Genomic DNA, 71,702 nt, shown 5'->3' with positions numbered 1-71,702 from the left:
GAGCTGGTTGTCTGATGCTGCCTAGGTGACAAAGGGACAGTTAGCTTAGCAGTCAATGCCATCATTGGTCTGAGAAGGATACATTTTAGCAGGAAGTATACCAGGACAACATCGGTCTTCAATCACCTGGCCCAGAAGATGAGAGACATTTCCTGTAGAGGAAGAACCCGAGAGGCTGACCTTACTTTGTCTCAGCAAAATGAGACAATCAATTCTCCAGTGTCCTGTTTGTCCACAGTTCCGGCCAGGCCCCAGCAGGTCCTTGGGGCAGTCTTGTCCGGTGGTTAGCATTGCCACAATTCACGTGGAGTCATTGTTGCTGTGCTCGTAGTCTTCTTGGAGACCTCGGGGTCACTTCTAGGACCTGGGAGTCTCTGTCTGTCTTCGTAAGTTTAAACATCTTAAATGTCATATCCAGCAGATCTGTGACAAGTTTGAGGACCATTATCAAGTATATCAGAGCTAACAATTCTTGCTTGTTTTTAGTTACTCGCTTTAGGCTATACCTTGAAAACTTAAGCAGGAGGCTAAATAAAGCTTTTTCCTGCAACTTGATTACATTAGTACTTAGCATGACAAGAAGTATAGTTCTGAACATCTTAAAGCTTAATCATCTTTGTTTATAGCAAAAATAACAAATTCTGAAATGAAGCTCTTTTAGTATCACTCATAAACATAGTCCATAAAAAGACTAAAAACCTTCTTTGACCCTCTTGTAGTACACCATCACAGAATGTAAGTTTCTTATATCACTCAGTCTACGAAATAGTCAACAATTAACAATGTTAATGAAATCAAGGAAGTTAGACATACCTCTTTTGTTTGTTTGTTTAAGACAGGGTTTTTCTGTGTAGCCCTAGCTGTTCTGGAACTCACTCTGTAGACCAGGCTGGCCTCAAACTCACAGAGATCCACCTGCCTCCTGAGTGTGCTAGGATTAAAGGTGTACACCACCATGCCCAGCTTATACACACATTTTAGGCCTGGATAGACCTTAGGTGAGAAGAGACCTTTTGCCAGACCATTTAGGTAATCATCTTACTGCGTCATAGATAGGAATACCTCAGTCTCCAGTGTTTAATGTTTGGTATATATAACTGTGACCCTAGTTTTTATCCTTTTATTTACCTATTTATTAAGATCATATATTAACAAAGACATTATAATAAAATGCTTATAAATTTTAAATGTCCCCATAGCCTTGTAAACGTAAATATTTTTAAAAGCTGTTTCTTGAAGATATATTTTTTTATTTAAACTTTCTGTAAAATTATAAAATTTCCCTTTAAAGAAATTTAAAATCTCTCAACTGTGTGGTTCTGCAATATCAACATGAAGTACCATTTTAATTCAGGAGTGAAGATTCAGGGCACAGCCATAATCTGTACAAGGCAAAACCAAACTCCAACAGTGCAAACAATCCAGTGTATCAAAAATCAGTACCACCTCGGTGATTCTTAAGTTACAAAGCTTGACTGCCAGCAAGGCACATTCTTGTGTATGAATGCATGGGGGTGCAGCTTTAATACCTCACTAAACAAGCATTGCTTATAAATCCTATCTTTTATAAATCATTTTTAAGGTTTTTAAGATAGGACAGGAATCATATAAAAATCCTTTTCCAGTGCAAAAGTATCTTTGGAGATCTGTGGTCTCTTTGGTTGGCCTCTACCACATGGTTGCCCTTAGTCAAGATGGTGAATTCATGATATCCATCTTCTCCAACCCTAGGAAAGATGGTGTCTTAGTTTTTTTTTTTTTTTTTTTTTTTTTTTTTTTTTTTTTTTTTNTTTTTTTTACTGTGAAGAGACACCATGACCTTGGCAACTCTTATAAAGAAACACTTATTTGGGAGGGAGGTTTGCTTACAGTTTCAGAGGTTCAGTCCATTGTCATCATGGTGGGGAGCATGGTGGCATGCAGGCAATGTGGTGCTGGAGCTGAGAGTCCTACATCTTCACTCAGAGGTAACGGGAAGTCACAGCCTGCTCCCACAGTGACACAATCCCTCCATCAAGGACATACCTCCTAATAGTGTCACTCCCTTTGGGGACCATTTTCTTTCAAACCACCAGAAATGGCAACCAGTCACATGGCTGCCTAAATATGGTGACAAGCATGTGTTGCTTATATATACCAGAACAAAATCATGCCACATGCTTCCTTTACAATTACCTATGTACAGACATTTAGTTACCAACCCCAGGTTACAAGTTAACTTTTTGTTATAGATATTACATATTGTTAATTATACCCAATAAATTTATAAGCCAAAAATCCTCTTATCTGTTCTTTTTTTTCCTGTCTTAGTCAAGGCATAGGGACTTTAAAAGCACACCTGGATCTACAAAACGATGAGCCACAACCCAATTCTAGAGTCAGTCTTTTAATAAAGTAGAATATCATAAAACAACTTTAATATTACCAATAACTCTATTGACATTTGAATCCCTATGACATTAGATCCAGTGGCCAGAAATACCAGAGGTAAATTCTAAACCCAGGAAACTGGTGGCTGAAGAAACATCAAGTTTACACCTTCAAGGAAGACCAGTCATACAAAAGAGACAGAAAGATTACACAGTAAGTTCACACACTCAAGGAAGACTAGCCAGAACACACCATATATTTATAAGCACAAACAGATAGATAAAACTAACTTTTTGATTCAGTAGGGGGACTGTGAAGTCAGCAGTTGAGCGACCTCATGAACTGCTGTAGTAAGTGCCTACAGTATGTGGCACTAGAGATGAAGTTCCAGCAGAATACGCACATTTAGTGTTGCAACCGATGCATATCGAAGCTGTAGCTGCACCAGCTGAAGCAGGGCCCATCCTTGGAATTCTGCATGGGGCTGGGGATTTGTCTTCAAAGCTGCCCATCAAGTCCCAAGCCTGGCCCCAATTATGGTACTTTGAGACATACTAGCATGAAATTCCATGTCCCAAAAGCTCTGCTGTTTCCAGAGTGACCTGCTATGGAATAATCCTTTTGTGTGCTGTAGAGATTGTAACTCGGATTGGTTTAATAAAAAGCGGATTAGCCAGTAGCTAGGCAGGTGGGACAACCAAACTAGGAGAATGATGGGAATAAGAAAGGCAGAGTCAGAGGTGATGGCAGACAGCTGCCAAGGAAGCAGCATGTGTAGAATATAAGGTAACAAGTCATGAACCACATGGCAAAGCATAGGTAAGAATAATGGGTTAATTTAAATGTAAGAGTTAGGCCGGGCGGTGGTGGCACATGCCTTTAATCCCAGCACTTGGGAGGCAGAGGCAGGTGGATCTCTGTGAGTTCGAGACCAGTCTGGTCTACAGAGCTAGTTCCAGGACAGGCTCCAAAAACCACAGAGAAACCCTGTCTGGAAAAAAACAACAAAAAAAAAAAAAAACAAAAAAAAAAAAAAAAAACAAAAAAAAAAAAAAGAAAGAAAATGTAAGAGTTAGGTAGTAATAAGCCTGAGCTATCAACTGAACATTTATAATTTATATTAAGTCTCCAAGTCAGTTATTTGGGAAGTGGCTGCCAGTTATTTGAGAGCAGGCATTCGGGACAGGAAGATTCCACCTAAAAAATGGTGCCCAACATGGGACATAGATTCACATAATATCAAAAAAAAAAAAAAAGCTCTGAAAAGGTTCTAAATACACAAAAATGAAGCCAAATGTAGCTTCCTAGTCTCACCGTCTCATGCCAACTGCAGCACAGACATGCGTCTCCTGACAGCTGCCTGCGAGATGGAGCCAGCCACAACAGTATGAGCTAAGCAGCATGGTGGGTTCCTGCAGTCTCTCACACTCACCTCAGTACACAGAGGCTTCTCCCAGCCACTGCCTGTGGACTTGAGAGTTCCACCAGTGGGCTACATGGTGGTTTAGGGTTGTTGCTCATGCAGACAAAAAAAAAGTTACATATATGCAGTAAAGACAGATTCAGATGGAAAAAAATATTCTCGACAGGTTATGGTGTGTTTGAAAATATATGTAGGCTTGGGAAGGAAAAGAAAAATGGTAGAAAAAGTCCTTAAAAATAGAGTAATAAGGACTAGAGAAATGGTTCAGTGGCTAAGAGCACTGGCTGCTCTTGCAGAGGACCAGGATTCAACTCCTAGAACCTACATGGTGGCTCACAACTGTCTGTAACTCCAGTTCCAGGGGATCTGACACCCTCACACAGACAAATGTGCACATAAAATAAATAAATAATATATAAAAGACCTCCAAAAAATAGAGTAATAAAAATAATAAGCCATGTAAAGATGGAAAATACACAGAGCCTGGATCCTATATGCTATTGTGCTGTCTTTAAATGTTTTGGCTGCTAAGAGACACTGGATTATAAAAGCTGCTAGATTCAAGGAACCTATATATTTTAAAGATATCTTCAAAATTTAAGACAAAAGATGTGTTACTTTGGGGAACAGGTTGCGCTTTTATTTCCGCCACAAATGAGAGGCTGTGGATTCATTCCAGGTTTGGTTTGATCATGGACAACCTCTGAAATCCTGACTACAGACATAGAGAAATAAGCCTAAAAAAACTACAGGACACATGATGTATATTTTACCGCTCAAACATATAACAAATAATCATCTTTAGTTGACTTGTGTACAATGCACAGTTTATACTTGTATTAATGCAGATATGCATGCTATCTTTAAAAGTTCATGTGTTTTCAGAATAAGGAAACCATATATCATAAAAACAGATGATCCAGCTGATCCACCATCCAAAACAGCTTCAAGGCTGCTGACTGAGATGATCCAGCCTCACAGAATACTCCAGCAAAGATCTAACAATGATCATGATTTTCTCAAGGTTCCCTCAAAGATTACTAGTGCTCCCAGATAGCAGGAAGCAGTTTAGAAAAAAAAATAGCATTCATGTTCCCAAAATATTGGCTATAGATGTTTGCTATCATTTAAGGGAGGTTGGTTACAAATCATTATTGGCAATAGTCAGACAAAAGCTGAACAAAGGAGATTAGATTCAAGGATCTCTTTCTGAAAAGAAAAAGGGGATATAGAAGTGAAAGGATAAAAGGGTAGATTATTAAATATACTAAAGCAAGAATGCAACCACTAATCTTAAATATTTTACATTAGTATGAATTTTTGTATATTAATACAAATTTAAGGTTTTTTAAAAATATTATATGTATGTTTCTACTCTGGTTTATTGTTCTTATGCAACTCTTTTAAAATGTAATGTACAATTAAAAAATACAGATTAATAGTCACCTATAATAGTTAAACTTATAGTCATGTTAGATATGTTTTCAAGGTCATAAACATATATTTAGATAGATGATCTTAAAATACTTCAATACAGAATGTGACATTTAATATGTTTAGTAACCTAAGGTTTTTCATAACAATGAGACACATCTGTTCCTGGCAGCACCAATATACTTCAGAGAAGGTGATGGGCACCAAAGAAACCCCATATGAAGTTAACTTTCTTTATGGCAAAAGCTAGCCATGTGGACAAAGAAGCTGCCCCTACTTCAGTTGCTGAGTTACTGTCCAAACTGGACCAACAGGATACAAGAAAGGTAACTGCTGAACTTTGCTAACACAAAGTAGAACAAAATTCCCTGCTTCACAGGGAAGTCTGTCAGATATTCTAGGCCTGTAGGCCAGAGTTGGATGTTCCAACATTGCAGAAGAACTTTGGGTAACTGTCCAAGCAGTCTGATGTTCCTGTCATTAGGCAACATTTATCCTTCTGGGGTCTTTGATAGAGTTAAAGACTAGATGGTTATAGTTTTCTTTATTTATGATAAAAGGAAAGTTAGGTATAAAACTCTAGGCTCACAAAGATAAAATAAATTATGAAATATTTATTCCTCTAGGGGCTGGAGCAATGGCTCACAGGTTAAGAGCACTGGCTGCTCTTCCAGAGTCCTGAGTTCAATTCCCAGCAACCACATAGTGGCTCAAACCATCTGTAATGAGGTCTGGTGTTCTATTCTGGCCTACAGGGATAAACACAGGCAGAACACTGCATACATAATAAATATATCTTTAAAAAATATTTCCTCTAATTTTGCCAAATACAAATGGGCTGGATATTGTAATTATAATTCTTACTTAATAATGGTTTTTGTTATCTATACTCTTATTATATTAAAGTTAAAATTCTCCTATTTAATTAAGCAAAAAGAGGGAAATGCTGTGGAATAATCCTTTTGTATACTGTGAAGAATTGTTACTTTGCTTGGTTTAGTAAAAAGCTGATTGACCAGTAGCCAGGCAGAAATTATAGGCAGGACAGCTAAACTAGGAGAATGATGGGAAGAAGATGATGTGGGAGTCCCCTCTGTGTGCAGTGATTTCCATTAATGAATAAAGAAACTGCCTTGGCCTATTGATAGGGCAGAACTTAGGTAGGTGGGGAAGATGGAACTGAATGCTGGGAGGAAGAAGGGCAGAGTCAGGAGATGCCATGGATCTTCTGCCTGAGACAGACACTGGTTAGAATTTTTGCCGGTAAGCCACTGCCACGTGATGATACACAAATTAATAGAAATGGGTTAAATTAATATGAGTTAGCCAATAAGAAGCTAGAGCTGATGGGCAAGCAGTGTTTTAATTAATATAGTTTCTGTGTGGTTATTTCAATTCTGAGCAGCTGGAACAAACAAGCAGACTCCCTCCTACAAGAAGAAAGGTGGAGTCAAAGGAAATACCAGTCAGCTACTGAGGAAGCAGGATGTGTAGAAAATGAGGTAACAAACCATGAGCCATGCAGCAAAGCATAGATAAGAAATGTGGGTTAATTTAAATGTAAGAGTTAAGAAGTAACAATCCTGAGCTATTGGCCAAGCATTTATAGTTTATATTAAGTCTCCAAATCAGTTATTTGGGAAGAGATGGTTGGGACGGGAAAACTGCACCTAGTGTATTGGTCCAGTCATTCATCTATCTAGTCATCCTGAATCAGAATACATAGCAACAGGTGCAGCCTCAAGATAAGAAACAGAGTCAAAACAACAATGGAAAACACACAACAATGACATTTAACAACTGGAGTCCTATGCTTCAGAAGTTTACCAGTCTGACTGAGAGTTATTTGGCTCCGAATATCACCAGGTGGCCCCCAGGGACAAGTCAGAAGAGAAAAGTGGGTGGCTGAGTCTGTCTAAACTCCAATTAACCAACCAAATTCCAAATTTGGATTTTCAACCAAGTCCAAATTCCCAACAACCAAAAGAATATTAGACTCGGTGCCTGGATGGTCTCAGAGAATGTCTCCACCAACAATTTACTAAGGGAAATATTGCTTCATCCAGCTTCCCACCTAGAACCTTGCTGCCAGTTCAGAACAGATGACGCAGACAAGACATAGACAGACACAGAATCATCTTTTACCTTGAAAACCAGTGGAGACTGAGGACTGTAGTGGGGAGGAAGAGCTGGGGCTGAGTAAGGAACATCTCTTAGTGTTCATCCCCTGGCAGTTCCTACCCCAGATGGTTCACCCACATCTTGGTGGGTCCTTCAAACGTTTTGGTGTCAAAAACCAGAAGCTAACACGGGGGTGTTGCAAGGCAAAAATTTATTTATGGCCAGGCCAAACTTTGAGTCTCCCATAGTAGAAGAGCAAAGTGGCCCATACTAAAGGCAGAGTAGCCTCTTTATACCAGGCCGAAAAAAAAATGATTATAAAAGTGGAATTTTGCAGTTATTTTTATGATCATGGAAAAAGTATATGTTATAGGTTTATGGTCAGATAATTACTGGAACATACCATGAAACATTTTATGGTCAGTCAATTCTTGGAGCATATCATGAAATAATGGGAACAACTTATGAAGTTTAAATTACAAGATTATAGAGGAAGAACAAATTGATCTTCAGCGTGGGGCATAGAGACTTAATGTGATTCCCTTTTTTCATTTTATTAAAAAACAAAACTCAGGAGTAAACATTAGTGGATAAACCTGAGAAATCCAAGGAGCAACAGAGTTCTGAACACCTTCCTCTCCCCACTTCCCAGGTTGAAGAGTACACGCGCAACCTCTCAGCTCCTCCTTTTTCTCCTCCATGTGTCCTTCTCTCTCCCTCTGAGTTCACCAGTGAACTCTACAGTCCACTCTGGCCAGCTGAATGTGGACTCTGTCCTCTGAACCAAGGTCAGACTCCATTGGTGGTCTCAGAGCAATCAACACAAACAAATTTCCCCAACAGAGACTAACATTGTGTTTAGCTAGGAAAAGGAAGAAAAGTAGTCAGTTGTGCCTTAACCCCTTCTTCTGACCTCCATGGGCTCTCATACATGGGGGCATATACTCACATAGACATAAATAAAAATAAAATAAAGCTATAAAAGAAAAAGGGGGAAAAGGTAAGACAGGGTCTCATTGTGCAGCTTTTGCTGTCGAGGAGCTCACCTTGAACTCACAAAGATACACCTGCCTCTCTGCCTCCAGAGGACTGGGATTGAACATGTGTGCCACTATGCCAGGCTTAAAGGAAAAAAAAGGTATGATTCGGCTAAAGGATGCATAGATTTATCCAGTTTTGAAAATAGTGAGCAAGTGACACTCATTTTTCTGGTAAAAAAAAAAAAAAGTAGTATTCAACTGTTCTGACAGGTGGATGAAGCCCATCCATCCCCAGGTCCACCCAGTGAGTGGGCAAAGACAGTGGCCGAGGAAGACGATGTACCTGTCTGCTGTCTAGGAAGCTTAGGTGGGTAATCTCTAGTCCCTTGTTCTCTGGGACTCTAAGACAGTCTGTTGAGATGGTCAAAAAACAAACTTTAACCATTTCAGTGGAAACCGTGAGGGATGTCTGAGCTGAAGTCAAGGGACATGGAGTGTGGGGATAGGGAGAGGGCAGGGAGGTTAACGGGAGTTCGTGGGAGGACATATTGGTAGGAGGGTGGACGTTAGTCCACAGGGGAAAATTAGTGAGCTATTTCCAGCTGTGTTATATAAAGGTGGCTTCAGGGGGAGCAGGTGTCTAGCTTAAGGCAGATCATGGTCCATGAGTTAATCAGGGAACTGTAGCAGCATCTAAGATGTACAGGGATCACACACACACACACACACACACACACACACACACACACACACTTTTAAGGTTCTTGAGCAGGAGCTGGCCCTCACATCTTCTCCTTTTAGTTCAACTTTCCACTTAGGTTTGGAAATATAAAGAGGGATATGTTTGTAGCCTGGCTTTGGAATTGAACTGGCACTCTTAATCATTCCCCTTTGTATGTTAATGTTAATGTTAATGTTAAAGACCCTCACAAGCGACTTGTGTTTAGGGGTCATCTAGCAAGAGTGTCGTGTTTGGTATTCTTTCAACCCCTGTTAACCAGATCCTGGAAGCCACTACTCTCCAGGCTTTCTTTACTGAGGTCATTCTCCCAAAAGACACATCTCTGAAATGGCCAACGGCACCAAGCTGAGCCTGCCTGAGGGCATCATACATGAACCACTGTTCTCTTGTCTTACAAACTGGCAGAGAAAGAAGCACAGTCAGAGGAGCCAGAGGGCCGTCTTTCTCTCCTCTCCAGCCTTGGTCTGCCTGCTTCCTTGGTTCCACAGCTGAGACCTTCAAAATAAATGTCTTGTTTTTTCTGAGACCCGGTTTCTCTGTGTAGTCTTGGCTGTCCTGGAACTCATTTTATAGATCAGGCTGGCCTCAAACTCACAGAAATTCACCTGCCTCTGTCTTCAGAGTGCTGGGATCAAAGGTGTACACCACCACCACGTCATTAGGTCCTTAAGAGGGGTCATTGTCCCTGTTTCTTGCTTCTACAAATAATCACACGAAAAGATGCCTAGCCAGGTGTGGAGGTGCACACCTGTTCCCAGCACTTAGAAGTGAGGAACAGGTTAAGAATGTGGCTGATTACTGAATGAGGAAGCTGGGACTGGCACCCAACCCTCCTATTAGAGCTAACTCTCTGCCATCACCCCTTGAGCACTGGTGCTGAGCAGTGTGGGCCAGTAAAGAGGGATGGCAGAGCTGAGAGAGGATCCTGAAGGCAGCTACAGAGGTGTGGGTGCACTTGTGGGATGGGCACAGATTAAAAAGGAGTTAGGTAGGGTGGAGGAAACAATTGAGAGTTACAAACATGCTCCCCTGTTGCCACCTCTCTAGGTCACTTGTCCCACCCCAAGCTGGCCTGGTGAGAGTCCAAGTTATAGTTTTGGCTCTCAACACCTTCAGGGCTGGGGGAACAGCAGGGAATGGGGACTATTAAATATTTTACAGAATAGTGGAACTTGGAGCTTGCTTGCTGGCGGCCCCAGGGCCGAATCTGGCTCGAAGACAGATTTTGTTGGGTCTGGCTAGTTCTTTTAAAACATTGAAAAATATTTTTAAACGGAGAAATCTCACAGAACAGATTTCTTGTCTTTCTTGGAAACTAGAAATCTCTCACAACACTGCACCATGTTTCCCTTGGCAGCAACTGAGCATCAGCTTCTTGCCACCCAAACCTGTGGCTGCTGGCACTGCCTCTCATCCATCTGACTGGCCTTTGCCACCTTGACATTGCCCCCGTGGCATGCTGCTGGCCCAAATCTGGCTTTGTCTTGACTCACAAGAGCCCTCAGGTTTCGAACTTGAAGCCCCAAAGGATACGGGTAAATGCTCACCTTTTGAGTAAAGGTACTAGAGATACTGACCACAGGTGGCCAGGGACTTAGAAAAAGAGGCTGGGCACCAGAGTTAGGACACACTTTTCTCTAGAGAAATAAACATCTGTGTTTGTTTGTGGCAGGGTCTCATGTAGCCCAGGTTGGCCTGAAGCTTGCCTGCTATGTAGCTGAGGATGACTTTGAACTTCTGGTCCTCCTTCCTCCACTTCCTGACTTCTGAGATTACAGATATGCAACACTATGCCCAGGTTTATGTGGTTCTAAGAGCATTCTGGGCAACCACTTTAGGCACTGAGCTATCACATCGGGCACAGCAGCAGCCAGGGCTTGATCCAACGTGGGCTCTACTGCCTCGCTGAGCCGACGTGAACTCATCCTTACCCTGCGGTGGTGACAGGAAGGACGGTAGGTAGGCGGAGGGAGGGACGCGGGGCTTGAGGGGGCAGGGAGGATGGTGAGTCAGAGGCCAGTGGGGAGGAGATCTGGGGAAGCTCCGCAATGACTGCATAGACACGCCCACAAGGAGAGGTTTCGACGGAGTGGGAGGGAATTACGGGTGGATCGCAGAGGACCGTGCAAGCCCTGGGAGTTCAGCCGGGCACGTGGGTGGCTCTTTGAAGATATTTGCTAACAAAGGGCGGTGAGCTGAGCATTGAAGTATTTTTTTTTCGGGTGGGGTGAGGTTGCACTTCTTGTCAACTAAGGAGAGAAAGAAAGCAGTTAGTTGAAAGACAAGGTAAATGGAGAAAGCGAGAGTGGGGTTAGGAGTAGAGTTTCTCTTGAGGGTAGAAAAGGAGGTCTCCCTTAGCAATACGTCGCTGAGAAAAATGCAGTCTCCACGAGGACTGCCAGCTTACCAAGGCGAAACCCTGGTTGGAACAGTCAAGGACGGCAAGGAAATGTTCTAGAAACTTCTAAAGAACACTTTTGCTTTTGATTGTCTTTTTTTTTTTTTTTTTAACGGCAATTTCTTTAATCTGTGGCCCTGTCTGGCTTGAGACTGCTGCTTCAGCTGGGATTATAGCCATGAGTTACTGTGGCTGGTAACTTAGCAGGTGTTCTTAACCACTTACTGTGGTTACTTAGCAGGTGCACTCCCCACCTCTGCACAGCCCCCGGACTGGCTTCCTTTGCACCTGGAACTCTACCCCACTGCGTCCAAGTTGCCAGGTCTCAGCACCTGTGGCTGCCTAACCTCCCACTGGGTACAGAGTGGGCCCCATGGAGTCTGTCTGCCACTCTATCCCAGGACTGAATCCTCCCTCTGCCCAGCATTCTCCCTGGGGCTGAAGCTGCTCCTCTCAGCTGCTACTGGCTCCTGCTGTGCTGAAATCTCGGAAAGTCCCAGAAAATGGGGACATGCCCAATCACGCATATGCACACCTGGAGGAATTTTTTTAATTTTGTTAAAGTCAACAAAATTTAGCGGGGGAAGCTGAGATCTTCTTTACACTTCTATTACTAGTACTATTGTGTTTATTTTGAATTATGTATCAAGGGAAGCTCTTTTTCTCCCCCATGCTGGAGGCTTCCCAGAGCTAAATACAGCCCTGTTCTCCCACCCTAAATCAGTGCAACTTCAGAGCCAGGAGGATGTGGCAGGAGGCACAGGCCCAGTCACAGGCAGAGTAGAGAAGGGAGGGGATGTCACTAGGGAGTGTGGACCTGCCCAAGCTTTTGCTATGCTCTCAGAAAGTTCAAAACATGCAGGAACTCGGGAAGAAAGGTATTTTGCCCTAGTGACTAAGACATGTTCGAGCATTTTCTCACAGGCTCCTGCACATCCCAAAATAAACTGCTGGCCTGGCTATTGGCTGCTGGCATGTGATTCCATTTGTCTAATGTTACAGAGTGGCAAGCAGGTGGGTTACACTCGCAGGGGTTGGTTTGTAGCGAATGCTCCACCCACAATGGAGCTCCCCGGCTAAGCTTCTGGGCTGGGGCCAAAGGACAAATGCCAAATACAAACACCACAGCAGTAATAAGTGTACCCAACAGGCCAAGAAAAACACCCACTTAAAAATTATTTGTAGTCGAGCAGTGGTGGCACACACGTTTAATCCCAGCACTCAGGAGGCAGAGACAGGAGGATCTCTATGAGTTCAAGGCCAGCCTGGTCTACAAGAGCTAGTTCCAGGACAGGCTTCAAAGCTACAGAAAAACCCTGTCTCAAAAGGCCATAATAATAATAATTTGTGTGTATTTGTGTATATGTATGTGTGGTGTGTGCCGCACACACGTGCAAGCGCTTGGGACCCAGCTTTCTCCTTACACCATGTAGGTTCAGGGAACTGAACTCAAATCATCAGGCTTGGTAGAAAGTACCCTTGCCTGCTGAACCATCTTGCTGGTTCTCACCTTTCGCAGTTAGCAGTAAAAGGTCCAGAGAATGGAGACACTGGGGATTGTGAGAGCAAGCTGATAAGCCGAGCGTGGTAGCCCAAGCCTATAGACGTAGTTCTTAGATGGCTGAATCAGGAGGATCACCTTGGTTTGGGGCCAGAGTGTGCTTCACTGTGAGACTGTACACAGGGGGATGGGTAGTGAGGCGGCTCAGTGGATGTAGATGCTCAAAACCAAGCCTGAAGACCTTAGTTCCATCCCCGAACCCATGTGGTGGGGGAAGAGAATGGGCTCCTTCAAGTTGTCCTCTGACCTCTACCTGTGTATTATACACACGTGTGCACACACAATGATTAAAAACACCCACAAACACAAAGAAACACACAAAAGGAAGAGGATGGATTACTTCTGAAGAAATATCCATTTTTGCCTTGGAACCATAAAATTTAAGTAAAAGGATGTGTGTGTGTGTTGTGTCTGTGTGTGTTGTGTGTGTGTGTTGTGTCTGGCTGTGTATAGCGATGTGTGTATGGTGTGTGTGTCTGTGTGTGTGGTATGTGTGTATGGTGTGTGTCTCTCTGTGTGTGGTGTGTGTGTGTGGTGTGTGAATGCCTGTGTGTTTGTGTGTGTGGTGTGTGGTATGTGCTGTGTCTCTGTGTGTGTGTGTGGTGTGTGTCTGGGTGTGTGTGTGTATGTGTGTGTGTGTTACTAAAACTGTCCCTAGGGCCTTGCACACTCTAAGCAGATGATCAGGGCCCTGTGGCCACTAAGGGTGTCTGTGAACTCAGGCTGGGACAACACTTCAAAAAAGGAAGTTTTGAGATGGATTTAGTCCTGCAAAGGCTATTAGTGAAGGTGTTTTAAAAACTAGAAAACCATTGGGTGACAACAATTAAGACAAAGGACAAGAGAAAGCAGGAGAAAGAACGTAAGGCCCATATGAGGAGGGATTTATGATGATGACCCGCGCCTCAGGAGGGACAAAAGAGAACGTGAGGCACAGGGTAGGAGCAGTTGAAGGAGAGAGGGGAGCAAAGAGGAGAAAAGAAGGAGGAGGATACAGCAAAGCTTGAAACCACACTGGGGTGCAGGGGGCTCATATTCAGGCGGCGTGTGGCTTTCAGTATGGAAGCCTAAAAGATGCCCAGCTTAGTAACAGTTACATCCCAGAAAACCTATCATATGTTATATCATAAACTGAAAATGCAGGGCTGCAGAGATGGCCCAGGTGTTCAGAGCACCCGCATTTGGCAGCTCACGACTGTGTGTGTATGTAGCAGGATAGGGTGTGGAAGCCTAAGATTTTTTTGTTGTTTAAATTTTTTGTTTTATGTACATGGGTGTTTGCCTACCTGCATGTATACATGCGTGTGTATGCATATGCGTGTGTGCATATGTGTGGTGTGTGTAACCCTTGTGTGCCTGGTAATCTCAAAGACTCTAAGAGGGACTTGGATTCCCTGGAACTAGAGTGCGTTATCATGCATGCAGGTGCTGAGAATCAAAGCTGGGTCCTCTTGAAGAGCAGTCGGGGCTCTTAGTCTCTAAGCCATTTCTCTGGCCTCCAAATAAATATTTAAAAAGAAAAGGTACTTACTTCATCTTACCTTCTAAACATTCTGGCTTAGCAATAAAACAGAACACTGCAGGTCTGACCATTTTCTGCTTGTGATGGTGTGGATGACCTGAGCTGTGGCTCGCTGCAGCTGACAGAAGCTGCATCACAGCCAGCATCACACCAAATTTGCACACGTATCACTAAGCTAGGAAAAGATCCAAATTCAATATTTGAAGTATAGCTTCTACTCAGTGCGACCTAGGGTCCTACATTGGCTTGGACCGTGGTAAGCCAAGGACTGTCTGCAGTCTGGGCTAGTTGCTGCATCTGGGCGATAGGAAAGAACCCCATAGGACTGTGAACAGATGTATTGAAAAATAATGCCCTCTGCGTTTGGAAGAGGTAAGAGAGTCTCAAAACTCTGTGGCCCTTTGGCCGTCCTCTGCTACTGTGGTCTTGTCAACATGGGTCTAGAATCACCATGGACACACACCTCTGCGCACTCCTGTGAGTTAATCCAAGTAGGAAGACCTGCCCTGAATCTGGGTGGCAGCATTCCTTGGAATGGGTTCCGGATCCGAAAACGCAAAACCAAGCTGAGCGTTGCCATTCACTCTTTTCTGCTTCCGGATTGCGGACACAAAGTGATTGGTCACCTCCAGATCCTGCTACCAAGTCTCCTCCACCAAGGACTGTGCCCTGCAGAGGTGAACTAAAATAGACCCCTCCCCTTCCTGGATTTGCTTGTCAGGCATTTTGTCACAGCAGAGAGAAAAGTGACTAATCCAGCCACCGTAGCCCTCTGGGCGCTAGACCACGAGACACCATGCGTGGATCTCTATGCCAATCTTGCCTGCTCCTGGCTGCATCTAGTGAGTGAGGATGTAAATTACAATTAACCTTGTCATCTTCCCATGTCTGAATTCATTTAATCGTTTCCCTATTTTATAAACAAGGACCCTGGAGAGGGAAAGATTCTGTAACCAGTCCTGTCTCAAAACTTAGAGCATACAGTAAAGCTGGGATTTGAACTTGGAGTCACTCAAGCTGGGTTCTTAACTGCAACACGCTCTACCTGGTTACCTGGGTTTAGGTTAAATGAGCCAAAGTCCCCTGACACTGGGTACTCAGTAGTGCTACCCGTCCCCTCCCCCCAACTCCTAAGGGACCGGGACAGCTAGGTTTCCTTGCAGTCAGCAGTATGCTCGGTCTCCTTGCAAAACCCAGGACTACATAAGCCGTCGTCTTGATGTCCACATTATATCTGGCTTAGAGGGACCAAAGTAGTCTGTGTTAGAGATTGAGATTGACTCACAATTATTTATGGATATTGTATATGTATGCATGCTTTATATATACATATATATTCTTTCAGTCTGAGTCAGTAAAATCTCAAGGGACCTTAATGTCTGGGTGATGGCCTTCTCTGTCTGTAGCTAGTTTACAAACATGGTCAGACGAAGATTCTCATTTAGTGGAAGAAGCATGTAGGAGGCTCCTCGTTTGCTCTCCAGTTCTGGGAGGTGGCAGGGGAGGGTGCCCTCAGCAGGCTTCTCTCTCTGTTTACCTTTGAGTTTCTAGAGTCTCTGGCACATTGGCTTGTCCTCCTCAAGTGAGTTCACTCAGGAATGATGTTGGCAGAACCCCACCAGCATGACTTCAGCCTTCCTCAGCAAGCTAAGAGCCGCAAGTACAGCAGTGTGTATTTTTGTGTGGCTTCGTCAGGCACCAATATTAAACTCAGGATCATCATGAGGCACTCAGCTTGGGGCCCTGAAGTCAACTTACTCGCATGTTTCAGTGTCTCAGGCCCCTCTCTTCCTTTTCATCCTCATTTGGCAAGGGTGGGGATGCAAGAAGAAAGGAGGCAGAACACTGAGCACATCTCCACACAGGGGGTGAGGGTGGAAGCGGCTATGGTCTTTCCTAAGCTTGACTTTACTTTTTTCTTTGTGATTATGATCACATTTCTCCCTTCCTTTTCCTCCCTCTACACCCTCCCATATACCACTTTGCTCTTTCAAATTCGTGGCCTCTTTTTCACTGTTATTGCATGCATATCTGTATATGCACCTGCAGATATATCCCTAAATATAAGCTGCTTAGTCTGTTGTTAGATAATCAACTGGTGTACTCTTCCCTGCAGAAGATCGTTTCTGCCACTCAGTATTCCTTAGGTGCTTAGTTCTTGGTGTAGGGTTAAAGCTTCAGGGGCTTTTCCCTACACTTGGTCATGTTTACCAGTACTGTACTTGTTCAGCTCATGTTAGGCAGTCACATTGGTGGGACTTTATTATGGGTGTAGCTTTTACTATTACTAGGTATGGTGGTTTGAAAGAAAATGGCCCCCAAAGCGAGTGACACCATTAGGAGGTGTGTCACTGTGGAGGTGGGCTTTGAGGTCTTATATATGCTCAGCTCACGCCCAGAGAGGCAGACCTGTTGCCTGAGCAAGATGCAGAACTCTCAGCTACCCCTCCAGCACTATATCTGCCTGCACACTGCCATGTCCCAACATGACAATGGACTGAACCTCTAAAACTGTAAGCCACCCAATTAAATGTTTTCCTTGCACAACTTGCCATGGTCATGGTGTCTCTTCATAGCAACAGAAACCCTAACTAAGACACCAGGAGACACAATCTCACAGAAAATACCCTGATCCTCTAGCTCACAACATATTCCCCCCTTTTCTGCAATGTTCCCTGAGTCTTCGGTGTGGGAGTGTTCTGTAGATGTATCCCCATTGACACCGGGCTCCACAGCTTGGCATTCTGATCAGTTGAAGCTTTCTGTAGCTGCCTCCCTCTGTTGCCAGGAGAAGCTTCCTCGGTGAAGGGCGAACATTACACTTACCTGTGAGAAGGACAAAGGTTTCAAATGCAGTTAGTGATGATGCTGGTTTAGCGAAGCTGTTGCAGATTCTCCTTTGGTAACTATGACTTCAATAGCAGTGAGTAGCTGGCTAGGTTTCCATCATTAGCAGTGAGTAGCTGGCAGTACCAGGCAGCCTCTCTCCTGTTGAGCAAGTCTTAAGTCCAATTAGAGCTGTTGGTCACCACCAAAGTATGTGTGCCACTACTGCATCCTTAGGGTTATGGTGCCATGCTGATCATTGATATGGTTTGTAAGCATCTTAGCTGGGCAGGACTGTTTATTGCCTCTCCTTTGGACGCTTGCATGGTAATTTCTGTTTCCATGAAGGTGGGGCATTCAGGTCGGTTCCAGCTTGGGAGCCTCTGGGCCCTGTTTCTGAAATGTACGATGTCTTTAGCAATAGAGACTTATCTTCCACCTCTGGGGGGAGACCAAGGGGAATAGCAACAAGCTGTATGTTTTGGGAGTCTCTTGGGTAACCCAATTTATTTTGAGACAGGATCTCTGTGGCCTTAGCAGTCCTGGAACTTGTTTGTGGACCAGGCTGATCCCAAGCTCACAAAGATCCACCTGCTTTTGCCTCCTGAATGCTGGGACAGGTATGCACCATCAGGCCCACCTAGATTTATTACACATGTATGCATGCATCTGTGCCGTGGCCTGTCCATGGAGATCAGAGGACCACTGTAGAAGTCAGTTTTCTCCTTTAACACTGGCCCACGGGATGGAACTCAGGTTGTTAGATTTGGCGGCAGGCGCCTTTACACACTGAGCCATCTCTATGGCCCCTCCAGAGCTTTAAATTCTTCTGAGTACACGTGACCCTGTGATGGGGAAAATGGAATAATAGATAATTTAGTGTGAACTTATTCACACTAATAATAATAGTGCGTAATAGAGTGAATACTTGTGAGCTATTATTTATGGATAATTTACATTGGTATAGTTTTTGTATATTGATACAAGTTCAAATTATATTTGTTATTTCTGTTTATAATATTTATACACCTACGCAAAGTTATTATGTCAGATTGTATACATGCATGTTTCTCCCTCTGTTTAAGACATTTTGTATATTGATACAACTTTCAGGATATATTTTCATATTGCATTATATATTATTCTTACCTCTGATCAAGATAGTTATATATTGTTTACATTTTGAGGTCATTGTCCTCATTTGCTGCAGTTATTTACAGATTATTTAATATTCTGATATGAAGTCTTAGTCTTTAAGTTATACAAGTATTAAGTATTATAGGTGAATAGTTATTCATGTTTGTTATACATATAGTAAGATTAATTAGGTTCTTTAGATAGAGATTGTATTCTGCCTAGATAGGTAATTTTCAGCCACCTCAAGGATCTGTAGAACATGGCATTTAAATAACTTAGGGTTCTGTTGACGTGAGACACGATTGCTCCTGACAGCACCAATCCATCCCCAAGAGAATGTGGAACACCGAAGACACTCTACTTGGAGTTTGTTTTCTTCTTGGCACAATTGGCCTCCACCACTGACAAAATACATGGTATCTGGACTGAATAAGCAGGACACAAGGAAAAGGACTGCCAAACCTTGCCAAGACAGGATAAGACAGTTCTAAAAATTTTCTTGCCTCTGAATATGGTCTACCGTCTGTCAGTTATGCTAGACCTTAGCCAAAGTTCGTTGCTTCAACATTGCAAATGAGACTTTGGGTGATTGCTCGGGTAGCCAATTGTCTCTGTCATACACTGCTCACTCTGGAAGCTGTTTGATTGCACTTCCTGCCTACTCTAATATTATCTCCCTTCTCAGGCCTTTGATGGGGTCGAAGATTAGATAGTCTTAGTTACCTTCCTCTTATGATTTAGCCAAGCCAACTTCCGATGCAAGACTTAGACTCTTTAGAATAGAATGCTTATTAAAACATTTATCATGTGTTCCTTGCTTAATATTGTTTATGTTGGCTGTAATTTTATACTTGATATCTGTTCCTATTATATACAGTTTTGTATTGGGGTTGGATAGCTCTTGTTTAGACAAAAGGGGGAGGTGATGGGGAATCTTTGCCAGCCAATTATCTTTAAGAGGAGGGACCAAGTTAGGGTGTGGCTTTCTGGGCACCAGCAGAAAAATACATGGCCCAGGTGCACTCTCTGTGGGTACTGTGCTACACAGCTGAGCTTGATGTCTCATTCCTGTTTCGTGAGTTTGCCCCTTTTAATCAAGAAAAATATAATTGATGTATCTTGTAGTTAGCCTGGTATTTCTCGACCTGAGATAAATTAACAACCCTGAACCCTAAAGCCTTCTAGGAAGCCAATCTGAAGAGAGAAACCTGGTCCTATCCAGCTCTGACTCAGAAGTGACAAATCAAGATACCTCCATGACTCTCCGGGAGCATTTCCAGTCCCTAGGGGCCTGGACCCCACACAGCACTTTGTTAACAGTGAGAACTGGCTTCCTTGTGCACCAGTAAACCATCTCAGCCCCACAGTGATGCCTGAGGTCAGGTGAGTAGAAAGGCTGCAGAGGTAGCATTTGGTGACTGACTGATCGCTCTGAGGAGCGCAGCAAGCAATTCCACTTCCTAAGCTGGCAACACTGCTTACTCTGGAAGCTAGAAGGAGACCAAGACTCACTTTCTCATGGTCAGACAGATCCCAAAACCGTCTTACAAGTTCATCTATCATTTGCCTAAAGTCAGGAGCAGTCTTTTCCTGAGTTTTCTCTTTTTTATTTTAAATTTATTTATTTATTTGTTTATTTATTTATGTATTATGTATACAATATTCTGTCTGTGTATATGCCTGCAGGCCAGAAGAGGGCACCAGACCTCATTACAGATGGTTGTGAGCCACAATGTGGTTGCTGGGAATTGAACTCAGGACCTTTGGAATAGCAGGCAATGCTTGTAACCACTGAGCCATCTCTCCAGCCCTTCCTGTGTGTTTTCATGTGTGTGCACATACCCATGTGAAGAAGTCAACAGGTCAACATAGGGTGCTGCCCTCAACTGTTCTCTACCTCATTTATGAGACAGGGTCTCTCACGGAGCCTGGAGCTCACTGGTCCAGCACGGCTGCCTGACTAGTGAGCCCTGGGCATCCTAGGCTCTGCCTCCCTAGTGCTGGGATGATAGGCCTGTGCCCAACCTTTCATATGTGGATCTCCACTTCACCCACTGAGCTATACCCCCAGTCCTGGAACAACCTTGATGCTATCTGCTACTCTTCAAAGTTCAGAAACCACAAAAACCATCTCGAGAGTTATATAATCACTTTATTTTTTCCCCCACCCCAAAATGTAACATTAAAGCCATTCCAACATAAACAGATATTCCTAGGGCTTCCTGTACATCTCATTTCGGCTAAAGGTAGGTATTTCAGTAATGAGATGAAGATTATCCCATCAAAATGGCAACGTGTCTCAAAAACCGGGTTTCAGATTCCTGTATCTCTCTGCCTATCCCCCCAAAGCCCTTCAGTCCAGAGCTACTGGAAGATCGCTCACAGTCCTGGTTACCTCACCCTACTCATGCACAGAAAGGGCTCTCAAAACAAGCAGCAGGGTTAGACTTCAGAACAGGCAACTTCTTTTATTTATACAGATAAGAATACAGAAGAAAAGCCCCCTTGGTTAGTTAGTGCTTTGCCTCCACCCCACATTACTGCATACCAAGCGGCTATGAATAATAAGGACCAGCTGACTGCAGGTCCTGCAGTGCATGCAACTTAAAAGTCTCTACAGCACACAGTCAGTCCGAGGCTCCGGGCGGACTCTAGGGAGCCACTGGATTGCCAGCTGAGTCTGCTGTGCTGCTGGGATTCGGAGGCGAGGCTGCTTTGGCTTCCGGCTGTTGGCTTTCAGTCTGTGGATCTTCGGTTCCAGGACTTTTCTCAGGGGCCACGACACCCATGCCCATGATTTCCTGCAGCGGCTGCTCTGACCCAAGGTTGCTGAGCTGGAGTTCATAGACTTGTACTTGACCTGGGACATCGATTGCTTTCTGCTCGAGTTTTTCCAAGATGGTCTGAACCTTCCTGACGCCATCTCTCCTGGCCTGACGCACATCAGCTCGCCCTTCCGGGTCTACAGAATCCAAGGCCAGCAGCTCTTTGGTCAAATACTCTTCGATCATCAGGTACTTTTTATCAGTCTTCTTGCCTTCAAAGTTGTCTACAGCCTGCTCCAGCTCCTGCACCTTCTCCAGGATGGCTTCCACTTTGAGCACACCTGGGTGTTTAGGAGGGGCTTCAGCTTCTGGTTTGGAGGATGCAGGCTCTGCAGGGGCAGGGCTCGGGGCTGCCTTCTGTTCTGCAGCCACATTCTTGGGGGGAGAATGAACAACTGAAGGGGCTGGGCTTGGAGAAGGACAAGGAATTGGGGCAGAGGAGACCTTGACTTCCACCTTCTCCGCAGGAGGAGGCGGTTTCTGGGAAACAGGCTTGGAGTCTGCCTCCTTGCGGATGACTTGAATGGGGATGTGTCCAGGAGGGAGATCGGGTCCAGCTTCACCTGGCTTACTTTCTGCTTTGGTTTCAGGTTGGGTGACAGGTGGAGGCTCTCGTTGGGTCATGGGCTGCTGAGAAAAGAGGACACAGAGTTTTAATAGCCGTCTGAAGCAATAATTTATAGCTAATACTAAATAGTAAGAAGATCAGAAATAACCCTTTTCTGTGTGTGTGTGTGTGTGTGTGTGTGTGTGTGTGTGTGTGTGTGTGCCTGTGGGTGTCAGAGGACACCTTGCAGAGTTCTGTCCTCCCACCGTTCCATGAGCTCCAGGAACTGAACTTGGACTGTCAGCCTCGCACGGCAAGTTCCTCTTTAGCCACTGAGTTAGAAAATGCCTTTCATAAAAAATATTTTTTTAAGATTTACTTTTATTTATTTCTATGTGATCTGTATGTACGTCATGTGCCCTGAAGAGGCCAGAAGAGGAAGTCAGATCTCCCAGAGCTGGAATTCCGGGCAGTTGTGCACCTTCCGAGCAAACAAGTGCTCCTAACTGCTGAGCATCTCTCTAGGCCTGCAGTGAGACTTTAAGGTCAGCCAAGAGTCAAATTACAAACTGGGTATTAATTATGTATGTGACCAAATTATTTGCTAAGCCTCCAGGGATCAGTGTATTTCTTGTAGATGATAGATAGTCGTCTTCTTCTTCTTTTATCCCCCGAGATAGGGTTTCTCTGCAGCTTTGGAGCCTGTCCTGGAATTTGCTCTTGCAGTCCAGGCTGGCCTTGAACTCACAGAGATTCGCCTGCCTCTGCCTCCCAAGTGCTGGAATTAAATAAAGGTGTGTGCCGCCACCACCCGGCTATAGATGATATTCTCATGGCAAGAAAAAGCAGGCCACAGTAATTCTCAAAAATGAAACAGCATGCTGGCTGCTCAGGGTACTTTCTGAGAGACTCTATCTCAGCCCTTGGCAGAGACCCTGCCTCCGCTCCAGCTTCTCCTTGCTGGACCCTCACAGGTGACCTTTCAAATGCCTGGTCCAGACTTGTAACTGTCTAGTGGTTTCTGCTCAGACCAGTTGTTTGTTTTTGAGAATAAGCAAGATGCTCAAAATAGTTGAACCCTGGAAGAGGTTGGCCCCCGGACACTGATGCTCTGCTGAGACACAACACCTTATCCTGGCATCTGTCACACAGTCCTTCCAGGGACTGGAGGTCACAGTCATATTTTTAAAAATAAATTATGCTCCGAATGGGAACTGAGCAGGGCTCTTCTAGCATCTAGATGAACACCTGGACTCTAAAATCCTCGTATGCCCGGGTTTCACCAACCGGGAAGAAATGCTGCTCTATTCTCGCCCCAAGTAAAAATATTAATTCTGCTTTAATGGTCAGACGAGTGAAATCCTTGAAAGCTCTAAAAATGGTTCTATGGACAAAATATAAGAGAAAGGCCAAGATCAAGGTCAACAGAGGTCAAACTAGTATTAAATGCTCCCTGGCTGACATGGCACGTCTGCCTCACTGGCAAGCTCTGCTTCCACCAAATGCCCTCTGCCCCACATCAGCCCTCACCGCTCCTGCCTCCACAGCCACCCCCCACCCTGGGTTCTAAACGCAACACAAGGCCGGGTAAGGAGAAACACTTAGGAAAGGGCATCCTGCGCTCTTCAGAAATGTCAAGGTCATGAAAGCTCGAGAGGCTGGGGAACAGTTCCAGAGACTAAAGAGAAGTGACGTCTAAAGGCGGTGTTTGCAGTCCTGGATCAGATCCTGAAACGGGAACGTGCTGGGAAGGAAATCTAAAAAGTAGAGAGTATACTGGATCGTGCTACTGCAAGAATATGACATTTCTGGAATCAGGCCATCCTACTGCAGTCGTGCTTCTTGGGCAAATATTTGCTGAAGTTTCCAGGAGTAAAGGGCATGGTATTTGCAAACACTTCTCATGCAGTTAAAAAGTGGACCTTTTTACAGAGAAAGAAGTGACAGAAAATGAGAGCAGTGAGCACGAATAGGGCGGGCATTGTCGGGGGTGAGAAGGGGGTACTGGGGATGTAACTCAGTTGCCAGTGTTCGACTAGTGTGTAAAGGATACCAGCACCACGTGAACCCAACACAGTGGTACACCCTGTAACCCCAGCACTAGGGAAATAGGAACAGGAGGATCGGAAGTTCAAAGTCATCCTCAGATACATAGTAACTTTGGAGCCAGCCTGGGTTACTTGAGAGAATGTCTTAAACAAAACAAAACAGTGGACATGGATGAAGGGCCCCTGGGACTTCTTTGTATGAGTCTTAGAAGTCTTCTGAAAAGTTGAAATAATTTCCAAATCAAAAAGCTAAAAACAGCGCTGGGGAGATGACTCAGCAGGCAAGACACCTGCTGCACACATGGGAGGGCTGGAGTTTGGGTCCCAGGGCCCATGTTACCGCGTGGATGGTGTGGTGGGCCACCTGTAATCCTAGCGCTCAGGAGGCAGAGAGAAGGTACCCCAAAAGCAAGCTGGCTAGCTAGACTAGTTGTCCGGGCAAGCTCTGCGTTCAAGTGAGAGACCCCGCCTCGGTATAAAGGGTGGAGAGTAGAAGACACGTCCTGGCCACCACAGGCCTCCACCACACAGAACATGTATGTATCCATGCATGCATGCACGCCACACACATGCAGAACCAGCAAAAAGATGAAGGTTTTCTGTTTCAGGGACTTAGATAATATCACTGTAGGAGATTTCCTTTTAAAAACTGTGATAATAATTCAGCTGCTCATGTGGCAGCCAGAGGAGGCCAAGGACACTGAGTGTCCTGCCTCTAAGTTGCAGGCTGTTCAGTTTCAGTAACATTCTCTTCCCAGCTTCCCGGGAGGATACACAGGGTTGCACCCATGCTATACCCCGGACCAAGATGGCTTTCCATTACCGCCTGCCAACGCATCAGTCAAGGGCCACAGTGCCCTACTGTAAAGGGAGGAGAGTGTGTCAGACAGGGTCCCTTGTTATCAGGCTCAGGGCTGACAAGATAAGAGCATTTGGTAACATACAGAATAATCAGGTGCTGGACCCTAAGGGACTCAAGAAAGACGTGGGAGAAAGGAGGTGGCTTCAGGGCACAGACTAGCTGCCCTTTGGAGGGTGGGGAGCAGGGACTGCGCTGGTGTTTTATGCCTTGGATCCGGCCTGAGCAAACTCCCAGAGGGACTAAGAGGATGGCCTGGAGACCAGAGAATAGGGAACAGTGTACCTCTTAAACTTGAGACTACACAGTGTTTGAAGTGTGAGTGGGGGCACAGGGAGACCAGGAACCACCGGTGTGGTGAGCATTCAGGAATAAAGACTGAGAGAGACAACACTGAGAGGCAGCATTACCAAGCTCTTCCCTCTGCCCCTAGAGTGAGTGCAATGGGAAGCAAACAGCTGAGCAAATGCTGTGGAAAGTACTGAAGGCTCCACAGTCCCTGTCCTGCATTTTCATCAAGGACCGGCAACTTCCAGAGTTCAGCGTTTCTCGAGCTCTGCCTATGCTGACTAGACAGCATTTTGAGAAAGCCCAGCACACCTGTAGAACCCCTCAGCTTGTGACAGCCATCTGAATTTCTGTCAGCCACTGCCTTTCCATACCTGAGGTCTGTCAACCACGGTGTGCACACGGATGGGTGACGGGGAGTGAACCGGTGTGCCGCTTCTGGCCGGAGAGCCCTCCCGGCTGGATGCACCCCGGACTGGTGACCTGAATGGGGATGCTGCCCGAAGTGGCCGGGGCTCCCAGTCATCCTCCTGGATCTTGTGGTACACAGGCTGGTGGGTCTGGTATTCACCCTGCTGAGCTGGGTAGTGGGTCTTCTGGGCTTGGTGGAAGGAGGGCTGGGCTGCTGGCCGAGGGATGTTCTGCTCGTGTATCACGGGGATGGGTATGTAGCCCCGGGGGAGCTGGTGGCTACCCAGACTGCTCCTGCCGGAGGAGGGCAGGCTGGCTGAGGAGGATGAGGAGGAGCAGTCAGAGGCAGCTGGGGACTGAGACCGCTGCAAGAGACAAAGGACAGAGGCGTGTTTCATGAGTGACCCTGCTGTCCCGGCACTCCGAATTTCCATCAGGCACCCCCTGGCCAGGATAGCACAGTTCCCAAAAACCTTCCCACTACAAACATTTTCAAGGTGTGGGGAGAAAGGCAGCCTTTGTGTGTCCCTTTGTGAGGAAACACGTGCTCAGTGTGTTTGGGGCCCTGGTTTCGATCTCCAGCACCATCTCTCCTAACGCTCGGAATGTTGTTCACTGGGAGAGCACTCGCCTAGCACGCACAAGGTTCTCAGAGCCCCGGCATGCAAAGGCTCAGGGTCAAACACTTGGAAGCTCAGTTCTCTGGGCCTCACCTGAAATTCGAGCAAAGGCTAGGCCGCCTGCCCACCTCACACGGTTGCTTTAAGGATCAACTGAATGCGTCTGTATGCATGCCTTGGCAGGCAGCGCTGTGCACTGGAAGGGCGTGGTCCGCTGTGTGGGTTAGGTCTCCTCACTTCCTCTTAACTACTTACTGGAGAATGCAGTGGGACCTTTATTAGGGAGCTGCCCGTGTCTGCCAGGTCCCTTTCTCTTCTACTCTACCCTCTAGTCATCCAGAAAGTGAAGAAGATGGCTCCTTAGGCGGCTCACAACTAAAAGCCTTGTTAACTTAAGTTTTCTAAGATCTCTGCCCAATGTGCTGTTTTGACTCAGATACTGCAAAACTTTACAAACATGGGAAGCACACCTCCAAGGAAGGAGAGGGACCTCCAGTGTCCCACATCAACTACGACTTTTCACCCCGGGATGGTGAAGCTGAACATATGTAGGGGAGGCAGGCAGGACTCTGATACAAGCAGGAAATGAGGGGGCTCATACTCAAGAACAATGCCAGGGGCCCAGGGGATGAGCTGGAGACAGGAGGAGGAAGAGGGCTTAACTGCTGAGAACCCTACCAGATTTGCCGGCCACAGGCCTCAGCTCAGAACCGGACGGGCTCTATCTTTTCGCTATTAACGCACCTTGCAGTGCTGAGCTTCAGGGCTCAAGCCCAAGTCTAAAGCTGTTGCCCTCTGACTTAAGCTGTGTTTCCTTTATCGGCACGCTCTGAAGACAGAGATGCTGTCCTGATTTCATCCTCAGCATAGGTCCAAATGGTTGATGTGTGTCTGGAAGGACTGAGCAGAATACTGAGGGTTCTCTCCGAAACAGAGTCCAGGGTGAATAGAGCGCTCTGACCTAGGAGGCAGGCAGCTGCTGTCAGCTTTAAGGCCTCTACTCTATGCATTTTGACCATGCAGCTGCCATCTTGGCACCAATTCTTTTACTACAGAAATAACACAGGTGTAAGATACAGGGAGCAATATGAGGCTGGCAAACTGTCTCTGCATTGGTGCAGCAGGCTAGGTCCTGAGCCCTGTGTACCGCCAGGTATCTGGTCCAGCATGAGCCTGGTCTCTTACCTCAGGCCCATGGGCTGCTGGGGGCTGAGCTGCTGCAGCTGCGGGCACCTGTCCACACTGTTTATCCGGCTGGGTGGCTTCTGTCATACCACCGCGCAGAGGAGACTGGGACCTCTGAGGAGCAGTGGCTGCTGCCTCCGTCCGAAATCGCTGCACCCCAGGCTGGGAGTAGGCATGGAAAAGGTGTGGCTGCCGATTTTCAGCGCCTTCATGGTGGACAGGAATGGGAATGTAGCCTGGTCGGAGCTGGGGGTATACAGGGTGGCCTTCTCTAGCGGGCAGCAGCCTGGAGCCTTCACGGGAAGGGCCATTGGCAGAGGATGCAGTTTCCTAAAATAAAGTAAGGAGAAATGAAGACTGGTTAGAAACAGGGCAGAGAGACCCTGAGGGGGAACTTGATCCTCCAGGGTGACTTGGGCATCACAGGTCAGACAGGTGAGCTGAGCACAGTGGACAGACCACTCTGCCGGCTTTGCTTTTCCCAGATTCCCGGAGACAGCTATATGATCAACAGTTTAAGATTTAAGGGTTACTGGGAATGGTGGTGCACTCCTTTAATCCCAGAACTTGAGAGGCAGAAACGAGCAGTTCTCTGACTTGGAGGCCATCTTGGTGAGTTCCAGGCTATCCTGGGCTATATAATAAAACCTGTCTCAGGAGAGGAAAAAAAGTTGAGGTGCACCTGAAAGTCAAAGTATCAGTTTGAAGCACAAGAGGGATCCCACTCTCCCACAGTGGGGAGACAGGTTTTTCTGGGTGTAAGGCAGAGTGTAGGGCAGCAGCAGACAGCAGCTAACAGCCCCTGCAGATCTGCAGAGGCTGACACCAGGAGGTGACCCAGAAAGACTCAACTCGGGCTACTAAACTGCAGCAAACTTCTCAGCTCCCAATGAAGCTCTCGCATTTCTCAACCACAAAGTTTGTATTTGATCCAAACACAGAACCTAGCTTGAAAATCTTTCTGGAGAAGCATATATGTTTGTGTGCCATGATTGTGGTCGTGTGTGTGGTGTGGTGTGGTGTGGTGTGGTGTGGTGTGGTGTGGTGTGGTGTGGTGTGTTTCAGGGGCTAGCTACTTGGAAATATTTTTAGAACAAGTTGCAAGAAAGGGAGATCCACAGGAATGCAGCAGTGGTGCAAGAGAACAAACCCCGGGGATTAGTCCCGGTGCCAGTGTCCCGGTGCCAGTCTCTGCCTGGCTAGACTTCACAGCAAGGTTGCTGAACTTTCTCCTAGGCCCATCTGTGCATTTCCTTGTAAAATCCAGTTATGACTAAAGAACCGCTGAGCCAGGTCAGCAGAACCCCCTCCTCCCAGCCCACCACTGTGGCTATCGGATCAGGTTCCCAGGGCTACCATCCTCCCCAGGTGTCTGATCACCCTCGGCTTGGAAGAATCCTGCTGGGTGAGTTTGGTCAGAATCCCCTTTGGCTTGGAGCAGCTTTCTCCTTTGAGTGATTTCCTGGCCACATGTCCCACCCTGCGCGCTGCCGTGCTCAGAAGGAGCTGTGCTCATCTAAACTTCTCCTGGCCACGCTTTGACAAGTACCATAGATACCACAGAACATTTCCCCCATCCCCCAATAAGCTAAACCCTGTTTGGGCTAAGAACAGTTGGGGGTCCTTCTCAAGTCCTATCACAAAGTTGTCCCTCTAGAGGTCTGGCTATTTTTGGGGACCCTGGAGAAGGCCAAGTTCCAGATGTACCTCTGGGGAAGATCTTATTTCAGACACCGAGGCCAGCCAGCCACTCACAGGGCAATGACATCTCTCTCCAATAGGCGGCTGTGCAACTTAGCCTCCAGCCGCCTCCTGAGCAGAGGCGCCCTTCCACAGAGGAGGGGAGCTGGGCTCTGTCACTTGTACATATCCAAGTAGGTCGGTATTTAGGAGAGCGAGCCTTCCTCTGTGAGGTAGTTCTCCGAATGGCAAACAAATGTCAGAAGCTGAGACTCTGTGAGCTCGGGGTGTCATTTCTACAGCTGCAGACCCAGGCAAAGGCTAAGAAAGGACCCCTCACGGTTCATTTGCACTTTGAGTGAAGAGGCATTAATTCCGCCACGTTTTCTATTTATGTACGGGTCTGGACACCAGGTAGCTGGCCCTGGAATGTGACCCTTTCAGGCCCATCCACTGACTCTCTCCTGTTGAGACCTTGCCCTTGGAGGGCCTCCAAAAAAACAGAAAAGGCAAGGGTGTCACTGTGTCCTTGGGGAGAGGGGCAGACAAGCACTCGGTACTCTCAGATTAGAATGCCCACGTGCTCAGGACATCAGCATTATTTTAGCCTGCTTAACTCTCAGGTCACCCAAGAGCTGGGAGGAGATCCAGGCTTCACTGACAGAACCCAGTTCTGGCCATGAGGCATGCACCATAGAGAGCTGGCAAAAGACAACCACAGAATCCTGCTATAACGTATTTTCTAGGCAATGTGTCCACTCACTGGGACAGGCACCCTGCTTTGCAGCTGAAATCAGACTTTGCATAGTCCTGTCCTATGTTTTGGGGACTGCCTGTGACTAATTATTTCTTCCGCACGAACAGAGCCTCAGGCACTACCTACCCCCCAGAGTCAGGCAGCTAACAAGCCTGAGCTAGCCTCATCTAAAACTTCCAGGGGACGTCAAGCCACCACTCCAATGGGCCCCAGGGGTCATCAAACCAACAAGATATGACCCTTGCAAATAAGACAAGTAAAAGGGCTGGGGATATAGCTCACTTGGTAGAGTGCTGGCCTAGCATGCAAGAAATCCTGCGTTCAATCCTAAGGAGCGTGTAGGAGAATAGCTACAGTGGTGCACACCTATAACCCAAGTTCAAGGCCATCTCCAGCTACACACTGAGTTTGAGGTCAGCCTGGACTACATGAGACCTTGTTCAAAAACTAGACAAGTTAACGCATGAAACAAATGAGAAACGTGTTTACCTGAAAAGCAGGTGTGGCTGAGGTATTAGACACGTGGGGCTTTCCCACCGAGGAGGCTAGCCTCGCTAGAATCCAAGGTCATTTTTACCACGCCTCTCTAGAATCCAAGGTCATTTTTACCATCAGCCAACAGCTCAGTGAGCACGGATAATTCCCTTCCCCTGTAAACCTTCACTTCCACTTCTTTAAAGCAAAGCAGGCAACTAGTGCCCTACAGAGCTACTGTGAGATTGTTTGTTTGTGACAGGGCCTTACTTACATGTAGCCCAGGCTGGCCTCAAATTTCTGGTCTTCCTTGAGCTACCCCGGTGCAGAGATTACAGGTGTGATGCCAGGCCTTGCTTTCTGATTTTTTTTTTTGTTCGATTTTTAAATGCGCTTTAGTGTTTTCCTTGCATGAATGTGTGCCATGTGTCCATGGCCAGAAGAGAGCACAGGATCTCCAGGGACTGAAGTCACGAATAACTATTGGCTGCCACGTGGGTGCTGGGAATCAATCACCAGCTCTCTAGAAGAGCATCCAATGCTCATAACTGCTGAGACTCCTCTCCAGGCCTGAGGGGTTTGTTTGCTCGTTTGTTTGTTTTAAAGACTGAAATTCACTGTATGTTCCAGATCCAATTGCCTTTGCTGGCCTTTAATAGATAGTCGTAACTGCTGCCCCCTGGGTGAAGTTTTATACGACACACTGAAGAGGGATATGCAAAAGACCTAGAACAAACCAGGGTTCCCTCCCTAAAGAGACACAAGAGACTCCAAAGCATCAAAGGAACCCAAAGTGAAGGACAAAGCTAAATGATGGTGACATAAATCTGTATGCGGTCATCTATGAAAGTGGCTTGGAAAGTTCTAGAAGGAACCTGGAGTTAAAACATTCTCTGCATCTGGGTGGTGCATATGTACACATACCTCAAACACTGCACTTTTCTGCAGCCCCTTACCGCTCACCCCGTCACAGCTTACCCACCCGACCCTATGCCCCCACAGACAGGCCTGACTGGAGGGGCTTCTCCTAGGGTCAGCCCCTATACCAAAGGCACTAAAGACCTTGCATCTTATGCAGCTCGCCTGTACCTCAACTGGAAAAGCAAAGGAACAGAAGTAGGCAGCCCCATCCAGGGACCTACACAGGAGGGGCAACATATAATCCGCATCTTGCCAGAAGTGTTAGGCCTGGGCCCAGGGAGGAAGGGGCGCGGTAACCAAGAGCGAATGCTACAGCTATGGCAGATGAAACTGAAGGGAGAGAGGGTCATCAGATGCCTCAACGAGGCAGGAGGAGCCAAGGAGGAACGAAGAAGTCAGAGATGAACGAGGAAGGAGCGGGGACACCAAGGCAGAGATGGGAAGGAGGCGTAATGAGAAAGAGAAGTGAGCAAGAGATAGGAAGCCCTCCGTTAGCGGAAGGAAAAGCAGGAACCTCCACCAAGACTCTGGCCTTGAGTCAACAGGAAATGGCTCTGCTGGCTGGCACTAGCCCAGGGATTTTCCTTAGAGTCCTGAGTCTCGTGGGTGTGTGAACTAGTAACCCACACACTCCAATTGAGAGAAAGCCATCAGCATTAAGAGTGCTGCACCCTAAAGAAGTTCCACGCTCCCCTCTATCCCTCTGTTGGGTTTTGTTTGAAAAAAAAAAAAAGTATTTTGAAAAACCAACTGACTCACAGAATAGGTCACATCAGCGTCTTTGAGGCAAGACTCAACCACCTCTACCTGCACTCCTGACTGCAGTGAGGACCCCAGGAACCCTCTCCAGCCACACGACAGGGGCTGGGCACAAACACAGCTACTGATCAGATGTCTGAGAACCTTTCACCTCTTCCTGGTGGCCTCCCTGCAGTCCAGCTCATTATCCTTATCTTTGATAAAGCCCTCAGGAAGACGTACAAACTCTAACTAGGAAACGAGGGCCGCGGGGCTGACTTTGACTTATCTTACTACATTAATTTATAAACGAATGCACTAATCTTACTCCTGTTTTATAGTGAAAACATTATTGCAAACATTAAAATCCTGAGGCTATCTAAGGGTACCAAACAACTCCATGAGATGACCCAGGAAAAAAAATCAGGAAAAATACTAAATGAGCCCAAATGTGTCATTTTAGGCATAAGACATTATTAGAAAAAGCTTAAAGCTAGGCTCTGAGCCCAGTGAGTGATGGGCTTGTCTGCAGGTCTGCAGGAAGTGCAAAAACACTAAGAGGACACACTACCGACAAAAAGATTTCACTTGGCTGATCCCTGCCCCACCATGTGCTCCGTGAGCAGACTGCAGCCCCTCCCTAGACCTCAGGTTTTCTTAGCTATAAAATTCAGAGGAGGCCCAGAAATATCCTACAAAGTACTGGTTCTCAGGCTGTAGGACAATGGAGCACCCAGGAAAAATAAAAATGGTGAAAGCTGTGTCCATCCCAAGAAATCCTATTCAAACTGGGAGGACAGCCTGCGGTGCTTGTTGTGAAGGAGGACCTGAGGTATTCACCAGAAACTCCTGGAACTCCTCTGTGACTATATCACCACAAGCATGCCTTCATTTGTCAGAAACCAGTGACACTCAAAGTACCCCAAAGCTTTATAGCCCAAATTAAGACAAGGCCGAGCCCCACCCCCACCCTCATATATTAAAAGCAGGGTTGGGAGGACAGTTCTTGGGCTTGGCACACTCAGTTTCCCAGAACAGAATGAAAAGCAAGCCTCGACCCAACCACAGCTGGTTCCCTGTACACTCAGTAGGTGGCTCTCTGAACCCTGGAAACCCCTTCCTGGCTCTTAAATGAAGTGGGCTTAATACCTAAAATTACAGTTCCGATTTATCAGGAGCAATGGTGGCGAGCAGAACTTCCAACTCAAGCCCCGGAGTCTTAAGTCGAACACTAATTCATGAGCTGGGTTTTCAGGCCAGAAGAGCTTTCTCCCAGGTGAGCTGTTGAGTCTTACTAACAATACTCAAAACTGCTAACACCAGTGAAAAGGCAGAGGTTTCAAAGAGACACAGTGCAAGTCCCAGTGGGGCCAGGATCTGGGCAGAAACGAAGTGGCTGGGCTTGCCTCTATCAGGCGGGGTACCCATCACAGCCTTTGGGTCCAAGAGGCCACATAAATGACTGACCATCGATGAGATACCTAAGCCAGCAAGCATCTGGCAGCCAAGCTCAAAACTCTCTTACTCCCCTGGGTTGTGACGTTGCTTCTGGAGGGCAAATTCTGGGCAAATTCGCAACCAGAAGCCAGGCCACGTTGCTTCTGGAGGGCAAATTCTGGGCAAATTCGCAACCAGAAGCCAAACCCACGTGCTGCTCAAGTCCGTTCCCAGTGCTTCTGAGGAGATGGGTTTATTCTGGGACTCCTGGGAAGACCGAGGGCCATGGGGCTGAAGATGGCTCAGTGGCTAAGAGTACACACTGCTATTGCAGAGGACCGGGATTAGGTTCCCAGCACATGCATCTAGTGTCTCACAATGGCCTGTAATTCCACCTCTAAGGGATCCAATCCCCTTCCTCCCATGGCCTCTGCAAATGACTGCACTCATATGTGCAAACAGACATTCACAACACACACACAGTTAAAAAACAAAAAATTATGAGGGCTGGAGAGATGGCTCAGCAGTTAAGAGCACTGGCTGCTCTTCCAGAGGTCCTGAGTTCAGTTCCCAGCAACCACATGGTGGCTCACAGCCATCTATAGTGGGGGTGGGAATCTGATGCTTTTTTTCTGGCAATAAAGTTGTATTTGACTATAGAGCACTCATACATAAAATTTTTAAAAAGTTATGAATAAGTCTTTTTTTTTAAAAAAAAAAAGATATTATGTCTGTGTTGACCACAAAATATCATGAGTCACAGGTTGTGATCAGAGGCTTGCCCAGGTATGCCACTTATTCAGATAGAAACACTTATCAGCTGGCACGGTGATCCATGCCTCTAATCCTAGCACTCAGGGGGCAGAGGCATATATATGTATCTCTGAGTTTGGGGCCAGCCTAGTCCACAAAGTGAGTTCCTGGAAGCCAGGCAAAACAAAACAAAAAGAAACGCTTCATCCTAGGATTAATAAAAGGGATGTCCCTACATGTTTTAGAAGAGGAAACTTATACTGCTTGTCTCTGCAGCTGTGTCCAGATAAATAAGAATGAGTGGGCATGAGCCCTGATCTGTAAGCTGCTACCCTGGGCTCCAACCCTTCCCTGTAACTCATTAGCCTTGGACAGAACTTGCTGTAACAGACTCAGTGTCCTAGCCATAAAAATTCCCTCACTTTCTAGGGGGTTCTAAAGGGTTTTGCTGTTTTGTTGGGTTTGCACATTCACATTGACCTTGAACTTGCTATGTACCTGAGGATGGTCTCGAACTCACGATCTTCCTGTGTCTTGTCTCCCAAGTGTAGGGATTAGAGGCATGTGCCATCTCAACCGGCTATTATTATAAGACATAGTGAAACAGGGCATGAGAAAGCCTTTGTAAAGACTGAGCTACTCCCTGTGTTGAACTACAATCTCGCTCCATCGTTCCCAGTTACTGATGGACTAAGGTTGAGCCTACCGCTGCAAAGCCCAGTTCCTTGGTGGATTTTTACCAGTTTGGTAATAAGTCTGTTACAGCTAGAAGCCTTTTTATCTCAGTCTTAAGAGACTAGTTAGTTGGGGCTGGAGAGATGGCTCCGTGGTTAAGAGCACTGACTGCTCTTCCAGAGTACCCATATTCAACTCCCAGCACCCACATGACAGCTTGCAACTCTCTGACTCCGGTTCCAGAGACACCCTCACACAGACATCCAGGCAAAACACCAATGCACAGAAAATAAAAATAAAGTTTTTTTAAAAAAATAAAGAGAGAGACTAGTTAGCAAGAATGCCAAGGTCTACACTGAGAACTAACCTGGAAGTAAACAGGGCCAAAGAAGCACCCTAAAAACCTAAGCCCTGAGCTATTCTTTCAGATGCTAGTCAGCTACTTGGGGAGGGGCTTACACACAGAAACCCTTGCTGCTGGGAAACTGCACATAAAGGCAAGGAATGGGGCTCCCTTGCACACCCAAAGGCTTAGTTAGGGGGGAGAAAAGTCAGGCCAGGGCAGGGTGCGTGAAAGTTGGCCTGGGAGCAGGGCATCTGCTGCCACCTCCTCAAAGTTCACATTGTGTCCCTCTGAGGAGCCCACGCACAGTCTGAGGGCAAGTGTAGCCAGCAGCAGCTGCCAGGTATTTCCCCTGCTGGAGGGAGCACTGGGAACCCATAGCCAGCCTCCAGCCTCCCACGTTCCCAAGCCCTGGAACCTTCCTTTGGTTTTCCACATGGCAGATAAAAGAATGGGATGAATCCCTAGTCACAGGGGAAGCTGGGGCGCAGCTCCATGAGGAGCCCAATCGAGAGACACTTGGCTCCTACACTCACAGCTTCAGGGAAAAATCAAGTACTTTCTTCTGGGGGAGAAAAGAAAAAGAAAGGTCACCTGCTTTAATCAATGCAGACAGAAAAGTTCTAATCTGGGAAGCAAACTGAATTTCAAAAGATCAGGAGGCCCTCCTCGGGCAGGAGCAGTTCCACAGCCTTCCCCAGGTTCACTCATGGCAGACTAAAGGGAAACACAGTGGTCCTGTCACAGGGCCTTCACCTCTAACGTTAAGGTTCTCAGTCCCTTATTCCCTGCCATAAACCGGACTCCTGGCTCTTGCCTGGCACTGTTCTCAGGACTGCGGAGACAATGGAGGGACAACTTCTTCTCAAGGAGTCAGGGCCGAAGAAGTAAGAAGAGTTCAATGCAGTACAGTGCAGTGTCCCCTCCCGTCCGTCCTGGTATAAAGGAACAAGTCCTCAGAGCCAAGGGGCCTGATGGAGGCCCTAGAAGGTGCCAAGGCCTTCATCTGAACCCCCGCTGTGTCCCAAGCTACCGTGTACCTGAACACAACCCTCACAGGGACATTGGAAGCCTAGGTCAGGGTTCTGAGGGCCATCTGGACACCAACCAAGGGAGAACCACTTACATTTGGGACAAACTTATGAGAGAGAAGACTTCAGGCCTGGCTGTTGTCTGAAAGACCCATGTATGCCCAGGTCTGCTACATGGGAAGGTCAGCTGGCTGCGTATCTACAGAGACCTCCCCACTTCATGGTAAACATCTTTAGGAACAACACACAGGCTGAACTTGAACGAAGCACTGTCTGTACCCTATCTCCTTTGATCCTCTCAACCCTGTTAAGAGTGGTCCACCGACAGAGGGACCAGGCTAACGGAGGGCGTGTAACTTGCTTGAGATTTCTAGAACCAGGTTTGTCTGGCGGTAAGGCCGGGCACCTAACTCTTCCCCTGCCCCCTGACTGTCACTCGTGAATGCTGTGTGTCAATATCTGTGATCTCTCCAAACCCTTCGGTTCCACTGCTCCTGAACCGAGGCTCAGTCTGGGTACTCTCCAAGTCAGGGAGCGCCCGCTGTGTGCTGAGTCACTGGCCCAGCCAAGGCAGGACCGGCAAGCAAAGACTTTGGGCTCCATTCTGAGTCACCCAGGCTCTAAGACTTCACCATCATCAGATACAGGGGGGCTACGGGAGGGAGACAAGCCGGTCGCACCTCATGGATGAGGGGGTCTGGCTTGGATGCAGACAGCCTGAGTTAACCTGGAAGGGTGAACCAACCACAATGCCTTTTCTTCTACATGCTCAGCTGCCTTCCAATTCTCCCAATTTGGCTTTTCAAAACTACCCATTCCTTATTTATCCATTCAGTGTCTGAGAAAGACATTTCTAAATAACTAAGGAAAAGCCCCTAAACTTCTACTTCAGTGAGTACTGGAGAAGATCCTTTGGAATAGGAAGAATTGTTTTCCAACAAAATGCTAAGGCATTTTCAGTGGGAAGCCCCAGTTCGAAGGACACAGCCCTGTGCTAGGAACTCGGGAAACATGATGGTTTTACAGGCTCCCCTGATGCAGACTGGCAGCAAATAACAATTCTAAGTGGTTCTGGATAGACAGTAAAGAACTTTATATATGTGGTGTCTGATCTTACTGCCAGCCACAAGAAAAAATAATTAGATTCCTTTGCCAGAGCCACCAGGCGCTGTCTGCTCCGGATCTGCAGTGTCTGGTTGCTGTCATTTCCCAGCCCCTCCCTACAGACCCACGAAGATGCTGTGTCACTGATGGGAATGAAACAGCTCCTCCAGACCTGCGAGGATGGGCTCAGGGAGTCAGCACTGACCGCTGCACAGAAAAGGCCACTCAGAAAGTGACTAAGGGGATGGGCCTCTGGGGGACATCTGGGAATGTAGGGACAACATGGTTGTGCTGGGGGATTGCCGAAGGGCTTCTTAAGACACACTTTGTGTTTATACTTCTATTGAGCCATTGTCCCATGCCCACAGATTCTGCTAGGCAAGGAGAGGCTGAGATGAGACAGACTGCTGGGAACACTCAACAGGGCTGAGAGCCAAAAGGGCAAAGCAAGAGAGACCACCACTTAGAAAAGATTCAGATTAGAGAGCAGTGCGGAGTCTAGAGCTGGCACTGCCTGCTTCTGGCCCAAGAGAGGTGAGGCAAATCAGTAAACATGCCTGACACTTCTACAGAAGCAGGAGCAGGAACGACAGGCCAGCCTTTCTGTGGAGCCACAGGCTAGGTACATCCCTCTGCGTCATGGAATAGTTTCCACCTCAGTGTCTGGAGTATTTAAAGAGACAAGGTTTTCAAAAAGCACACATCCACATCCAACACACATCCACACTGCCTGGCTTCTCCCAGAGATATGTTCCACAGAAACAAGTGATGGCTTTGTAACATCAGCTGTCACACACACACACACACACACACACACACACACACACACACAGTCACATGTGCCGGATGACGGACAAAGTTCAGCTCCTGTATATGTGTGCAGTGAGGCGATCTGGTGCCTGGCGAGGCTTCCCTAAGGTCTGAGGCAGCAGTAGATTTATGTAGTGGTTCCTCACAGTGCAAAGCAGGGGGGAAGGGGTAGGAGAACAGAACAGCGGGGTGGGGGTGGGGCATGAGGATGCTCATCAGGGCTGTCACTGTAGAGTCTCAGAGACTCTTGAGAAGCGAGAGCCTTGTTCAGCTCTCGGCTTTCCTTCATAAGGCCTCGCATATGTTTAAGATCAAATTAAGACATGAAGGAAAAAAAGAAAAGAAAAGGTTTAGATTAGGTATGGTTTCCTATTTTGGATGGAAGATACCAGAACAAACATTTTTAATGTCGAGAAACGGTCATAAACATGTAGAGTGGTTTATATAAGGAAACCATGTGCCATCCCAGAAACAGGGCCAGTGCTAATCAAGCCTCACGGGGTGGTATGAGGCTTTCTGACTCACCACCAGCCCCGACGGCACCCAACGTTTTAAGCTTTCTCAGCCCTGACTAACGTCAAACGCTGCCACAATTTTCCTGTGTACGAATTCTAACCCTCATAAAGGACAAATCTACTTCACAAAATGAGGGACAGACTGTGTCCTGGGAGGTGCAATCAGTCCTTGTGTGAGCCAAACACACAGGCTGTTCTTTAGAGGGAAAACGAAGGTTTGGATGCACACCCTCCCGAGGCACGTGGCCCTGCTCCCCGTCCACTCCCACCAAACCACTGACCTGCTGGAAAGGCGAGGGGAATAAACAGCCACTCATTTCCTGACTCTGCTAAGAGGCGCACTGGCCTGTGATGGATGTAGAAAGAGCAAAATGACCTCATCTCTAGAGAACAGGAGGCTCGGCTGAGCCCGAAGCAGAATAAATGCGTCTTTCCACTTTAACCATAACTCAGAAAAGACTTCCAATGTTCTGTGAAGGGACGTTGCTCCCTCTCGCAGATCTACGTCCAATCTGCCAGAGTGGAGGTGAGACGGTGGAGGACAGAAAGGAGGCAAAAATTCCAGGCCCGGGGAGGAGGGCGGTCTCCTCACACTGCCACGATCACCCCGCCACTGGGCACAGGGTCTCGAGATTTCCTAGGCGTTGGCAGGCCAAATGTGAAGCAGGTCGGGCTGGGGGCGGGCACTGTGGCTTTCACGACCAAGGTGGAAGAATCAGAATCGCCAGAAAACCCTCTGAACTTACTTCTGGGTGCCATTTTGGCCAATTCAGATTCAACACAGGGTGGGAGTAGAATGGGTCATGTAACTACAATGTACATTTTTTAAAGATTTATTGTTTCTATTTTATTTGAGAGTGGCTACACATATGTCTGTGGAACTGGAGTGAGCCACGTAATACGGGTGCTGGAAAATGAGCCCAGGTCCTCTGCAAGAGCAGCAAGTGCGATTACCTCCTGAACCATCTCTCCAGCCCCTTAGCACAGCCTTAAAACGCTCCCCTAGAGGGCATCAAGATGGCTTGATGGGTAAAGACACCTACTACCACCAAGCCTAAGGGCCTGAGTTCCACCTCAAGAACCCACTTGGTGGATGGACACTTCCACCTCGTTGTCCTCTCACCTCTACATAGAAGCCATGATGTGTGCGCCACGCAAACAAAATTAAACTGAATTAAAAGAACAGAACAAATTTCTGGAGACTGCCAGGTTGGTGAATCCCCAGATCCACAGAGGTGAACAGCCCTGCTCCATGAAAGAGGACAATCTGCCTGGTAAGGGACCAGCAATCTCGAGTACCTGGCCTGTTTGATAGTGGAGGAGAGATGCTGGGGAGGTGCTACCAGGGCTCATGCATCTCCAGACCCCAAAGTGAACACTAATGTTGCTACAGAAAAAGGGGTCTTGGCTGGCGTGGGCCTCCCTGACTAGTGGAAAACTGTGCGGGGAAAACTAAGGCTGCTGAGAGAGACGTTTGCATACAGACATCACAGCTCCAGCAGGAACAGGCCAAGACACTGGTTTACTACAAAAACAGGGGCAGGAGGCCTGCTACCACCTCTTCAGAGACTACAAAAGTCAACCCTGAGGAGACAAAGTTAAGACTGACTACAACACAAAGGGCCATTGGATCTCTTCTTCCCACGAAGGGCTCATCTTTATCAGCTTTGACTGTCAACAACCATGTGGCTTTCTTTCCCAGCTCAGTGAAGGGATCCTCATCGACTGAGAAGCAGCTCCCACCCAAGGGGAATATGCTCTGAGGGTCTCTTAGCTCTTCCCAGACAAGCCTTTGTTTAGGCAGCAGCCCTTTCTCCTTAGGCTTCAAGAAATCTATGTCAAGGAATAGGAAGATGGCGTGGCAGTTAAGAGGTGCCTTCTGTTCTCCAAGAGGACCTGAGTTCGATTCCCAACATTCACAAGTTGGGTCACAACCACCTATAACTCCAGCTCCAGGAAATCCAACACCCTTTTAGGCTCTGAGGGCACCTGTACACAGGCAGACACATAAAAATAAAGAAACCAATTTCTTTTTTCCTCTTTGTTGTTTTGTTTTTCTAAACAGGTTTCATCTGTAGCCTTGGAGCCTGTCCTGGAACTAGTTCTTTTTTGTTGTTGTTGGTGGTTTTTTGTTTGTTTGTTTGTTTGTTTTTCGAGACAGAGTTTCACTGTAGCTATCAATTCTGTCTTGGAATGAGCTCTTGTAGACCAGGCTGGCCTAGAACTCTCACTGGGATCCACCTGCCTCTGCCTCCTGAGTGCTGGGATTAAAGGCGTGCGCCATCACCGGTGGCCCAGCCATAGAAACCAATTTCTATTGTAGGATATTAAAGGTTTTCCCAGTTTGCAGCCTGCAGTAAGTAAAACCGCCCCAGTCACACAGATGTTCTGTGACCGTCAAAGCTTCAGTTTGGAAGGAGCGAAGCCCGGGCTCAAAGCAAGCACAGCTCCTGGGACTTGGCTCCTGGACGGAAATGTTCGTTTCTCCTCATGCTTTGGTATCATGCTGGCAAAGGAACCCCTTCTCCTGAGTTAATCACAACCCACCATCAAAATCCCGGCTAGCAGGGCAGTCGGCATGCTCAAGTTTCATAAAAATTCACCCACTTCCGCTTTTGTACAGGTCAGTCCTCTTGACCCCTCTGTTTGCTATTGGTGCTGGGGGGGTGGCCTTCAGAAACACACTTGAATTATCTGCATTTCCTTATACAGAAGGAAGTAGGGCACCATTAAGGGTCTTGTAAGTTTAAAATTACAATGGTGAAAATTTCCAGGTTTTTAAGCCTAGGACATCTACCTGATTTAGTACTCTGCACTGTGTTTAGTAAGAACAATGATAACTTGTTTAGTTTTTTTTTTTAATCTTGCATAGTCTAAAGCATCTACATCGTGACTACAACACCTACCTCGTGGCTACAGAAAGATCCCTGCCTTCAAGCTGGGCAGTGGTGGCGCACACCTTTAATCCCGGCACTTGGGAGGTAGAGGCAGGAGGATCTCGGTGAATTTGAGGCCAGCCTGGTCACAGAGTTACAAAACAGCCAGGGCTACACAGAAAAACCCTGTCTTAAAAAAAAAAAAAACACCAAAACCAAAAACCAAACAAACAAAAACCAGTTCCCACTTGCTGAGGACCAGCATGGGCATGCTCAGACTGGATCCTCACTCCCAACAAGGGGTACCAGCAGGTGGTGTGTGATTCTTCTTGTAGTTATTATAAGAAAGAAGTCTCAAAATACAGCTGTATACAGCTGTAATATACTACGAGTTTTCTACTTCCCACAAAAAAAGAACATTATTACCCACTAATGAGTAAAAGACACACACAAAAAAGATACAAGTATGCCCACCCAATTTCAGCCAGGAATAAATACATAATTAATTCCTTGTAAATGTAAACTCCTGAGTATGTAGCTCACTGCTGGGCACCGTGGTTGTAGCGGTAGTTGTAAGAAAAAAGTGTGTCTGGCATTCTCAAGGCCCTTGGTTCAACCCCAGCATCACATGCATAAAAATGAAAGTAGAATTTTCTAAAATGATGACTCATAAAGCATCTTAAATTTGGTGAGTTTTTAAAAATTCCAAATAATATATCAACTCTTTACTGCTTTTATTTTCTTCAAACAGCAATAATTGGGGGGGGGTTGTTTTGGCTTGTTTTTTTGTTTTGTTTTGATTTTTGTTTTTTGTTTTGTTTAAAGCAAAGTTTCTCTGAAGATAAGGCTGGCTTTGAACTCAGAGATCCTCCTGCTTCTGCCTCCCAAGTGCTGGGATTAAAGGTGTGAACCACAACGCCTTTAAGACTAGTCTTGAAGTGTAATTATTTTACCAAACTTTTCATTTTGAAAAGATCAAATTTACATAAATTATTACTGATCAGTATGCTAAGTATGACTCTTGTTAATTATATATTAAGAGATCCTACCTAAATTTGTATCTTTAAGTGTTTTATTCAAAATTTTTTTTTTTTAAAGACAAGGCCTTATTTTTGCAGCACAGGCTGATTTCATTCCAAATTTAATTAATTATTATTTCTTGAGGCAGACTCTGGCCTTGAATTCCAGACCCTTCTGCCTCAGCCTTCCTGACTGCTGGGAGGACAGGACTGCACCCCGTCAGACCCAGACTTCATCTCAAATATGTGCTTTCAAATTTTCTTGCCCTTGATGCTGATATAACACGCCGGGCTGTATGCAAACGCAGCATACACCTGCTGTGTTCACAAGACTCCCCAGCTGTTTCTGGTAACAACGTCCGAGTATTTTAATACGACAATAGCAAGAAAGAATTACACCATTAAAAATATATTCTCTTTCTCTCCAGTGTGAGGCAATGGCTAAGCGTGCGAGACAATGTCGGATCTCTAGTTTTGAAACTGTATCCTTAAAAAACAACAACAACAAGATCAAGTATCCTCTAATTGAAAGCTGTTTCAATCAATAACGCAAGTTAAACTTTAAATATAGGGCTAAATCAACTTATTTATTCGAGCCTACTGAGTCACTCTATGCCTGAGATCCAGCAAAGTCACAGAAAAAAAAAACTGAGTTCAGAACTCGAAGGTGAAATTCCCAAAGAACTCCACCTCTAGCAGCTCTGGGAGCCCGGCCGGGCGCCGTCAGCCCCGGAGAGAGCCGAGGGTCTCAGCACGCGAGGCGGCGGGACAGAAAGGCGGCGGCCGGGCCAGGCCTGGGCCTCGGCCGCTCATCGGGCCGCTCGCCCCTCCCGGGGGACCCTGCGCACGGCAGCTCCGGCCGCAGGCTCTTCGTCCTCCGCAAGAAGCTAGTGAAAACGACCCCATGATGTCACCACGAGGGTGGCACCTCGCTGGCTACCCTCCAAGGCCACCCCTCCGTAGGCTCCCCCAAGGCCCGACGCCTGTCCGGGGAGGGTACGGGAAGGGGCTATCCGGGCGGGCGCAGCAGGGCGCGGGGTGGGGTGATCCCCGTAGCCCCGGCCCGACCCGGCCCCTTCACGGTCGAGGTGGGATCGCGAGCCCGACTCACCTTGGGGCCCTCGGGGGGCACGCGCGGGTCGTTCCACGTAGTGGTTCGACTGTTGTGGTCCACGAAGAAGGGCCAGCCGGTCTGCGGGTCGATCTTGATCTCCCAGCCCGGGGGCAGGGGGTCTCGGTCACCGGCTCCGTTGCCGGACGCCATCTGCATCACGGGAGATTGGGTTGCGGCGCTCATGCTGGGTCGGGGTCCACCCGGGGCGCGGAGCTAGGGCGCGGGTGACGAGGTCGTGGAGTGCGGGCACCTCTGCGTCGCCGACGTGTTCGGGAAGCCGGCGCCGGGCACCTTTATGAATTAAAGGACTGGGTGACGTGGCCGGAGAGGGGTGGAAGTATCTGGAAATAGCCTCCTCGCTGCCAAAGGGGAAGGAGGAGATAAAGGGAAGGCAGCAACTGGCCGGCTAGAAACTTCTGGTCCCATCCAGAGAACTTGGCGGCCGCCGCGGGCTGGATGTGGAGCTCCGCCCTGAGTCATCAGCTATAATCGCGGTGGGGCGGGACCGTGGGCGGGATCGGAGGCGGGGATCTGTCACCCGCCGCTCCTCCTCGTCTTCTCCGGCTGTCCCTCCCAGCAGCTGTCCTGTGTGCGTCCCGGGGCGCGTCTGCGTCCTAGGGCCAGAGCGCCTCGCAATGGATGGGTGTGCACCGGTGTCCTTGTGCGCCCACGGTGGTTTTGATCTCCGGACTCGCCGCTACTTCTTCACTCCTCGTGGGCAGTCTCGGGCCAGGAAGCCCACGGGCCGGGTGCCTGTGGCCCCGCCTCTGTGACGGGACTAAATCATCTTTAAACTCGGAAAATCTCGTCCGCCCCCACGCCCAAGTACGCTAATACACTGGCGTCCTGCAGTGACGTTTTAATAACTTTCTCTCAAGGGCTTTGGGACTTCTCCCGAGAAGTTCTAGAATGCTGATCTGACGTCACACACACACACACGCACACACACACACACACACACAGCAAGAAAGTACTGTGGAAACTCACCTGCCTGCTTTGGAAACCTGAAGAACAAAGGACTGAACTGATGGTTTCATGCTCTTGGCCTTCTCTAGTATAGACACTTTCTTACAGTGGCTAGCCTTAGAATTTATATTCTCTGGGACTTGTAGTGGGTTTGTTGTTTATTTGGTTCTGTTTTAATGGTAAAAGTGGACTCTGATTCCGAAAATAACGATCAGACCAAACCCTGCAGTTTTGTTTAAATGGCAATCAACTTCTAATCCCTTGACCCACCCACCCCCGCCCCGCCCCTGGTTCCCAGTGCACTCCGGAGAGTGTTAGGGGATCCAGTTCAGGCTAGAATACAGACTCATTCCTTACTTCAGGAACACCTTGGCCTACTACTGAACCCAAATTCCCAATTCAGATTCAGAGAATGTTCTGGAACCTTCAAAGATACCATCTCTGGCCTCTTCCCCTAAGATTTTTATTCTGTAGCAAATGCTAGAGGGTTCTGCCAGATATTTCCAATGAGTGATTTTTATGTCCAGGGACCGTCTTACCAGCCTGGAAGGCCCAAAGCCTCAGTATAAGTACTGACGTGGCTAGCCTCCAGGGACTGACTGCCACCAAACACACCTGGGACTAATGTGGGTGGCCTGACTTATCTTATGGCAATCACGTTGAAATGTCTAGACTCCTTAGATTCACCGGCCAGTGTCTGCCTTTTTCTTCTTTATACCTGAACCCACCCATCTTTATACCTGAACCCATCCAGCACAGAGTCCACCTTTTATAAAAGAATAAAGATCAATATTTACTGAAGACTGAATGAGAAATGATTTTTTAAAAAGACCTGCTCTATCTATGTGCCCATACTGCCATTTAATTCTGTCTGCAGACCAGGCTGGCCGCCAACTCACAGAAGATCCGCCTGTCTCTGTCTCCCAAGTGCTGGGATTAAAGGTGTGTTCACCACTGTGCCTGGCTAAGTCCTTTTTTTAAAAAAAAAATATTTATTTCACATGGATGGTTGTTTTTGCCTGCTTGTATGTATGTACACTGTGTGTAGAGTGCCTGCAGAGGCGCAAAGAGGGTGTTGGATCCCCTGAAACTGAAGTTGCAGATTGTTTCAGGCTTCCTTGTGGGAACTGAACCTGGTCCTCTATAAGACTAGCAAATGCTTTAACTGAGGAGCCATCTCTCCGGTACCCCGCCTTTCCCACTCCCGCCCCGAACTGTTCTTTTGTTTTCACCATCCAATCATAACTTCCTAAATATTCCTTGACTCTTATCTTTCCTGTCCAGGTCATCCCACCCTCCATATCCTCACACGGCCTCTTAATGGGTTTCCGGGCCTCTGATCTTGTCCCTAAGCCCTGGGTCCATGTGGCAGCCAGAGAGACCTTTTCAAGCACCCAAGTCCACTCTCCTTGGTCTGGTACATGAAGGACTCTTTCTCACTTCCCTGGTGCGTACTACAGCTGGTCCTGCTGAGCTGTGTCTGGCACACATTGCTTCCTCCACGAGGACAGCCCCTCTCTCCACTCCCTTCACTGGCCCTCCCAACTTGGCTTTCCCCAGTATTGCCTTTGGCACCACTCTCTGTCACCCCCCAGCACCCCCATACACCACACCTGAGTGGCGTGATCCTCCATCCACATCCTGCCCCACCCTCCCAGTTGCTCTACATTGTAAAGCTTATTTGTTTGATTTACTTCTGGGCTGAGTTTCTGAGAGCGGGAGCAGGATCTTGATCACCACTGTGTCCCCATCCCCGGGCGCAGTGTGTGGTAAATAATAGTTATTAAGGCAGCAACAGTTGTAATGGCTACCGCTCATCGGGCAATTACTGCATGCCCGGCCCTGTGTTAATGGCTCTCCCTGGATTGTCACATTTGATCTCTGTGGTGAAGCTGTGATACGCTGCTTAGATCCCCTTCCAGGAGTGAAGGCTTGGTTCTCCCCTCCGCAGAGAACCTGCCAGAAGAGATCAGGACCTGTCCCATTTCTCTACCAACAGTGCCAAAAGAACGTGGACTTTTTGTTTGTTTGTTTGTTGTTTGGAGATAGGGCCTCTCTAGCCCCAGCTGTCCCGGAACATGATATGTAGACCAGGCTCATATTTAGCCTCAAACCTGCAGAAGTTCCACTGTCCTTGCCTCCGGAATAATGGGACTAAAGGCGTGCACCATAAGGCCCAGTGAGATAGGAATTTTTATTAAAACCTTGTGTGCTTGAGGAAATGGGTTTAGAGATGTTTAGTAACTTGCTCACTGTCCAGAGACTAACCTAAGTGAAGAAAACCACCTTGCCCAAGGTCAATCTTTCTTCTAAGGTGGCGTGTCTTCAATGAATGGATTCGCTGAGGGCCATTCTGCCCAGCCCCCAGGACAGGACCAATGGGTCATCCCGGTTCCCGTGCCCTCTGGGTTTGACTACTGTTTTCTCTGGAACTGTACCACAGCTCAGCCCGTGTCCGTGCTGCTAAGAGGATTCTTGACTGGCTCCTGGCTCCTGGCTCCTGCTCTACAACCTTCACGTCACAGTCCCCTTCCTAAGGACCCTAAGTAGGGCCAGACCTGCGACAGAGACTTTCTACCCCAGATACCTAGGAGGCTGGGTCAGGGGGATCAAAAGCTGAGGGCCTGCCGGGGTTACAGGGACACACGCTGGAACAGTGTTCCCAGTAGCTCCATCGCTAGGCAGCCGGCCATTTCCTTTTCACGAATGAGGCAGCTTGGGTTTGGAGATGCTTGCACGAAGCTTTGGTTGGTGGAGGTGGGATCTGCATTTCAGCAATTGACTCGAGCCCACGCTATTAATCTGGCACTCAGTACATACGGGAAATTAGTCAATGGCGCAGTCCCACTAGTCACCAAGAAGAAAAAATGTAGAAAGCTGTAGTTGAGAAGCATAGCTATGTGTACATGATTCTTCTCAATGCCAAGACCGTGAGCAGCAGGCAGTTACTATGGGAGAGTCTAAATCAGCCTATCAAGGATGGGTCCCAATTGACCTGACTCATACTTCAGGTCAAAGATGGGGGACTCATGCCCAGCTATGATTTTTAAATGGAAATGTTACCCCAAAGATTTTAGTGCCTGGATGATTTAATACATTTCTAACGGAACATGAGCTGGCACTGAGAACAGCCAGTTCTCTCAGATCCATGCGGAACACCGATCATTTCAAATCATGTTTGTTTTGCCTTTGTTGCTATCAGAGATGAGCTCACGCAGCCAGGCACACCTCCAGCCACTCCCTCTCAGGGGTCCCTTCCACCGTGAGCAGCCTAAGAGGAAGGCAGGGGCGTCTAAAGAACGCCTAGGTGGGAGACATGGCTGGGGAAAGGGGTGACACGGGCGGGCAGAAGGCATTGGGACAGACGGGGGAGGGGGGGGAGAGGAGATGTCTGGTCCGGCTATGCTACGGAGACTCATGATAAGGTCTATAAATACACCCTGGTGGAGGTGGAGGGGGAAATCAATATGGTTTAGCTGCAGCACTTCAGACTGTGGCTCTAACATTGCGTCTGTTTGTCATTAAAATCTGAAGTCTGTGCGGGCTCCAGCACAGCTGCCCTGCACTCCCTGACCTCCTGTGGCAGGTACACCCTGTAACAAACATCTGGCTTTTAATCAGAGACGTTCAATCATGCTAGTTTACTCTTTACAGTCTTCCATGAAAAAAAAATGGAAGAAAACAAGGAACTAACTGCTGTAACTGTAAATACTGGGGCTTCTTTTTCGGTTTGTTTGTAAGGATTTTGTTTTATTTTGTTTGGGATGGGGTCTCACTTTGTAGCCTTGGCTAGCTTGGAGCTCTCTATGTAGATCAGAATAGCCTCAAACACATAGACATCTGCCTACTTTGGCCTCTTGAGTGCTGAGATTAAAGGTGGTCACCACCACGTGAGCTATGGATTTCTTTTTCTGTGACTGTGTGCATCTGCTATGGTGGAGGTCAGGAAAGGGCATTCCCCCGAAGCTGGAACTGCGGGCCGTTGTGAGCCCACAAATGTGGGACCCGGGAACTGAATTTGGGTCCTCTGGAAAAGCACTCTTAACCACTGAGCCCTCTCTCTCACCTCTGTTTTTTTGAGAAGGGAAAAAGGAAGAGGGAGTGAACAGTCATGCATCTGGGTACTGCCCAGAAGAGGTCAGAGCCTGGGATTTAAAGGGATCAGATTAGGTAGGGAAGTCACACAGTGACGTGGAACTGATCTCCAGTCAAGCTGGGGCTGGCAGAAGAGAACCGAGTGAGCCTGTAGGGGGCAGGATGGTGGTGTGACTCTGGTGTTGGCAGGGAGGTTAAGATTTATCTGAAGTGTGGTCAGCAGCTCAAGGGCAGAGGGAGGACTGCCCAGCTGGCTTTAACAGACGGCACATCAGTGCAGAGTGCATTGCTGGAAGCCTGAACTCTGCTGGTGGCATGGAAGAGAACACTCAGTAGTGGTTAAGCGTGCTTACTGCTCTTCCAGAGGAGCTGGGCTTGGTTCCTAGCACCTACACCAAGGTCTCACAGTCTCCTATAACTCCAGCTTTAGGAGATTCAGTACCCTTTTCTGGTCTCCACAAATACCCAAACATATGTGATATACACACACACGCACATGCACACACACACACACACACACATCTTAAGAAAATAAAATCTCAGCCGGGCGGTGGTGGCACACGCCTTTAATCCCAGCACTTGGGAGGCAGGCAGATATCTGTGAGTTCGAGGCCAGCATGGTCTACAAGAGCTAGTTCCAGGACAGGCACCAAAGCTACAGAGAAACCTTGTCTCGAAAAAACAAAAAAATCCAAAAAACAAAATACAACCCCCACCCCTGCTATCTTCTAGTTACCTTTCTTAACTATCTCCCTTAACTATTTCCCCTAACTGCTTTCTCTAACTACTACCCCTAACTACCTCTCCTACCTCCCCTAACTACCTCCCTTAACTAGTTCCTCTATCAGAAGCCTTAGATACAACATAGCCCAACTTGTTCCCCTCACTACCATTCCCAAAACTTAAAAACACTGAGGAAGCACAGTACACACTATGCTGGTCACTTTTCTCATTGCTGTGACAAGAGCCCTGGCAAAATCAATTTAAGGATGGCTCTAGCTGGCTCACAGTTTGAAGGTACAGTCTATCCCAGTGGGTAAGGCAGGGCAGCAGACATGAGAGGCAGCGGGCACCTCAACCTCAGCCAGGAAGCAGAGGCATGGGTACCAGCGCCTGTTCACTTTGTTTCTGCAGTCCCCTATCCCAGCCCACGATACTGCTTAAGTGTAGAGTGGACTGTCCCTTCTCAGTTATCCCTCCGAGAAACGCCCTCCTAGATACACCCAGAGGTGTGCTTGGATGGTGACTGTGGAGTTTGCAGTGACCTTCACAGACACTGTGCTAAGACTGTCAGGACCCAACTGCCCAGCAGACCTAGGTGCGTGACTGCTATTAAGCCCACTGGAGGCCTGAGGAACAGTCTAGAACTACCGAGTAACTCACTAGGGGGTTACATTCCTTGAGAGTCAGAATCGCAGGTCTCTGGGAGTCCATGGCCTGAACACACACAGCTCGTGCCGCTGTGCCTCTCTTCTTCCCGTGGGAAGCTCTATGGGATAGAGTCCATCTCCTGACCCAAGTTCACGGCCACCTGCAAATGTGATCATATCGAGGAGGTTGCACTGAATTAAGATGGACCCTAATCCAAAGACTGGCATCCTTATAAGAAAGAAGTGTGGGCACAGAGATGGGAAGACCCATGGGAAGAGCGCCTTGTGATTTCAGACGACCAGCATTGATGCATTGACAAGCAAGGACAACTGGCAACTGTCAGTGAAGGCGCAAGAAGCAAGCAGGATTCTCTCCTAGAACGAGAGAGAGAGAGAGAGAGAGGAAAGAGAGAGAGAGAGAGAGAGAGAGAGAGAGAGAGAGAGAGAGAGAGAGGAAAGAGAATGCACACACACGAGAGAGAGAGAGAGAGAGAGAGAGAGAGAGAGAGAGAGAGAGAGACTTATTGATTCATCCATTTTAAACTTCTGGCCTCCTGCACTATGCGGTCTATTGTTTTAAGACCCCGGACTTGTGAGACCTTTATCAGAGTGGCCCTAGAAAATAAAGAACGCACCCAGCAGCCACAACATAGGTCTTTATTGCCTGGCTTCAGAGCGACACTCGGAACTGTCGCTGCTGTCCTCACAGAGCAGTCTTCTTTCAAGCACAGAAGCCCATCATGGAAGCTTCTGCCCACTGAGGTCACAGGCACCCCACTGACGTCCCTGGAATTCTGGAGCTCTGGGAATGCAAATACAACTCTTACAAAAGAAGGTACTTAACTGGGGACTAGCTTCCAGTTTCAGAGGGTCAGTCTCTTATCATCATGGTGGGAGGCAGACGGGCATGACACCGGAATAGTAGTTGAGAGCTTCACATCCTGACCCACAGGCAACAGACACTTGGAGTGGCACAGCTCCTTCAGCAAGGCCACGCCTCCTAATCCTTCTCAAACAGTTTAACTTCTTGAATCTATGGGGGCCATTCTCTTTCAGATTACTATACCACTCCATACCACTCCACACTCTACCTTGGTCTTTCTTCCTCCTCTTCCTCCTCCTCTGTTGTGGAACATTTGCACACTGTGTGAAGATGCATTGATGTGATTGGTGTAATCAAAAGCAGAATGGCCAATAGCTAGGCAAGAAGCCGTTAGGGATTTCCAGAGACAGAGAGGACTCTGGGAAAAAGAAAAGCAGAGGTGAATCTGCCTCTGCCTAACAAATGCTGGGATTAAAGGGGTGTGACACCAAACTCAACTGGTCTTCTATTTGAGTCAAGGTCTCCTTCTGTAGTTCAGGCTGATGTTAAAGTCACAGCAATCCTCTTGCCGCAGCCTCCTAAGTACTTGGTTTACAACTACCATACCCAGCTTCCTCTTTACATGATGCTCTCCTGTACGTGACTTAACGCTCTCCAATACACGATGCTCTCTCTCCTGTGACGCTCTCCTGTACGTGACGCTCTCCTGTACACAATGCTGTCTCTTCGGGTACGTGACGCTCTCCCTGTTTGCTCAGCTGTGCCCGAGTTTCACACTAGTTGTTTTTGAGACAGATTTTTATTTAGCCCAGGCTGGCCTTGAACTCACCAAGTGTTTAAGATGGCCTCAAGGCCAGCCTGGTCTACCTGACATCAGCCCCTGGCTGGCACGTGTATGTAAAGCGAGTTCCAGGACAGCCAGGGTTGTTGTACAGAGAAACCCATCTCAAACAAACAAACAAACAAAATGGCCTTGAACTGAACCGTAGACTGGGGATCCTCTTGAGTGCTGGGGTTGTAGGTATTTGTCATCATGACCGGCTAAATTTCTTCCTCTTTTTAAGATCCATCAATGTGTCTTCACTCATTCTGTCTACACTAACCTTATGTTCAAATAAGGGCACTTCGGAGGGATGGAGGTTAGGACTTCAATGTATGAATTTGGGAGACAGCACAACCCATAGTAGGTCCTCAGTGAAGGGTAAGTCTATCTTCTAGTGTTTCCTAGCGTGCCAGCCCCCATTCCAGTAGCCACCAACATCCCTAGGTTAGTGGGTATTCTTCCCGGGCCCATCTGTTCCTCAGCATCCGTGAGTCTGTTCCTCCTACTTAGCAGATGAAAGCATAGCAGTATTCTGGCATCTACCACACACACACACATACATACGTGTGCGCACATGAACATGTATGTACATACGTGTGCCAGCCAGAGGCTGACATCAGCTGTCTTAACTTTCACCTTTTTTTTTGGTTTTTCGAGACAGGGTTTCTCTGTAGCTTTGGTGCCTGTCCTAGAACTAGCTCTTGTAGACCAGGCTGGCCTCGAACTCCCAGAGATCCGCCTGCCTCTGCCTCCCGAGTGCTGGGATTAAAGGCGTGCGCCACCACCGCCCGGCTTCACCTTATTTTTGAGACACGATCTCCCACCTATTGACTGAACTGGGTGCCCAGCAAATCCCGGAGATCTTCCTGTCTCCATCTCCCCAGCCCTGACCTCACAGGCACCGCACTGGCAGTCCTGGCCTTTTTGGTAAGGTCTGGGGTTGATCTTCATGTGTGTGCAGCCATCTCCCCAGCCTCCACTTCACTCTTTCCCTGGGAAACATTTTGTCTTGGCCACACATCCCTTTCCTCCCCCTGCAGGGTCTTATAGAGTATCTGCTTATTTATTTAACTACTTGCCGCTTGGTAGACATGTCAAATCTTCTGCAATGTATATTCCTATGAGTGGGATTTTTGCATGGATGTACAAACCACATCAACCAATACCTGCAAGTACAAGTGCTTTTGTCGTCTGGCCAGTGCATTTTAAAATGCTAGTCAGTTTGCTAAGCCCCTCTCCAAGAAGTTTAGGAAAGGTCAGCCTTGTGCGGACAGAGCTGAGAGCCTGTGTCTCAGGATTTCGCTGAACTGCGCTAGCCAAGCAGTCACCTTTCCCCTGTGCTTTTTGTTTGTGTTACGGCTCTGTTGAGTGCTATTGGGTGTCTTTTCCTGTTTGGGTTCCTCTACTGTGAACAGTCTGTCCCTATCCTTTGCCCATTTTTCTTTTAGGATTGAGGAGGAGTGAAAGGGATTTTTACAGATGCAGAACAGGGAAGTGAATAAGGCCACCGGATAGCTGTCCACACACAAAGATGGGGACTGTCATTGAAAAACAGCCCAAGGCATTCCACCTCTGCTCCAGTTGCCTGGAATTTCTTTCCCCTCCTGTCCAATCAACAGTCATCTCTAGAACCAAGGAGGAAATTAAATTCAGGGTTTAGAATTGCAAATTCAAACTCGGAATTGAATTGTCTGAAAAACCACCAGGCCTCCTTTCCCCGAGCCTGGTTTGTCTCTAGGGGGCTGATGTCAGCTTGGTGGCAGACAGAAGGTAAGAAAATCCATTGGGTGCATTAAGTAGGCTTGGGAGAAAGCTGAAGACTACAGGAGGCACACATATGTCATAAAGGGCAGGTCAGAGGCCAGAGCCAAGGAGTTCTCCCGGGGCTACAGCATTCCTTTACGTGTTTTTCTTTCCTCCTCCCACCCCCCTCCTCCCATAGTTAGGGCTGGGCTAAGTTCAAACCCAGAGGGACAGCAGACATTTCTGCTCGAATCTGTTCTTAGGCTATTTTCAGGATGGGAAAAGCACCAGGGTTGTGCTGGTGGCGTCTCTGTCGTGTAAAGTGGGACTCAAGCGGGTCTCGGTGCCTCCTCCTCTCCTGTCGTTTCCAGAAGGTGCGTATACAATTGCTTCCTCGGCGTCCTGGTCTTCTAGACTCTCTAGGGATTTACCCAATACCTCAACGATCCCCGACCTAGAACGGGACACACACAGCTTGTTCTGTGCCTTTCAAGATGACGCACTAGAGCTGGTTAGTTTTACACCTCAACTTGGCTGTGCCACCAGTGTTTGGGTATTTGGGCAAATGTTATTTGGGGTGATTCTGGGAAGACTTCTTGTTTGGTTGGCTTTTGAAAGAAATTATCATTTAAATCCATAGAGTGTAGAGCTGAGAACGTTGCTCGGTGGTACTTGCCTAGCATGTGCAGGGCCCTGGGTTCAGTCCTTAGCACCACCGTAAGCCCACAGATATAGAGCAAAGCAGATTGCCTCCCATAACTAAAGGACACTCCGTTCAGTTCACTGAAGGCCTTAAAGAGGATACAGACTGGCCTCCCAGGAGGGACTCTGCCAGCAATTTGTCTTTGGATGCTTCCCAAGTCCAGCTCAATGCCCTATACTGCAAATTCCACAAATCTCTCTCTCTCTCTCTCTCTCTCTCTCTCTCTCTCTCTCTCTCTCTCTCTTCATACACACACACACACACACACCCTGCTTCTCTGGGAAACCTTGGCTAATTAGAAATGGGTTGCATGCCCATCAGAGGTTGGAGTTGGAGTTTTTAGGGGAAAGTGTAGGTTCACACATCTCCAAAAGAGTGAGTGTCTGCCGCCCAGCCCAACACACCAATTTGATAGTGACAAGCAGAGAAAGGATTTTTAACTCAGAGTGAGTATGCTGGTGAGACGAAAACATAAGGGGTCCAGTGAGCTGGAGTTCACCCTCTGGGTACTGACATGAAGTTTAGAGGTAAATGGAGGAAGAACAGGCGTGGCAAAGGGTCCGTAATCAGGCGATCCTGGCCAGGCTGTGGTCTGGTTGAGCATTGTGTCAGTTCTGCAAGGTGATCTGAAGACGTCCTCCTCACGGTCATCGCGTGAGGGACGCAGTCTGTTCTCAGTAGATGGTCACTTCTGCTCCAGGGTGCAGCCTCGCCATCATGGATAAGTGCCCTCATCTTGGGGAAGGGACATCTTTCCCGTGGAATTTGTTCTTCCTGGAATCTAAGGTGACTGCAGGGGTAGGGATGAAATAAGCTAGACAGACCCTCTTTGAGTGACTGACATGCTGACCTGTTCCAGAGACAAGCACGGAACACACAGTAGAGGAGACAGACATAAAACAGAGACGCACCAAGTTTTGCCCCAAATTTAGCTGTGTAGCAGGCCCAAGTGAGGAATCAATTTTTTTTTTCCAAAAGCACTTTCCAGAGTACCTGTTTCAAGCAACATGATATCCGACAGTATCAGGATGAGGGATGCCGGTCAGAGAGATGCCTCCAACTAGGGAGGTCTTGAGAAGGAGATGGAAATGAATGAGTAGTGTCTGAACCAAGGTCAAGTTTAAACAGGTTGTGGAAGAAGAAAGGGAAACACGTTCACAGGAACCAATGCGCAGAGCCAGGGTCACGAAGGAGCCAGTCAAGGGCTCACAGGTGCTCCTGGCACCCCAGGCAGCTGCCGTGGCTGCAACTGGACTCCCTAAAATGAGTATGCGTATAACGCACATCTTCATCTTTAGGACATAAGCAGGGGTCCCTCGCATGCATGTATCCCTGCGGCTAACTGCATTTCAATCTTAGCCGAAGCCGATGCTGAATAAATGTTCTGGAATTAGTGAATTATGGTCTGTGGCATGATTAGTCCCTTCCCTTGTCCTCAGAAGTATTGGGACTCTGGCGATGATGGTTATGAGGACCGCTTTGTCCTTAGTACCTTATGTTCCAAAATCACACAGTTGTAAACAATCCAGACAGTACATAAAACTACAAACAGGCACTGGTGGCTCCACTGCCCGGAGAGCAGAGGCAATAATTCATTTTCAGCTGTAAAATAGGGTGTTTTATTACTGTCTTGTTATCGGATGGACTTCCTTGCTCTTGAGCCCAAACCCTCACATCCATGGAGCATCCGTGTGCATGTGTCTGTGTGTAGGGTCTAAATACAAGCAGACAGGCATTATGGGGCCTTGGGGCGAGCTCCCAGTGATCAGAGAATTTTCTAGAAGCCAAGTTTCTAAGGGCTTTGCTGTTTCTGGGTCACATCTTGGCTGTTGGACACATACTCTTGTGTTAAGCCTGAAAACACTTTAAAACAAACAAACAAACAAAAAAAACCTAATCTCCCCAAATTGTGGTGAAAGCAAACAGAAAAACTCCTCAGAACATTTCTCCAAAGCCATTCCCAGTTTTCTAGAAAAATAGGGTATGACATTTTGAAGAGCTCTTTTTCATGGCTTCGTTTAGGTCTGTCTGGAATTTCATCCTTAGTTTAATGAGATGTTTTGGTTTGTTGTCTGTTTCTGAAGACATTCTTCTACTGGGGAGCAGCTATTCACCCCAGCAGGTCAAACTGGTTTAATTTGATCTCTTTTCAGGGATGGAAAGAAGCTTTGTTTTTTGCAAGTAAGAAAGAACCACAGCAGTGTGCACCATTTCCCTTCTTGATGGTTTTATGTTAATAACCTTAAGAGCACAAAGAGTATAGAAAGGCCGTCATTATTTGGAACTGTATTTTAAAAATTTAAACAACTGCATGCAGGAAGCATTTTCAATGCGTCTCTTCTCTTTATTCTTTGAGAGTTTAATTTTTTTATTATGTCTTATTTTATGTGCATGTGTAAATCTGTGGTTGCATGAATGGCATGACTTGTATGCAGACATCAGAGGACAACTTGCCAAAGTCAGTTCTCTCATAGCCAGGCGGTGGTAGTGCACGCCCTTAATCCCTGCACTTGGGAGGCAGAGGCGGGTGGATCCATGAGTTTGAGGCCAGCCTGGTCTACAGAGCAAGTTCCAAGACAGCCAGGACTGTATCCAACTGTTTTTCAAGAAGCAAAACAAAAGAGCCAGTTCTTTGTTTCTGCTGTGTGGATCTGGGGATGGAGCTCAGGTGGTCAGGTCTGGTTACCCTCCAGCCCACTTTAGTCTTTGAGATAGGATTTCTCTGTGTAGTTCAAAGTTGGTCTACAAGGGGACAAATAGTAGAAGATGGCCTTGAACTCATGATCTTCTTGAGACGGCTTTCTCAATGCTGGGATTTCAGACAGTGCCACCACCTCCGGCTTCACCTAACAAGTTCTGTTCTGGCCTTTCTTCCTTTCCTTTCCTCCCTTTTCCCTTCCTTCCTTCTTTCCTTCCTTCCTTCTTTTCTCCCTCCCTCCCTCCCTCCCTCCCTTCCTTCCTTCCTTCTTTTCTTTTTTTTTTTTGGTAGTGGGGATGAAATCTTGGGTGTGTTCAGGCGGTTTGCATTCTGTAGGATTGATTTTATTAGATCCATGCCTGGAGTTTACCCTCATCCAAGGAAAACCCATTCGGATTTCCTAAAGTTACTCTGATTAATTATATTCAAGACCCTCACATTCCACATCTGGATGTGGGAGAAGATACCAATCATTTGGTTCTTTCTCATTTACATAAAGGTCCCTGTCTTTCCACAGTTGCCATCCAAATAAAGCAAAAGAACCTTCAGCCAATTATTATTGGCAGTACAATCTCACTCTGTTCTCCTAAGGACCTAGGAAAGGAACACGGTTATTATGTTTGACTAATGGAGAACGCAGACTCACAGAGGCTAGAGAGATGGCTCAAAGGTTAAGAGAGGACCTTCCTAGCACTCACACGATGGCTCACAACCACCCTTAACTCCAGTTCCAGGGGATCTGTTGCCCTCTTCTAGCCTCCATGGTCACCAGGTACACACAGTGTATGTACATACATGAAAGCAGAACAGTCATACATATAAAATAAAAATAGTTTTTTTTTGAGTCAGGGTTTATATGTGGAACCGCTCTAGCTGTCCTGAAACTAGCTCTGTAGATCAGGCTGGCCTCAAACTCACAGAGATCCTCCTGCTTCTGCCTCCCAAATGCTGTGATTAAATAAATCTTTCAAGAAGAAAATTACCCAGTGTCACACAGTTGGTGAGTGGATAACCAGAACTTCAAGCCTTAGTTGCAACCTACCAGGGAGAAAAACCAGAGTCCAAGCATATTTCAGAGCAAAAAGCCACAGAGCTTGGTGATAGGTGGGAAGGCTTCTTTGGTAAGACCAATTCAGTAGCTCAGTTTGTTAACTGTGGTAGGTAATGCCAAACACAAATTTATTAAGTATGGCTTCTTGACAGCACAGTTGCAGATCAAGTAATGTATACCAGAGTATAATCATGGAAAGAACTTCTATGAAGCTTTCTTTCTTAAGATTTATTTTATTTACATTTGTTTGTTATGTGTACATGCTGTATGTATGTGCGTGTGTGCAGGTACCTGTAAAAGCCAGAAGATGGTGTCACATCTCGTGGGACCTGAGTTATAGATGGTGGAGAGCTGCTGACCATGGGTACTAGGAACTGAACCCAGGCCCTCTGTAAGAGCAGCAAACACTTTTAACTGTTGAGATATCTTTCCTGTCCCACCATGGAACTTTCTAAATAACATATAAAGCTTCCTTCTCGGGGGCTGGAGAGATGGCTCAGTGGTTAAGAGCATTGCCTGCTCTTCCAAAGGTCCTGAGTTCAATTCCCAGCAACCACATGGTGGCTCACAACCATCTGTAATGGGGTCTGGTGCCCTCTTCTGGCCTGAAGGCNTCTGTAATGGGGTCTGGTGCCCTCTTCTGGCCTGAAGGCATACACACAGACAGAATATTGTATACATAATAAATAATAAATAAATATTAAAAAAAAAGCTTCCTTCTCATCCCCCTCCTCTTCCCCCTTCCTCCTTCCCCTCTGCCTCCTTCCCCCTGGGGATTAAACCCAAAGTCTCTCTACCTCTGAGCCCAAATAATGTCCTCAAAGAGTTAAATCCTTCTAGGACTTACTGAATCCCAACAAAAAGCTCCAAAGGGAGGCTGTGAAGCTGCCATTTCACAGGTTAGGAAACTGAGGTATCGGGAGCTACGGGAACTTTCCCACCGTCGCACAGAAGGGGACTGCAGTTTCAGGTGGACTGGCAAGAGGGCAAGGGTTCTGAATGCCAGCCCCCGCAGCTCACAGATGCCTCTGCAATCTTAAGGCCATCATGGCCAAAGCGAGCCGTGTCTCTGAAAAATAAGCTTTTGCCTTCTAAGTCTCTATGAACATAGCTGGTGTGGCGGTTTGAGTAAGAATGGCCCCCGTAGGTTCATGTGTCTGATGCTGGAGAGTGGTGCTATTTGAAAAGGTTAGATTTAAGGAGTGTGGCCTTGTTGGGGTAGGGAAGGCCTTGTGGAAGAGCTGTGTCACTGAGGGTGGGCTTTTAGGTTTCAAAATCCCATGCTTTCTCCCTCCTTCTCCCTCCCTCCCTCCCTCCCTCCCTCCCTCCCTCCCTCTCCCTCTTTCCCTCCCTCCCTCCCTCTCCCTCCCTCCCTTCCCACCCATCAAGATGTGGCTCTCAATTACTTCTCCAGCATACCACGCCTGCCACCGTGCTCCCCACCGTGACTGATAATAGACTAACCCTTTGAAACTATAGGCAAGCCCCCAGTTAAATGCTTTCTCTTAAAAGAGTTGCTTTGGTCACGGTGTCCCAGCAATAGAGCTGTGACAAAGACAGCGATTGTACAATTGGCTCTAGGACACGTAAACAAGACAGTCTACAGGCAGGCACCCTCAGACTTCACTCTATTGTGTGTGAATTCCAGTCTGCTGGAACGTGATTATTGGTGTCCTGGACTGTACAAAGGGGTCCCTTGTCTCCACACTACGTTCTGAAGCGGTTAGGCGGCAAGGCTGCAGGAGCTTGAGGACTTGTCTGGTGACGAATCTGTGAGGAAACTTTTCTTGGGCTTCCAGAGAAGTCTCCTCGTTATGCAGATGTGACCTTTGTGGATGCCAGCGGAGTTAGGTTTGTAGAGATGGCTGTTACCAGGAATTCCTACTTTGTGTGAGGAGTTAGCAGAGATTAAGAGGGAGCAGAGATTGATCTTGCCTTCAGAGAACCAATAGTTGTGGGAGCATTCCGACTTGCATACAAGCAGCTAAAATACGATGCAGAAAAGTCCAAAGCTCCTCGTGGGGAACTGGGGAGACCTTGTCTCAAGGGTGGCACGAAAAAAGCTCTGAGGGGCTAACCCTCCCATGCAGGGTCTGCCAGAGACATGCTTAAAACAGTTGCTGGTGTTTGGCACAGGGTAGATATTTATTAGTGAGTCTCATGGTATTCTTATAACAGCCTTAAGGAGTCTGACTCTCTCACTTGCTGTACCTGGAAGTTACTGAGTGCCTCCAGGACTCAGTTTCCTGATATTAAAAGTAGATAAAGACAGTATCCAGTTACAATCACTCTCAGTTACCATGAGGATGTCATGGGAGGTTCGGGGACCACACTTGGCATGGGGCTGGACACCCAATATACACTGAAGTACTTCAACTCATCACAATGCCCGTGGCTGTGATGGTGTTCCCTGTCCACTGGAACAGCCTGGGAGATGGACCGTGGGGCAAGCCTATGGGAGATTATTTTGATTAAGTTCACTGATGTGGGGAAACTCATCTTACTTTTGAGTGGGACCACTCCCTGGGCAGGGGATCCTGGGCTGTTTAAAATGGAGGAAGTGGGGCTGGAGACGTGGCTTATAGATTAAGAATGGCACCCTGCGGTGCTGGCGCATGGCTTTAATCCCAGCACTCAGGAAGCAGAGGCAGGGGGATCTCTGTGAGTTTGAGGCCAGTCTGGTATACAGAGTGAGTTCCAGGACAACCGGAGCTACATAGAGAAACCCTGCCTAGGAAAACCAGGAAAAAAATGTTTACTCCTCTTCCAGAGAACACAAGTTAGGGTCCCAGCACATATGCTGGGCAGCTCACCACTGTCTATAAACTAGTTACTGGGCATACGAACTGTCCTCTGGTCTCTGAGGGCACCTGCGTGCACATGATACACATGAAGCTCACTCAGACACAGACACATACACGTGTACACATGTTCACACATATACACATACAAATGTGCACACATACACATGTTCACAACACATATATACATATACACAATACACATTTTCACACATGTACATATATGAACATACACGTGTACACATATACACATTTACATACATACACATGTGCGCATAAACATATTTATATATAAATATACATGCATACACATATACATATTTACATATACACACATATACATATGCATGTATTCATATTTACACATACACACATACACATGTATACAATACACGCATTTACATATATACACATACACACGTACACGCATACATACACATCTACACATAAATGATAAATAAGTAAATAAAATGCTTAGAAGGGAGAAAGTGCGCCAAGCACTAGCCCTCTTCTGACTACAGTCATAGTGTGGCATCTGCCTCAAGCCCCTGCTGCCTGAGCTTCCTGTGGTGACAGCCTGCAGCCTGGAGCTGTGAACCAAAGGGAATCGTTCTTTCTCTTGGGTTGATTTTGTCAGGATTCTTCGTCACTGCAACAAGACAAGGAACTGAGAATAATGATGCCCTCCACTTGTAGAAGAAAGGAAGGAAATAGAAGCTTGAGCTATTCATTCAGCAATGGTTCTTGGGGGTGGGAGAGGGGGAGGATGTGCTGGGGATGGGACCCAGAACTTTGCACATAGTAGGCACTTTGTGCACACTGGCTCTACCACTGAGCTACACTGCCAGGACCCCATGCTCGTACTTCTAACTGTGACTCTCTAGTATTTCCAAAAAAGGAGGTAAAAGACGGGTAGACTAAGAACCATGTCAGTATTTTCTTGTAAAGATAAAGAAGAATTTGTTCTCATCCAAAGATGATGACCAGCGCTCTTGAAAACAATTTGTTCTAAGCCGTGGTCCACGGGATCCAGACCATAAACTGCTTTTACTACTTTCCATCTTAGAGGGCTAGTGGCCCCTGGCTGGGCAGCCCCTGGAGCAGTGGAGATAGTCTGGCTGCTCCTGGTAGAACTCACTGGGTAGTTTCTAGCACAGCTTGGCAGCACCAAGGATGGCAGGATGACCACCACCGTGGTCTCTGCTGATGCAAACTCTATTTGAATACAAGAACGTTTTAAAAATAGCCTACAATACCATTACGCCCTGAGGGTGGGGGTTGAATGAATACAAAAATACCATTAAGACAGTTCATTAACTAATTACAGAGCGTGCAGCCATATCCTCCTGCAAGGCAGGGTGATGGGGATGACTTACAGGGCTGAGCTCAGAGGCCAGAGGGGTGTACAGTGCTCTAGCTTCAGATCCCAGGAGGTAACACTCTTGATTGGCAGAGGCTCTTCCCTCCCTTGCTGTCTGTAGCGTCCATGGCAAGGTACGACAGGGATCCGGAAACCCTTCCACGCGATGATCACAGCCCCAAAAGTCTTACGTCTTCCCTAGTGATTCTCTGCATGTGTAACTTGACGTAGGATCTCAGAAAGCCTAGACAGGATGGGCAGGCAACTGGAATCTCATATTTTTGGCATCACACACACACACACACACACACACACACACACACACACACACACACGCTGACCTAATTTATGCATTGCCCAGATGTTATGGTTTGAATATGAAATTCCCTCCAAAGGCTCACGTCCCCTACAATACATCCTCAGCCGATGAAAGTGAGAAGTTCTGGAAACTTTTGGAGGCAGAGCTAAACCGGATAAAGTAGGTCACTGGGGGCATCTTGTCCCTGACTCCTTCCTGGTCTTCTCTGCTTCCTCTCTCTGCTTCCTGGCTGCTGTGCTGTAAAGCTGCTCTCTCTGCCATGCCTTCCCTACCATGCTAGACAGAACCCTCGGAAATAATGATAATAAATAAACAAATCTTTCCCATTTTAAGCTGTTCTCTCGGGTATTTTGGTCACAGATACACAAAAGTAACTAACACATCTAGTGTCTTGTCTTCAAGATGATAGATTTCAAGGACCTAAAAGATGCAGCCTCCTGAGCCCTCCTAAAATCTGTAGAGGATACAGATTTGTTTTCCAAAACCCCATCTCTGTCTCAGTGTCAGAATCAGGCATCAGTGGGCAGCAGAATAGGCGGCCCACAGAGGCCAGAGAACCAGGCGCTGGGGAAGACCTTGGGCTACAACCAATTCCAGAAGAACTCAGCAGCAGCCCACAGGAATGAGTTCGAGAACGTTCCAGAGACCGACAGGGAGATGGCTATCAGGTGATCAAATAGCAGTTACTGCTTTATCAAAAGTTCCTCAAAATAAATAAAATTAAAAAAAAGAAGTTCCTCCAGCTGGGTGTGCTGGTGCACACCTTGAATCCCAGCATCCTGGAGACAGGGGCAGATGGGTTCCTTTGAGTTCAAGTCTGTCTGGAGACAGGGGCAGATGGGTTCCTTTGAGTTCAAGTCTGTCTGGCCTACAAAGTGGATTCTAAACCAGACAGGGCTGCATAGTGAGACCCTCTCTTTCAAAACAAAACAAAACAAATAACAACAACAACACAAACCTGCCAGTGTGGAAATCACTCAGTAACTGAAGGGAGGCGCTGACTCATGAATCGGGAGCCCATACTTGGTCCTTTTCCCTAAGTCATACGGTTTGGGTGAGATAGGCTTAATCAGCAGGGTATGGGCCAGCAGTGGACTGCGTGTCTCGCATACCTGAAACCCTGAGTTCTGTCCCCAGCACAGAGAACAGCAGCTCTGAAGGGACCCCTGATAAAAGAGGGCTCAAGAAAGTGCTGTGTCTGGGCACGGGCCCAAGCGAGGGGATAGGACAGGCTTGCATTCCATCAGGTGTTCTGTGGTGCACGGTTTTATAAAATACCAAATTATGAAAATGGGACAGGTCACTTTTACGGCTGTTGGAGATGAATGTCACACAAATGCTCGTGGGAGGTCTAACATCACCACGCTTAATAACAGGTCTCACCTGGGAGCTGTTAGGTAAAGGTCGCAGTGAGGGCAGCCTGAGGGACTTCCTGCGCTGTTACCCTCAGTCAGGAAAGCAATCTCAAGGGACTTTTCCCCAGGGCCTACTACCCAGGGCCTCCTACCGCCTTGCCTTCTCTCTGCCCTACTTCTGCTGCTGAGGTCTGCATAGCATCTAGAAGCTTCTTGACTACCCTCACTGGAGGCTGTGGGAGAGGGGCTGAGGGAGGGCATATAACCTGGGTATGTGCTCACTGCCACAACAGAAGTTAAACATTTCCATCTTCCTCTCAGTTTTGATATTTCATAAAAGGAAAAGGTTTAGTGTCAGTTTTTGCTTTTTTTGTTTTGTTTGTTTTTTGGTTTTTGAGACAGGGTTTCTTGGTAGCTTTGGAGCCTGTCCTGTAAACTACCTCTTATAAGACCAGGCTGGTCTCAAACTCACAGAAATCTGCCTGCTTCTGCCTCCCAAGTGCTGGGGTTAAAGGTGTGCACCACCGACGCCCAGATAGTTTGTTTATGCAGTTTAAGAGTCCGGAGAAAAATCTCAGTGGACAGTGTCTGCTTTGGGTCCCCAGAACCCACAGGAAAGGCGGTGCAGCCATGTTCATCTGTCCTCCCAGCTTAGCTACAGGGAGGTGGAGCAGGACAATCTTCGGAGGCTCATGGGCCAGCTGGACTGGCAGACACAGTGGTGAACACTGAAAGAGCCGTGTCTCAAACAAGGTGGAAGGCAGACTGAGCATCTGAGGCTGTCTTCTAACTTTTGCATTTGTGCCCTGGCACACACATGTGCACACACACAAGCATGCACACATATCTATTGTGGAATATTAACGTGTTACATTCATTTATGCTGTGGAATATTTGCTTAATGATGCAAAGGTGTGTTGCGTTCTTTTATGTTGCATTTGTTTAAAACTCTGTGAAGCTGTGCTACTTTGCCTGTCTAAAACACCTGATTGGTCTAATAAAGAGCTGACCGGTCAATAGCTAGGCAGGAGAGGGATAGGTGGGTGGGGTTGCCAGGCAAAGAGAATAAATAGGAGGAGGAACTAGGCTGAGGAAGAAGGAGAAGCGAGAAGAGGGGAAGAGAGGATACCAGGGGCCAGCCACACAGAGAGCCACGGAGTGAGAAGTAAAGAAAGACATAGAGAGTAGGGAAAGATAAAAGTCTGGAGGCAAAAGATAGATAGGATAATTAGGTTAAGAAAAGTGGGCTAGAAACAAGCCAAGCGAAGACTGGACATTCATAAGTAAGAATAAGTCGATGTGTATTTACTTGGGAACTGGGTGGCAGGCCCCCAAAGGGCAAAGAGGGAAAAAACAAACAAACAAAAAAAAAACTTCACACATCCAAATAAATAAAACATAGAAATAAAGAGGGTTTTTAAAATATCTTAAATAGTGTAAGACACCGAATTTGTTCTAATTTGCCTCTTCCAGCCTCAGTTCCCTAATCTGTACATGCAAGATAATTGTAGCATCTCCCTCTTCAAGTTACTGTGGAGACTAAACAGGTGTGTTGTGGTTCAAGGCTCCGAATCAACCCAAGCAGATACAAGAGGTTACTGCAAAGCAAGACTCAATGCAGGGAGCACGAAAGAAGAGCCTGGTGGGGAGCCTGGGGTGGGGGCTGATCCATCAGGGCTGCAGAGCAGACTCCTCCGCTGAACTGCCACCCTGAAGGCCAGCTGAAGCAAATATTTAAGTACAAAAATCACAAGCATTTGTTGCCAAGTTACAGTTACCATTTTTACCAATCAGAAATCAAAGACAAAGGGCCTTCCTTGTCGACTGATATACAATGTTAGCCTTTCCGTCCGACCAATCAGATTCACTTGTTCCTTCTGTGGTTAGGAGCAGCCATAGTATTTCTAGAGAACTAAAGATGCATGATGACTATTTTTCTATGGCTCGGGGAGGAGGTGGGTCAGCCTCTAGAAAGTTCCCGGCTCTCCTAGGGCTTGGGAACCTGAACTTTGTTTCACCTCGCAGGTAAAATGGAGTCTGAAGTTAAGCACTTGGGATAAGTGCTTTTTGGCTGCTCCCAACAGGTACAGAGAAGCCTTTGGTGATGCCCGACAGAAACCAGCTCATGACATATTATCTCAACTGCTAGCTTAGACACTCTGTCTCCACAGATGACTTTGAGCCTCTTTGCAGAAATATTCTGTGCTCAAAGAAAACACATGATATACATACCTGTGATCGCAACAATGCGGAGGCAGGAAGCAGGTTACATTTGAGTCCAGGCCAGCACGGGGTTATGTGAAATCCTGTGCCAAAAAAAAAAAACAAAAACAAAAACAAAAAACAACGGCCACGTGGTGGTGGTGGTGCACGTCTTTAATCCCAGCACTCAGAAGGCAGAGGCGAGAGGATCTCTGAGTTCAAGGCCAGCCTGGTCTACGGAGTAAGTTCTAGGATAGCCATGGCTACATAGAGAAACCCTGTCTCAAAAAACAACAAAACAAAAACACACACACATAAAGCCAACAAAACCAACCAGCCTAAAATGGGCAAGGCAGCACATGCCTTTAATCTGAGCACGTGGGATCTGCAGAGACAAGCAGATCTCTGTGAGTTTCAGACCACTCTGGCCTATATAGCAAGTTCCAGGCTACCTAGGGCTACATAGTGAGACCTTGTCTCAGAGAGAGAGGGGGAGGGCAGGGAGAAGGAAGGAAATCCATTTGCACACATGCACAGAGATGTTGTATTTAACACAAATCTTGAGTATGTTTCTACATGAATGAGAACTGATTCACCATTCTGTTTTAATGATGGATCACTATTTTGCTGGATGACTATATCATAATTCATATGGCCAAAGCAGGGTGTTTAATGTACATAATGACATATTCGTTCAGAGACTATTTTTGAAAATGCATGCAGACCACCACTCGAATAATTCAAACACACTTTCGATATCCACAAACCCTGTAAGGAATACGGCTGAGGCACAAACTGGAACCTCAGATCCAGAGTCAGAGCAGACACCTCATGGGACAGGTGAAAAACAGCCCAAGTTACTATACTTATTCCAGATTAATTTGGAACAGAACGGCGCATTAAAGGAGGTGTAATAGTTGTCTGGTCAAGCTTTTAACGACGATGTAAGAGGACTAGTGGTTTGACTATTGTATTTTCCATTTGGCTTCCCAGCACCTCAAATTCAATCAGTGTCCTGCTGTTCCGAGATATTTCGAAATGTGCCGAGTCGGAGTTAATACCAGGAGCTCCGGGGAGACCAGCTTACAGAGGTGAGCCGTTGCTAATTCTGCAGGTCGACTCCTCTCAGCTCCCGGGGCCATTTACATTCTGACTGTAGCCCGGATGGCTGGGGGCTGAGCTGGACAGGGCCAGATATGCAGCTCCGGTGGGCTTGGTGGGCTTCAGGGTCTCTTGGGATGTAAGAGGAGACTTGTGTTACAAGGGCAGTGTCTAAGTCATGCAGACCTGACATGCCTTCCACCAGTACGGAGTGTCCAGTGCTCCGGGGACTGAGCTGGGAACTAGAGAGACAGCGAACAACAGGATGAGACCAGCTTCTCACTCTCGTGGACTTTAGATTCTAGTTATGAGTGTCCACACAGATAAGTAAATAAATAAAACAAGTAGACCTTTAAAAATATTTATATTATGTTAAAGTGTGTGTGTGTGTTTAGCTCCCCAAGGAGGCCAGAGGAGTCAGAGACCCTGGAGCTGGAGTTGCAGGTGGTTGTGAGTCTCTCGATACGGATGCTGGAAGTTATTTTTTAAATAATTTATTTTATTTTATTTTATGGACACTGGTGATAAGGGTTTCAAATCCCCTGAAACTGGAGCTACAGACAGTTGTGAGCTGCCATGTGGGTGCTGGGAACTGAACCCAGGTCCTCTGGAAGAACAGCCAGTGTTCTTAACCATTGAGCCATCTCTCTAACCCCAGATCCTGGAATTTAAACTCAGGTTCTTTGCAGGATTGTTATATGCTCTTAACCGCCAGTCTGTCTCTCCAGTTCCAACATTAAACACCACGATAAATAATCCACCGTGATGGACCAGAGAGTAATGGGGGGGGCTTGGGGGGCTCCACTGTGTTTCTGTGGCTTCAACAAGTCTCAGAGACCGGGCATTTTATTGAGGAAGGAGTTTTATTTAGCCTAGAGTTCTAGAGGGCCAAGAGCATTGCGCTGACGTTGTCTTGTCTCTGGGAGGAATCTCATGGTGGACCGCATCATGGTTAGAGTATGCTTAAGAGAGAAAGCCAAGTGTTAGAATCAGAAGCAAGAGACTGAGGAAGGCCTTCTTTAGCAGACACCCTCAAACAACGTCCAAGCCATGGCATCTACTTTCAGTGGGAAGAACTGTTTGCTATTCTTGATAGCTGAGAAGCGCCCAACTGTGAGAAGAGCTGCAAACCACCCCTGGAGCCTAAAGGAAGAACAAAGCCCAGGACCTGGGGCAGGATGTACCTATGGACTGAGGCAATGCCAGGCGTATCAGAGTGAGGCCCAGGAGAACATTCGGAGCCAGCGGGGTTGTACAGAACACAGGGAGAAATTCAGACTTTATTCTGAATCCCATGAGATGCACAGGGGACCTTAAACAAACAATGGGATTATGGGAATCCTCTTCAAAAAGACCATGAGCCTGTTGTGTGGAGGATGCATGGAAGGGAGTAAGACCAATGGGGAAGTAGGCTGCAGCTTTTCTCTAAGACACGGTGTCTTAGTTATTGTTCTACTTCTGTGAAAAGATGCCATGATCAAGGCAACTTTTATAAAAGAAAGCATGTAATGGGGAGTTTGTTTGAAGTTTTAGAGGCTTGGTCCATTATCATCCTGACAGAGAACATGGTGGCAGGGGGACTCATCATGCTGGAAAAGGAGCTGAGAGCTACGTCCTGACCTGAAAGTAGAAAGAGAGTGACTCTGGGCTTGGCATGAGTTTTTGAAACCTCAAAGCCCACTCCCAATGATATACTTCCTCCAATAAGGCCACACCCCCCAATCCTTTCAATTCTTTCAAATAGCGTCACTCCCTTGGTACCAAGCCTTCACATACATGAGCCTATGGGGGCCATTCGTATTCAAGTCACCATGTGCCACCCCCTGAGCCCCATAGGCTTAGAGTCATGCCGTAATGCAAAATATTTAGTCCAACTTCAAAAGTCCCCATAGTCTTTTGCAGTCTCAAGACCATTTAAAAATCCAAAGTCTCTTCTGAGATTCAAGCAATCTCTTAGCTCTAATCTCTGTGAAATTAAAATCAAAAAGTAGATCACATACTTCCAACATATAATGGCATATGATATACATTACCATTCCAAAATGGAGGAAAGAGAGCTTAGTGAGAAAATACTGGACCAAAACAAGACCTCAAACCAGCATGACAAACTCCAAATTGTGCATCTCCACGTCTCATGTCAAAGTGCTCTTGGGATCTCCCAACCCCTTTCGGCTTGGGTGTCTGCAATACGCAATACAACACACTTCTCTTTCTTAGCCGGTTTCCATTACCTGTTAGCAGCTTTCCTTGGCAGGTGTCTCATGACGCTGGCATCTCCAAAACCCCGAGGATGCCCAAATCAGCCCAGGCTTCACCTTCACAGCTTTACATAATGGCCTGTCATGACCTCCACGCTCCCTCTGTGGCTTTCCTTAGCTGCAGAGGGAGATTCCACAATCCCTAACTTGTATTCTTAAATCTAAAGTCAGAGCCGCACGGCCGCTGCTACGCTCGGGCTCGGCTGCTGATGTCCTGATTCCCTTCACTACCTAAGCTTTCCTTTCGTTCTTTTTCACAGTCTGGAAGCTTAGCTGGATGGGGTCTTCACTGAGGTAACCACTCCCTTTATTCCATTTTGAAACGGGGCTTTCTTAAATGTTTTACCTCCCCGAGCACTGGACTTGGCTCCAACATTATACTTCCTGATGTCCCTTTTCTCCTCAAACTGGACATTTTACATTTTTCCTCGCCCAGCTTACTCCTTTTCATTATACGTCTGTATAAGAATGGCCAGCAATAGCCACAGAGCACAGTCAGTACTAGGCTGTCTTCAGGCAGATATTTTTGGCCAAGGGCAAAAAGCAGCCACATTCTTTGCCAAAATACCAAAAGAACGGTCTCTAGGCCATATATTAATATTATTTCCCTCCGAAACTTCTTGAGCTGGGCCCCTACACTTAAATTGCCCTCAACACTTATATGCCATAAGTCACCTTTTTGGGGTGACTTCTGCCGTGATCCTGGCCACAGCGGGTTCATATTTCAGGGTAGGGGTGTGAAGATTAGAAATGTTGGGTAGAAGGAACAGAGATAAGAAAGAAACACAGAGACATAGGAGAGTACAGGAAGGTGTTGGGGGAGGCCACTTGTTCGTTACCAACTGCCCAGACATGAAATAATCACTCAGAAACTATATTATTTGCAATATTGTTTGGCCAATAGCTTAAGCATATTTCTAGATAGCTCTCACATCTTAAATTAACCATTTCTGTTATTTTATATTTTACCACGAGATTTTTGGCCTACCGGCAAGGTTCCAACCTCCAACTAGTGTCTTTCTCCTCTGGCGGCTATGTGGTATCTCACTGACTCCGCCTTCTTTCCTCCTCTACTGGCTTGATTTCCCATCTTGCCCTACTCTGTGCTGCAATAGTCCCAAAGCAGCTTCTTTATTAACCAATGGCATTCACAGCATACAGAGGGGAATCCCACATCAGGGGGGCAACTCAGTGAATACTGAATGCTGAATTTCCCCACGTTTATTTTCTATACACTTTTACACCCCAATACAAAAGGTGGGGGGAAGAAGGCAAAAGACTGCTTTAACATGACACAAAGGACAACCAGAACAGTTACTTGCTTCAATGCTTGAGACATTAAGCCACTATTTCCTGAGTAAAGCATTTGATGTCTTGGACAGGAATGTGCAGTGAACATACCCTAGACCAAGTATCCTGTAGGCAGCCACTCCTATGTCAAACCTCCTATTTTAAATGAAGGTGCACTGGAGTATGCTTGAATTCTCTGACCTTTGGTCAGGGTGGAGTGGATCTACCTCTATGGGCCACCTTAATGTCCAAACACCAAGTAACCACACCCTAGGTCAGGATACCTTGTTTTGTAGCCACACCTGTGTCAACAGCTTTGAAAGAGCAACAAAAATACAGCTCAAACTCTCTGACCTTCAGACAAAGTGGAACAGGCTCACGTCTGTGTGTGTCCCGACACTTATGATGGCTAAAGTTATGTTTTAAGCCTAAATTACTGTGCTTAAGGGATCTATAAAACAAAAATGCCTCTAACCAGTAAGCCCCACTTGCCCAAGGACAGATAACTTCCAGGAATGCTGGGCCTGTTGTTCACATAAGATAGCAAGCTTCATGTTTTCACATCTGTAAGTAAGCTTGCTTGCCCCAACTGCACAGGATGTACTTGATCACATGTAGCTAGGAGGTACATAGGCAGGAAGTATGTCAGGATGTATGCTTGCCCCTGATTGGATGAAGGCAGGGAGTACATAGCCTTGTGGGTTTTGCCTTTATAAGTCCCTATCTAATATAATTTGGTGCCATATTCTGGGAGTCGCAGGTATCAGCCTCGCCAATGTCCATCATCCTGGCCAGTATTTAATGAAACTTGCTTCAAACTTTATGGCAGTGTTTTCATTCTTGACTGGTGGGATTAACACATTGTCTTCCATGCGCTTACTAGGATGGCCCATTAAGCCACACTTAAAGTGTCCAAATACTTTACTAGTCCTGTTATTCCCAGATCATGGGACTCCCAAAAGACCACCACAGAGACTGAATCCCGTATGTAAAAACAAAAAGCCTTTATTTAAGTTTGAACTTGGACTCTCCATGTGTCCAGTGCATTGACACAATCAGAGAGCCTTGAGCTCAGCTGGGGTGGGTTTTTTTTTTTTTTTTTAATCATAGCAGAGGTTGGAATGAGGGATTTCTAAGGTTCAGGACCCATGATTGGCTGACATTTGTCTAGGGGTGTCTTGGTGAAAGGGCATGGGTGTG

The 71,702-nt window shown here is 47.0% G+C and overlaps 1 protein-coding gene across 2 annotated transcripts; it reads right to left on the bottom strand.

Annotated features, from left to right (window-relative positions):
- Positions 1-20,646: 20,646 nt before the first annotated feature.
- Bag3 (BAG cochaperone 3) lies at positions 20,647-44,052 on the bottom strand. 2 transcript variants are annotated; one of them, XM_050166022.1, is made up of 4 exons: positions 43,542-44,052; positions 27,298-27,627; positions 25,456-25,857; positions 20,647-21,966 (listed from the first exon to the last, which is right to left on the bottom strand). In XM_050166022.1, the coding sequence occupies exons 1-4, from the start codon at positions 43,725-43,727 to the stop codon at positions 21,166-21,168; spliced, it is 1,719 nt and encodes a 572-aa protein (XP_050021979.1). In that variant the 5' UTR covers positions 43,728-44,052; the 3' UTR covers positions 20,647-21,165. The 2 variants fall into 2 exon arrangements, with proteins under 2 accessions (XP_050021979.1, XP_050021978.1); XM_050166021.1 differs by having other exon boundaries at positions 20,647-21,969; positions 43,542-44,036.
- Positions 44,053-71,702: the final 27,650 nt, after the last annotated feature.

Source organism: Alexandromys fortis, unplaced genomic scaffold (genome assembly GCF_014885135.2).
Source record: "Alexandromys fortis isolate MF-2015 unplaced genomic scaffold, M_Fortis_MF-2015_v1.1 scaffold_146, whole genome shotgun sequence".
Classification (NCBI taxonomy): Eukaryota; Metazoa; Chordata; class Mammalia; order Rodentia; family Cricetidae; genus Alexandromys; species Alexandromys fortis.
The sequence above is the reverse complement of the archived record's forward strand: the minus strand, read 5'-3'. Positions and strand labels throughout refer to the sequence as shown.

Excerpts from the sequence above, each read along its gene's own strand:
- Bag3 (XM_050166021.1), bottom strand. The coding sequence starts at position 43,727 with ATGAGCGCCGCAACCCAATCTCCCGTGATGCAGATGGCGTCCGGCAAC. Across the intron at positions 25,858-27,297 it reads CAGCAGCCCATGGGCCTGAG|CGGTCTCAGTCCCCAGCTGC; the intron begins GTAAGAGACCAG and ends TGTCTCTTGCAG. Across the intron at positions 21,970-25,455 it reads CCGTGGTTGACAGACCTCAG|CAGCCCATGACCCAACGAGA; the intron begins GTATGGAAAGGC and ends CTCTTTTCTCAG.